Here is a 72,089-nt window from a genome sequence, read left to right as displayed (position 1 = left end):
ATGTAGTTAATAGATCTAGAAGAATGAATGTTTTGGCTGTGCAATAAACAGCAGTGAAATGATGTGCATTATTTAATGGAATGATATAATTGCTTGTGTTATTATTATTCATGGTAAAAAGAATTTAACTTATGATTTACAACATAAAATGCTGACTGAAAATTTATAATTAAATAAATGAATGAAAAATTAGAAAAAATTAATGATCTTTTAACTTCATGTATTCATTTCCTTTAGAAATATTTTCAAAAAACTAGAGGAGATAAAATCTGGAAAACCGTTCCTGTCTTTAAATGTTTTAATTTTTTGCATTTCTTAATTTTTTTCTCTATAAACAAAAATGTTCAAGAATGGTAACATTGAAAATCTATTAACTGAACTTAAGATGTATAGTAATGGTTGTTCAGAAGTTATCTCAAAAGCTGAATTTGTACTAATTAAATTTGGTGATAAAATTTTATTACTTTTAGATGCAAAACATAAAATTGCTCCTCGAATCGTTATACTACAATCTTTAAAAAGGATAATGACCAATTAGATAAAATTGTGGGATAAAAATATATTTATTATGGTTAAAAAATATAAAAATTGACCTATACATTCTACTGAATCTGAATAATTCTTAAAAATTTTGTAATTTTCTTTTAATTAATTAAAAATTACCTTTACTATAGTTTTCTAAGTTCTTAAACAGTTCAAGTTCTTTGTCATTCATGTTTTCATTTTATTTACATAGAATATAGTTTTTTGATATAGGCAAATGAGATTTCTTGGTTGGGGAAAACTGCAAAATTAGATTCTTTGTATGCAACCTGGAAATTTTACTCGAAAATGTTCTTTGCACCAGATCTCTGTTAATTATAGCATTAGGGTGACTGCTGCACTACACTGCCCTACAACAATGTCTCTTCTTCCATATATATACATAGCTTCATCATTTAAAACTCAATTTTGAGTGTGACATTCTGCTTGATCTTTAGTCTTGGTATATATAACACAGCAGCCTTGGCAAGTGTCGTCTAACATATTTATTTCTTTACCAACACTTGCTAGTCTTTTTTCAAGCTTTCTTCCAGCGAAGTTGGAATGTGCAACTATATTGGCAGCTTGTCTGGAAGACTACCACAACCATGTGTGATGCCCTTTCTATGAGGCATGCTAAGATACTGCGAAGATAAAGTATTTACAAGCATTGTTATGTAGCATGTCTTTGATAACCAGCTACCTGTTGTGATGGAATGGAAATCCATGCTAACAAATAGTTGCCTTATTTCCTTGATGTCTCACACCACATACTTCAATAAACACAACTAATAGAGAACTTCTCTCTACCCATTAAGTGCAGAAGCTGTGAACTAACGAAAGTTACCTCTTCTTCTTCTCATGGCATCACAAATGTATGTGAGCTCCATTCTGCCGTCCCCAGAACGGTTCTCTGCCTTCCTTGGAGAGATTTTATATCCACTGCTTTTGGTGCCTTTCTCATTGTTTTCATTCCAAAGCCTTTTTAGCCATTCTTCCAGGATTCACATTAAGCACATGTTCAGCCCACATTATTCTCCCTCTTTTTATTATTCTTATAATGTCCGCTCCATGCATAAGGCAGTCCAAATCTGTATTCGCTTTAGATATCCAGAAACCACTATTATCCTCAAATGCTTCATAAATTTAGTGCAGAACCCTTCTTTGAAATATCCTGACCTTTAACTCATCAGTACTTGTTACTTCTGGTATCCTTTAAGACATGTGTTCTTGGATGCGCCTGCTGCACCTCAGATACTGTGAAAATCTCAACAAACTCTTTTCGTGGATATTTCTAGAATGCTGTCAAGTATTTGAAAATATGGAAGAGAACACCTACATTAAATTTATGTTTGCGAGATTCCAGTATTTTAAAATGACTTCATATCATGTTTAGAAGTCTGTTATCATGAATGTCAATTGGCCTCATTTTATTGTTCAATGTATGGTTCTGTTACACTGATCAGTTGTTTGTGTGAATATATCAGTTCATTTGCATGAACTATGAAGATTCATATGGATCGACATTTTAGATTTTATCATTGTGTTAAGATGTTCCACAATACTTGCTTTCATCTGGAGTGTTGAATAGTGGTGTGTACCATACTTCCCCAGTACCACCATGAAAAATCTATTACAAAAGTCACCACCATGATTGATTTGAAGGTTTATCGGAAAGCGATTCGTTTCTCTCTATAGTATCTGATCTATCATCTGTGCAACTACCATTTCCATTTTTGCAAATTTTGCTTTCATGTCTATAACTCCTAAAATGCATTTAAAGTAAATATCTGCCTGTTAGCTTTATATTTTGACATGTCTACACAGGAATGTTTTGCATGTTGGTTTGTGTAATTCTCAAACCACCACCTCCATAGATCATAATTCGATAACATGCCACTTTATCATACCCAAAATGATTGAAATGATTTCGTTCAAATGACTGGTATTTCTGGCAGTGATCGATATTATGGGAAGATTTCATCATTCTACAATTTCATTGTGGTTATCATAATATATATACTCCTGAGATCAATGTACTTGTCATACTGGATGTCAATAACACAGTCAGGATAATGCTCAAAAGCTGGTTTCTTAATGTTTTTATTTATTACTTTGAGGGTTTTCTATCCATACTTGGGGTACTGTTTATTTTATGTACATTGATAATACATAGCATTTCTCTACATATTTTTAAGGTTTACTTTAAATACATATCATGTTTCGCAGTTGTTAAGGAAATTAGGCTCAATAAACCAGTTTTACTTCCAAATTCTCTGGCCATGATCCATATAGTGTGATTGGGTACACTTATGAATGTAGTGTCCAGCATGTGGGTACTTCCCTGCTAACACCAAACTTTTCTTTTCTGTCATTTATGTTGCCATTCTGAAAGAATCGTTCTAGAGTTAAAATGCAGCTACATCTACGTCTAGTTACACACTCCACAAGCCACCATAAAGTGCATGCTGGAGGGCGCCCTGTACAACTCCTAGCCATTTCCTGTTCTGTTCCACTCACAAACAGAGCGAGAGAGAAATAAATGTCTTTATGCCACCATACACAAAGTTACCATGGTGATTCCACTCCAGAAACACTCAAATTTCGTTTTGGTATGTTGAATGCTAGTTTCGAATTTTGAGTTAACATATCAAATACATGTTTCTCCTTGAGCATTCATATCCCTGAGACACAATCACTCTGAATTATGTGTTGACTTACAGACAGCTGTTCTAGCTGAATATGTGGCATGCAACAGAATTTATGCATAGAGTAATCTTTTCAGGATGGGATTATACAGCCAACTGGTTGGCTGTATAATCCTATGCTGAAACTAATATATTGTTGCTGAGAGACAGCCATATTTTTCAAAATTGCTTACTGTAATGTATATTGGTGGAGTTACCTTATGTGATCAAAAGTATCGGGACACACCCAAAAACATACGTTTTTCATATTAGGTGCATTGTGCTGCCACCTATTGGCAGGTACTCCATATCAGTGACCTCAGTGGTTATTAGACATCATGAGAGAGCATGAAATCCAAGTTTTCTCACCTCCCACCTGACTGTCATTGTACTTGCACTGGATCTTGATGCAGTTTGGAATTTCTGTGTGATGGTCTGGATAGGTGTCTGCCTATTACACATTAGGACCCTCTTCAACTGCCGGCAGTCTCTGTCAGTCAACAGTCGAGGTCGGCCTGTACGCTTTTGTGCTGTACATGTCCCTTCACGTTTCCACTTCACTCACCGGAAACAGTGGACATAGGGACGTTTAGGAGTGTGGAAATCTTGCGTACAGACGTGTGGCAGATGTGACACCCAGTCACCTGACCTCGTTAAAAGTCCGTGAGTTCTGCGGAGTGCCCCATTCTGCTCCTTTATGACAAGGTGCACCGATATACTGATACAATAATCACTGCGGAACTGTTCCACTGCTGGACCTAGAACATAATGCTGTAAAATGTGTCCTTATCCTTAGGCATTTACCGTTTTCGTAAACGCAAAATGGGGACCACACATTAACCATGAAAAACCGTGAAAAACTCCGCAATTCACTGTTGACAGTATACCTAATGGGAGGTAACGTTGTCCAGAACGCTCTGCAGTCAACTGCCAACCCCAAACACTTCCATCGGATTGCCACAAGGAATAGCGTGTGTCGTCGCTCCGAAACACTTCTTTCCAGTCATCCACTGTCCAGTGGTGTCTCTCTCTATGCCATTTCATGCATCGCTTAGCACAGACGACACGACAGTTTGGCTTTAGAGGAGTTGCCCGACCATTGACCCCACTTTTTTTGACTCCCTATGCATAGTCATTCTGACTGCTGCACTTCTGTTTCCTTCCGCTAATTTCGTGCGATTTTTATAAGTACCCTCCGCAATGCTCGACAGTCCCTGTTCATTAGTACATGAGGTGTCCACCCCTGGTAGCTGAGTGGTCAGTGCGACAGACTGTCAATCCAAAGGGCCCGGGTTCGATTCCCGGCTGGGTCGGAGATTTTCTCCGCCCAGGGACTGGGTGTTGTGTTGTCCTAATCATCATCATCATTTCATCCCCATCGACGCGCAAGTCGCCGAAGTGGCGTCAAATCGAAAGACTTGCACCAGGCGAACGGTCTACCCGACGGGAGGCCCTCGTCACACGACATTTCATTTCAGTACATGAGGTCACCTGGTCTTGGTTTTGCTGTGGTTGTTCCTTCGCATTTCGACCTCACAAACACATCACCTACAATGGACTTGGGCAGCTGTAGAAGAGTTGAAATGTCCCTGAAGAATTTCTTATCCATGTGACATCCTACAACTAGTTCACAATCGCAATCACAAAGTTCTCTCGACCAATCCATTCTGATGTTACTGTTTCTCTTCCACAATACGATAATTCTCACCTCCTTTTCTGCTGGCAGGCCTGCTGCTCGAATCACCTAAAATTTGCGCCGCAGAAATTGTGGAAATGAAAAGAGCTATTGATGTGCGGTTCTCATAGAATGGATGGTAGTCAGAGGCTGTTGACATTAACATAGTAAAATTAAGGTGAATTAGAATGTCAGTGGTGTTTGTTGCTGGACTTAAGTGCAAGTTGTTTAGGAGATATCGCCATTTTGAACATTTTCGACATTGACACTTGTTTGTTCATTTCAACCCGTATAGTTGCTAGGTACGATGTTGTCAGGTTTCCTTACAGTGTACTCGTACGTTCCTTGAGTGCACTGCGTCTTGCTAGTCAGTTAGTGCGAAACAGTCCAAGTAGCAGGTCGTGAGTGGACGATGGGATGTACCATTGCAGAAAAAGCTCATGGTATATGGAGAGTGGAGGAGGAATGCATATCTTTCTTGCACAGTGTCTGAAGCAAGATATCCCAAAAGAGTCTATAGATAACAAGTATGGCCAGGTAAACCGCCAAAACATGTGCTACTGGTCTGTTGACAATCCCCATTGGTGGAACATCAGCATCCACACAATGTAAAATGTGGTGAGGGATAATGAACCGTCAACTTCTCGGGCCATGTTTCATAAACGAAACACTGAATGTGAGCAAGTATGCAGTCTCCAAACAGGCCATCTCCCGCGGATGCTAGAAAAAGTTCCTCTGCTGATTAGGAGGAGGAACCTGTGGTAGCAACATAATGGCTGTCCAGCTCATAGTGCATGAAAAACAACAGCATGTCTTCATGAATTGTTTAAAAATCATTGGATTGGACTCAGAAGGCCATTCCCCGGATTTGACACCTGTAGACTTTTCTCTGTGGGAAAGACGCTATCTACAAGGCCATACCATTACATCCGATGATATACAATGGCGTATTAGTGCAACCTGCTTTGGACATCTCTGCTGAAATGCTACCATATGTGCAGCAGTCGTTTCATACCACGCTGGAAGCGTCCTTTGCCACTGTCAGTGCCCATTTTGGATAAGACCTGTAATGTTCAGTTGTCTTGTTACCAGTCAGAATTCACATAACTACTGTATGCATTGTATTGTTCTTTAGTATATGGTACCACAGGTATTATAGAAGTGTCAGTATAGGATCTTTTCAAAACACGATATCTCGAAAACGTCTCGCATTAGAATGCAAAAAATACACTTTGTAAGTATTATTATGAACTGTTGCTTGGCTAACAATTCGAGCTCTCGATTACAAATCCACTCCGTAGAAAACACAGGTCAATAGCACTTTCTATTTCTACAATATTTGTTGTGCAAGCTTTAGGAGATTCAGACTACATATGCATACACACATACAATACACACACACACACACACACACACACACACACACACACACACACACAGGGTCGTCCATTGATAGTGACCGGGCCAAATATCTCACGAAATAAGAATCAAACGAAAAAACTACAAAGAACGAAACTCGTCTAGCTTGAATGGGGAAACCAGATGGCGCTATGGTTGGCCCGCTAGATGGCGATGCCAGAGGTCAACCTAATATCAACTGCGTTTTTTAAAATAGGAACCCTCATTTTTTATTACATATTCGTGTAGTACGTAAAGAAATATGAATGTTTTAGTTGGACCACTTTTTTCGCTTTGTGATAGATGGTGTTTTAATAGTCACAAACATATGGCTCACAATTTTAGACGAACATCTGGTAACAGGTAGCTTTTTAAATTAAAATACAGAGCGTAGGTACGTCTGAACGTTTTATTTCGGTTGTTCCAATGTGATACATGTACCTTCGTGAACTTATCATTTCTGAGAACGCATGCTGTTACAACGTGATTACCTGTAAATATAGGATTCTCGAACATATTCTCAGTTAGAATATAATGAATTTCCTTGAGACAGAGAAGTTGCTGTCCATGCATCAGCACGGCTTTACAAAGCATCGCTCCTGCGAAACGCAACTCGCCCTTTTTTCACATGATATCTTGCGAACCATGGATGACTTGACTTTCGGAAAGCGTTTGACTCAGTGCCCCACTGCAGACCTCTAACTAAGGTACGAGCATATGGGATTGGTTCCCAAGTATGTGAGTGGCTCGAAGACTTCTTAAGTAATAGAACCCAGTACGTTGTCCTCGATGGTGAGTGTTCATCGGAGGTGAGGGTACTATCTGAAGTGCGCCAGGGATGTGTGGTAGGTCCGCTGTCGTTTTCTACCTAAATAAATGATCTTTTGGATAGGGTAGATAGCAATGTGCGGCTGTTTGTTGATGATGCTGTGGTGTGCGGGAAGGTGTCGTCGTTGAGTGACTGTAGGAGGATACAAAATGACTTGGACAGGATTTGTGATTGGTGTAAAGAATGGCAGCTAACTCTAAATATAGATAAATGTAAATTAATGCAGATGAAGAGGAAGAGAATCCCATAATGTTTGAACACTCCACTAGTAGTGTAGCGCTTGACACAGTCACGTCGATTAAATATTTGGGTGTAACATTGCAGAGCGATATGAAGTGGGACAAGCATGTAATGGAAGTTGTGGGGAAGGCGGATGGTCGTCTTCAGTTCATTGGTAGAATTTTGGGAAGATGTGGTTCATCTGTAAATGAGACAGCTTATAGAACGCTGGTACGACCTATTCTTGAGTACTGCTCGAGCGTTTGGGATCCCTATCAGGTCAGATTGAGGGAGGACATAGAAGCAATTCAGAGGCGGGTTGCTAGATTTGTTACTGGTAGGTTTGATCATCATGCGAGTGTTAGGGAAATGCTTCAGGAACTCGGGTGGGAGTCTCTAGAGGAAAGGAGGCGTTCTTTTCGTGAATCGCTACTGATGAAATTTAGAGAACCAGCATTTGAGGCTGACTGCAGTACAATTTTACTGCCGCCAACTTACGTTTCGCGGAAAGACCACAAAGATAAGATAAGAGAGATTAGGGCTCGTACAGAGGCATATAGGCAGTCATTTTTCCCTCGCTCTTTTTGGGAGTGGAACAGGGAGAGAAGATGCTAGTTTCTCCGCCACGAACGGTATGGTGGATTGCGAGTATGTGTGTAGATGTAGAAATACCACATTAATGCAAAAAATGCTCAAAATGATATCCGTTAACCTCAATGCATTTGGCAATACGTGTAACGACATTCCTCTCAATTTTAATGTTAGTGTGGCCTACACTGTGTAAACTGTGTATATATTGCATTATAAAGTTATTATTGTTTATGTTTTGGGATGACTAGAGAGGATGACTGTGTGACCTATCGTGATGACATATAGCTTGAGTACATGGATAATGCTGAGCGATTTTTTACGTGGAAAGTTATATGCGCTATAGATACTGAGGCGTAATCGGCAAGAGGAGAGATTAACTGTACATTATCCGGTGTCAGAATGTAGCAGCAATGGTAGTATTTAATTTTAGTTAAACTGGTAAATATCTTCCTCGCTTCCAACATTCTTGTGAATCTCAACATTTGCGTGTTTAACTGTCAGTGCAATTTGTTGATCTGTGCAAAACAACGACAGAAAGTCCCAGAAAGAAAAGGCGTATGGTGCTTCGATGCCAGCTGCATCACTAATTCGGCATCTAAATTCGATAAGTGCCAATCAGAGTGCTCGATTGATTGTGGTGGGATATAGGAGGGAACGTTTGCATATATTGAGAGCTGCAAGGCTACCAAGTTAGGAGCGTTGGGAAGAGCGCGTTCGATGTTATTTTCGCAAACAGGTTCTGTCATGGGAAGAATTTCCGTGCACAGAAACTGAGACATTTAGAAATCGAGCGTTAACTATTTCTGGGACATTATAAACTTTCTGCGAGGTTGACTTGGGTGTTATTTTTTTACAGTGCCGTGTGACGTAAGAATAAAGTTGAGAACGATTTAGATGGCGAGTCGTCACTTATGGTCCATTAGAATCACTAAGGGGAAAGCAGGTTCTGCTATTGTTGAATGGAGTTCTGCAGTGTCTTCGCCAGACTGCAGTTAGAGTGAGGGTAGCTAGGAACATCCCACGCGCGCGGTTCTGCTTGGATTGCACGCTATGTAAATAAGCCCTCGGTCACTAACGGCGCCTACATACAACTTTGGCCAGCTTTCGGCTGCAGGTCGCGGTTGCGCTCCTGCTCGACCACGTCAGCACATGTGTGTAGGTGAACACGTATTTGGATAGGAATTTCTCAGGTGTCACGTACGAATGGGGGTGCCGCCACCTCATGCTTGCAGAAGCCAAGCAGGGCTGTGATCGGTTAGACATCTGAGGGATACATCACTTATCGCTACCTCCTGTCTACTCTAATGGACAGGGCGTGGTGGACTGTGCTTGCGCACGTTAATTGCATTATTTCGGGAGCGGGTCTGCAGGCCATGATATGCGCTATTTGGACAGTTTACGAGTACTTAGTGTGTGTACACATCACTGTGCTATATTATTTAGGAGCAGTTTGCAGGTATGTACTGAAATTATTTCGGAAAATTGGGTGTTGTTTGCGTGTCTGCAGAGTGTGTATTGTGACGCCAAGCACATTAGGGTGGATGCTTTGTATCAGTGTGATAGATATACTCTACGATTAAATAAGTTGTTTGAAAATAAATAGATTGCATTCCATCCTTGCTCTCCCCAGCAGCCCAGAGTAGGCTGAGTGGTTTTCACACCATTTTCCCTCACCATCTTGGTTTACATCACGAAAAGGATGACAGCGTCCGCTGCTGGTGGTACTGAGAACTAGACCTCGTGGAGAACACATTGTTTGCCGCTATCAGGGATAAATGTACTTGTGTCATCAGCTGGTGTCACGGAGGCGTCCTCTGGTGGTGATGAACTGTACTAAGACAGTTGGGGTCTGGAGCTCGTGGTGAACGCATTAGGTGATGCCATCTTAGATTACGGTACTGGCGTCTTCACCTAATGTCACTACAGGCGTCCTCTAGTGGCACAGATATGAACTAAGTCAGTTGGGCTCTGGACTCAGTGGCGAATATACTGGGTGGTGGTGCAGCCTCTAATTCCTTAAATAAAGGCTGGTGTATGATTTCGATAGTTGACGATTAGAAAGCAGAGTCTTTTAGATGGATTATTATTGTTTAAGAGTTCTTTGGCTGAATGGTATTGCATTATTTACATGTCCGCATGTCTGTAGGCTGTGCAATTGGTTATTTTTTACTGTTTACAATTAGCAAGCGTGTGTGTCCACAATCTTATACATGAGTTATGTAGGAATAGTTTGCAGGTCTGTATGCTGTGGGAACTATCAGAGCATGTGTTCTGTGATAAATATACTCCGTCCCTAAATAAATTGCCCCCAAATAAATAAAGTACATTCCTTCCTCTCTCCATCAGCCTAGTGCAGGCTGAGTCCTTTTACCAGCAACCCATAGGAAGAGGTGGCGGCCTGGTGAATTAGGTTAATGGTGGTGGTGAGCTTCGTTTGCAACAATTTTCTTACTTTGGTAGCGAAAGCAGAAGTGACCTTTTTTTTACTGTCAGAATTCAAACTTGGCGCCAGTTCGTAGGAGGAAGTGGCGGTCCGGTGGCTGAGGTTAGTACAAGTGTCCTTTCTTTTCCACAATTTTCTTACGTTCGTAGCGAAAGCGCAAGTGACCTATCTTCCCGCGATTTTCTTAGGTGTGATGCATTATCATGTTGGAATTTGAACCTCCCGCCATTTTTCTGGGCAAGGGGGACGTGGCACTTTCCCGCCAAAATTCAAACTTCCCGCCAAAATCTACCGTCTTGGATGATGTCACTGGGGGTGTGTCTGTGACATCACGGGCGCCATCTTGGATAATCGTTCTTTGTGCTAGAATGCAGGTTGGGGTTAGGTGACGTCATCGACGCCATCTTGGATAACGGTACTTTGTGCTAGAACACAGGTTGTTCCAATACTGTCATAAACACAGAGATGTTTGAAAATGGTTGCATTATGCATGACGTTTTAATTTCCTTTTCAGGTAGCCGAAGTGATGTTGTATATATTTTTTCTTTGTTAAACATTTCATTTGCATATGACAGCAAGCATTTACATAGAGTAATGTGTACTAGGACACACGTCACAGTCAGTTACTCTATCCTGTCAACAAGGTCTCTTGGTCTCTTTCACTTGTGGGGTGCAGTGTGGCCACATGTCCTGGAAGTCTCCATCAGAATATCTCCTTGTTATCGGGAGTTTACATTCGCATAATGAAGCCATTTAACATTATTTTGTCTCTGATAAACATTTCATCAGCGAAGTAAAAAGCTTCACTTACTTGAGGCACAGTTCAGAGACACTGTCAGTTGGTAATCAGTCAGTGATGCTCTCCACTTGTTTGTGCTGTGATGCAGTTGTTTATAGCGCATAATTATATATGTGTGCACTAAATTCTTAAGACTTTCAGAATTTCGAATGTTTTATTGCCAGCACGCTGAATTATATGTGCTTTTTTAAAACTTTGGTGGCAGATCGTGTGTTTTGTATGGGCATCATAGATTTTATTGCAGCCTCAGAGAAGTTATGTACGTAATCTCAAGGTATCTCGTCGTTTGTGAAACTCAGTGGTGACGATGCTGCTATTTAGAACATGATACGTCAATATTTGTGAACTTTACAACTACTCAGATAGAAGCAGAAGTGAAGTAATTAAACAAAATCATGAATGATAAACTATAGAAGGCTTTAAAGTGCCAGGTACTGAGAATTACTTCTTGCACTTGTGTGCTCTTGTGGGTCCAAGCGGTGGATTCTGTACATTTCTGTTGTTTATGTAATAGTATTTATTCAAATATTTGCAATGCTGTCTTGACGGCTGTTTTGGTCACAATTCATGTGAGAGCAATAGCTTTTATTACTAATCCAGATTTGCAGAGTAAACATATACTGAACTTACGCCCTGTGAGTTTCACTTTGGTAAGGTTGTTTATTATAGTTAAAATGGTTCAAATGGCTCTGAGCACTATGGGACTCAACTTCTGAGGTCATCAGTCTCCTAGAACTTAGAACTACTTAAACCTAACTTACCTAAGGGCATCACACACATCCATGCCCGAGGCAGGATTCGAACCTGCGAGTTTATTATAGTACTGAGGTGAATATTCATGAGTGGATATGCATGCATGATAATGTTTTAATGGTGGTTGGATGTTTCATTAGCTCAGATAACATCTAATATATTTATGAGATTATTACTTCAGTCGGCGATGCTAGATGTGAGGTCAGCTCATTACCCAATAGCCAGTTTATTTTTTTTAGGAACATTTATCAGATCTCAGATACTTACATTTCTCAGACTGCAGCTCGTCGTGGTGTTGGACACTGCGTAGGAATGGCACTAGAACATACGTGGTCAGCTTTCCCGGAGAGAGACGACCTTCGTCCCCCTCCAGAAATAATGAAAAGGCTACACACTGGCCATCAGTATGGCTGTAGTGCTCATTGCGCAGGGAAGGCAGTACAACACATAGAACTAGGAAAGGACTTTGTATTGTGTGACAGGTTTGACAGTGTGAAGGTAATTTATAACTACTCTGACAGTATATATACGAGGGTTATTCCAAAAGTAAGGTCCGATTGATTGCCAAATTGAAACCACAGTGAACATCAGAAATGTTTTACTTGTAACAATTAGCTACACCTTTCAGCTACTTCTCTACGTAGTCGCCGTTCTGACTTAGACTTTTGTCATAGCGTTGTACCAACTTTTCAATAGCCTCATCATAGAAGGCAGCCGCCAGTGCTTTCCGCCAATTCTCCACCCTGGCCTACACCTCGTTGTCTGTGTCAAAATGTTGTCTTCAAAGACAGCGGTTCATGTGACCAGAGATGAAACTCAGGGAGAGACAATTGCGGACTGTATTGTGGGTAATCTCACATTTCCATTTGAAAACGATGCAGGAGCATCTTCATTGCCCCTGCAGAATGCGGCTGAGAATTGTCGTGAAGACGAAACAGCACGACAGTTATGTAATGTTGGCTGCATAGCTTCAGGCGAAATCTCTCACCAGGCCCTCGTACTTGGCGGCAGACACTATTTTCTAGACATCTTTACGCACTCACTGCGAGCTCAGAAATGAGAAGAGCGACGTGATGCTAACTGGGGCTATACTAGAGACACTACCCAACACATCTGTGCAAAGCTTTATCGGATTTTCATAGTCGTTTCCATTTCGCGACCGATCGGACCTTACTTTTGGAATAACCCTCGTATATAGCTTTAAAACAGATGTTTTGTTAACATTTGAATTAGAAATTACAGTACGTTGAAAGGAATATTCAGTGCAAAATCAGCCATAAAACTCTGCTGTTGGCCGAATAATGATGTCGTGAACCTGAAACAGAGTAAACATTTTAGTTAAGAGGAGAAGTAGGGAAGAAAGTAAAAGGTTGGTACATAAGTTTGTAGCGTTTTTCCATAGTTTTAGTAAACGCAACAGATACATATAACAGAGACTTTAGTCATCAATAATATGTTCTTCTTCACTTTGTACAACGTTCTGCGAGTGCAGGAGTAACTTTTTGATTCCACGACTATAGATGTCACGTGATTTTCGTATCAGCGCACACTCCGCTGTAGAGTGAAAATTTCATTCTAGAAACATCCCCCAGGCTGTGACTAAGCCATGTCTCTGCAATATCCTTTCTTCCAGGAGGTTCGGAGGAGAGCTTCTGTAAAGTTTGGAAGGTAGGAGACGAGATACTGGCAGAAATAAAGCTGTGAGGACGGGGCGTGCTTGGGTAGCTCAGTTGGTAGAGCACTTGCCCGTGAAAGGCAAAGGTCCCGAGTTCGAGTCTCGGTCCGGCACTCAGTTTTAATCTGCCAGGAAGTTTCCTTCAAGGTTGTTCCATAGAGAGTGAAAGTGTGAGGACGCAAGGCCAGGTGAATAACGTGGGTACGAAATGACTTCCCAGCCCAATTCCTGAATAGTGTTTTTTTTAAATTTTTTTTAATGTTACTTACCCCCATGAACCATGGACCTTGCCGTTGGTGGGGAGGCTTGCGTGCCTCAGCGATACAGATAGCCGTACCGTAGGTGCAACCACAACGGAAGGGTATCTGTTGAGAGGCCAGGCAAACGCTTGGTTCCTGAAGAGGGGCGGGAGCCTTTTCAGATCTGGCCTTGTAACACTAACCAAAACAGCCTCGCTGTGCTGGTACTGTGAACGGTTGAAAGCAAAGGGAAACTACAGCCGTAATTTTTCCCGAGGGCATGCAGCTTTACTGTATGGTTAATGATGATGGCGTCCTCTTGGGTAAAATATTCCAGAGACAAAATAGTCCCCCATTCGGATCTCCGGGAGGGGACTACTCAGAGGACGTCGTTATCAGGAGAAAGAAAGCTGGCGTTCTACGGATCGGAGCGTGGAATGTCAGATCCCTTAATCGGGCAGGTAGGTTAGAAAATTTAAAAAGGGAAATGGATAGGTTAAAGTTAGATATAGTGGGAATTACTGAAGTTCGGTGGCAGAAGGAACAAGACTTCTGGTCAGGTGAATACAGGGTTATAAATACAAAATCAAATAGGGGTAATGCAGGAGTAGGTTTAATAATGAATAAAAAAAATAGGAATGCGGGTAAGCTACTACAAACAGCATAGTGAACGCATTATTGTGGCCAAGACAGACACGAAACCCACGTCTACTACAGTAGTACACGTTTATATGCCAACTAGCTCTGCAGATGACGAAGAAATTGAAGAAATGTATGACGAAATAAAAGAAATTATTCAGATAGTGAAGGGAGACAAAAATTTAATAGTCATGGGTGACTGGAATTCGGTAGTAGGAAAAGGGAGAGAAGGAAACGTAGTAGGTGAATATGGATTGGGGCTAAGAAATGAAAGAGGAAGCCGCCTGGTAGAATTTTGCACAGAGCACAAATTAATCTTGGTTCAAGAATCATAAAAGAAGGTTGTATACATGGAAGAAGCCTGGAGATACTGACAGATTTCAGATAGATTATATAATGGTAAGACAGAGATTTAGGAACCAGGTTTTAAATTGTAAGACATTTCCAGGGGCAGATATGGACTGTGACCACAATCTATTGGTTATGAACTGTAGATTAAAACTGAAGAAACTGCAAAAAGGTGGGAAGTTAAGGAGATGGGATCTGGATAAACTGACTAAACCAGAGGTTGTATAGAGTCTCAGAGAGAGCGTAAGGGAACAAATGGCAGGAATGGGAGAAAGAAATACAGTAGAAGAAGAATGGGTAGCTTTGAGGGATGAAGTAGTGAAGGCAGCAGAGGATCAAGTAGGTAAAAAGACGAGGGCTAGTAGAAATCCTTGGGTAACAGAAGAAATATTGAATTTAATTGATGAAAGGAGAAAATATAAAAATGCAGTAAATGAAGCAGGCAAAATGGAATACAAACGTCTCAAAAATGAGATCGACAGGAAGTGCAAAATGGCTAAGCAGGGATGGCTACAGGGTAAATGTAAGGATGTAGAGGCTTATCTCACTAGGGGTAAGATAGATACTGCCTACAGGAAAATAAAAGAGACCTTTGGAGAAAAGAGAACCACTTGTATGAATATTAAGAGCTCAGATGGAAACCCAGTTCTAAGCAAAGAAGGGAATGCAGAAAGGTGGAAGGAGTATATAGAGGGTCTATACAAGGGTGATGTACTTGAGGACAATATTATGGAAATGGAAGAGGATGTAGATGAAGATGAAGTGGGAGATATGATACTGCGTGAAGAGTTTGACAGAGCACTGAAAGACCTGAGTCGAAACTAGGCCCCGGGAGTAGACAACATTCCATTAGAAGTACTGACGGCCTTGGGAGAGCCAGTCCTGACAAATCTCTTCCATCTGGTGAGCAAGATGTATGAGACTGGCGAAATACCCTCAGACTTCAAGAAGAATATAATAATTCCAATCCCAAAGAAAGCAGGTGTTGACAGGTGTGAAAATTACCGAACTATCAGTTTAGTAAGTCACGGCTGCAAAATACTAACGCGAATTCTTTACAGACGAATGGAAAAACAAGTAGAAGCCAACCTAGGGGAAGATCAGTTTGGATTCCGTAGAAATTTGGAACACGTGAGGCAATACTAACCCTACGACTTATCTTAGAAGCTAGGTTAAGGAAAGGCAAACCTACGTTTCTAGCATTTGTAGACTTAGAGAAAGCTTTTAACAATGTTGACTGGAATACACACTTTCAAATTTTGAAGGTGGCAGGGGTAAAATACAGGGAGTAAAAGTCTATTTACAATTTATATAGAAACCAAATGGCAGTTATAAGAGTTGAGGGGCACGAAAGGGAAGCAGTGGTTGGGAAGGGAGTGAGACAGGGTTGTAGCCTCTCCCCGATGTTATTCAATCTGTATATTGAGCAAGCAGTGAAGGAAACAAAAGAAAAATTCGGAGTAGGTAATAAAATCCATGGAGAAGAAATAAAAACTTTGAGGTTCGCCGATGACATTGTAATTCTGTCAGAGACAGCAAAGGACTTGGAGGAGCAGTTGAATGGAATGGATAGTGTCTTGAAAGGAGGGTATAAGATGAACATCAAGAAAAGCAAAACGAGGATAATGGAATGTAGTCGAATTAAGTCGGGTGATGCTGAGGGAATTAGATTAGGAAATGAGACGCTTAAAGTAGTAAAGGAGTTTTGCTATTTGGGGAGCAAAATAACTGATTATGGTCAAAGTAGAGAGGATATAAAATGTAGACTGGCAATGTCAAGGAAAGCGTTTCTGAAGAAGAAAAATTTGTTAACATCGAGTATAGATTTAAATGTCAGGAAGTCGTTTCTGAAAGTATTTGTATGGAGTGTAGCCATGTATGGAAGTGAAACGTGGACGATAAATAGTTTAGACAAGAAGAGAATAGAAGCTTTCGAAATGTGGTGCTACAGAAGAATGCTGAAGATTAGATGGGTAGATCACATAACTAATGAGGAGGTGTTGAATAGGATTGGGGAGAAGAGAAGTTTGTGGCACAACTTGACTAGAAGAAGGGATCGGTTGGTAGGACATGTTCTGAGGCAAGGGATCACCAATTTAGTATTGGAGGGCAGCGTAGAGGGTAAAAATCGTAGAGGGAGACCAAGAGATGAATACACCAAGCAGTTTCAGAAGGATGTAGGTTGCAGCAGGTACTGGGAGATGAAGAAGCTTGCACAGGATAGAGTAGCAAGGAGAGCTGCATCAAACCAGTCTCAGGACTGAAGACCACAACAACAACAACAACAATGTTACTTCATGCAGTCTTCCTGGTCATTGTTCTTGGACTGCATCTGAAAGACGCCTCAGTTGTTTTGTTGACAAAAAATGACAGCAATGATCATTGCACCTCGTAGTACACCACACCATTGTTTTCGTAGCTGCTCCGACGTGGCACGCCGTTCCACGCGCACCTGACAGACCCAAAGGCACACGATACACGCGGCTGCAATAAGCCGCGAGATGCTGCTCCGAAGTTAGTCAACTGCGGTGGTGCACATGCTGCAAATCATCGTCACTCCAGCTGTACCAAGAATTGGAGCAAGCAGAACAAGAAGACTGAGGCCGCTAAACCTGAGGAAGTGGGCCAACGAGACAAGGCGCCCGCCCCGCCACCTGTCCAAGAGGGGGAAGTGGGCCGCGCCGCCGCCAAGAAGACGACTACGATAGTTTGCGTGAATCGTTACAGAAAGCCACGATCAAATCCGCCATGGTGGAGGAGAGGGTGGCACTGAGGGAGGAATTGTAAGAGGCGTGCCGTCAGGTGTGGCAAGTGACGGAAGCCTTGATCCTTGCGACTCGCAAAGAAGAGGCGTCGACCCCCACCAGGAAGGCGGTAGGCGCGGAAACGCAGACGACCGCCTCTCTGGCAGATGCGAAACCGCAGGTTGCTGGAGAGGTGGTCGAGGAGACGGAGGAGACGGCACAGCAGCCGGAAGAAGAGGACGAAGAAGCCACACAAGTCGCTGCTACCGTTGCTATGGTTGAAGAAGAGGCTGCCAAACGCGACCACCTGCCTCTGACAGACAACTCGCAAGCCGCTAAGATGGTGATGGACATGTTAGTGGAGTTGCTGCGAGATGGTACGTATCCGTACCTCAACTTCCCATACCCCTTTAGCCCCTCCTGATGCTCCCAAACCCACCAACCGCATATCTTCGCTTGGGCAGCCGCAAACCTGCACAACATCGTTTCTAAGAAAGACCTAGCCCCAATCAATTCTCATCCCATCTTCACACCCCGGGATCGGCAATGCATCATATATGTGGTGCCAAGAGCGAGGACTAAGAAGAAAAACCGGTAGTCCCACTAGCACATACCAGTTATACAATCCTGCTTTGCCCAGGCAAGTTCAGTCTTTCCCCCTGTCCCAGTAATAATCCTCATTCATTTCGACTCTGAATTTGTCTGAGTCTGGACTTGAACTCATTTTCATTTGGCCAGTGTGGGACACATATTACACAAATTACAAATAACCTAAATTGGAACGATCACATAGATAATATTGTGGGTAGGGAAAACCAAAGACTGCGATTCATTGGCAGAACACTTACAAGGTGCAACAGGTCTACTAAAGAGACTGCTTACACTACGCTTGTCCACCCTATTCTGGAGTATTGCTGTGCGGTGTGGGATCCGCGTCAGGTGGGACTGACGGATGACATCGAAAAAGTACAAAGAGGGGCAGCTCGTTTTGTATTATCGCGAAATAGCGGAGATAGTGTCACAGACATGGTACGTGAATTGGAGTGGCAATTATTAAAACAAAGGCGTTTTTCGTTGCGACGGGATCTTCTCATGAAATTTCAATCACCAGTTTTCTCCTCCGATTGTGAAAACATTCTCTTGGCACCCACCTCCATAGGGAGAAATGATCATCAGGATAAAATAAGAGAAATCAGGGCTCGCACGGAAAAATTTAAGTGAACGTTTTCCCCGCGCGCCGTTCGAGAGTGGAACGGTAGAGAGACAGCATGAAGGTGGTTCATTGAACCCTCTGCCAGGCACTTTATTGTGAATAGCACAGTAATCACGTAATGTAGATAGATGTATTCGGAGATTCTCTCCCTCCCTCCCTCTCTCTCTCTCTATCTTTCTTTCCTTTTTTTGTGTTATAAGCCTTCTGATTGGTTTGATGTGGCCCGCCGCGAATTCCTCTCCTGTGCCAACCTCTCCGTTTCAGAGTAGTACGTGCAACCTACATCATCAATTATTTGCTGGATGTATTCCAGTCTCTGTCTTCCTCTACAGTTTTTGCGCTCTACAACTTCCTCTAGTACCATAGAAGTCATTCCCTCATATCTAATCAAATGTCCTATCATCCAGTCCTTTCTCCTCGTCAGTGTTTTTCATATATTCCTTTCCTCTCCAGTTCTGCGCAGAACCTCCTCATTCCTTACCTTATCAGTCCACCTAATTTTCGACTTTCGTCTGCAGCACCACATCCCAAATGCTTAAATTCTCTTCTCTTCCATTTTTCTCGCAATCCACTTTTCACTACCATATAATCTTGTGCTCCAAATGTACATTCTCAGAAATTTCTTCCTCAGATTAAAGCCTAGTATACTTCTCTTGGACAGGAATGCCTTCTTTTCCAGTGCTATTCTGCTTTTCATATGCACCTTGTTCCGTCCGTCATGGGTTATTTAGCTGCCTAGGCAGCAGGATTCCTTAAAATCTTCTACTTCCAGATATTCTCATTTCTGCTATTTCTCGTTACTTTAGTCTTTCTTCGATTTATTCTCAATCCATATGTTGTATTCATTAGACTGTCCATTCCATTCAGTAGTTCCTGTAATTCTTCATCACTTTCACTGAGGATAGCAGTTCCATCAGCGAATCTTATCATTCATATCCTTTCACCTTGTATTTTAATTCTATTCTTTATCCTTTCTTTTATATCCGTTATCGCTTTTTGGATGTATGGATTCAACAGTAGGGGCTAAAGATTACATCCCTGTCTTACACCCTCTCTAATCCGAGCACTTCGTTCTTGGTCTTCCACTCTTATTGTTTCCTCTTGATTTTTGTACATATTGTATACTACCCATCTTTCCCTACAGCTTTCCCCTATTTTCCTCAGAATTTCGAACATCTTGCAACATTTAACATTGTCGAACACTTTTTCCAGGTCGACAATTCCTATAAACGTCTCTTGATTATTCTTTACGCTTGGTTTCTTTATCAACCGTAAATTCAGAACTGGCTCTCTGGTGCCTTTACCTTTCTTAGGGCAAAATTGACCTTTATTTAACACCTCCTTAGTTTTCTTTCGTATTCTCCTGTATATTATTCTTGTCAGCAAATGGGATGCATGAGATGTTAAGCTGATTGTCTGATAATTCTCGCACTTGTCAGCTCCTGCAATCTTTGGAATAGTGTAGATGATGTTTCTTCCGAAAGTCACATGTCATTTCGCCAGACTCATACATTCTACTCACCAATGTGAATCGTCGCTTTTGTTGCCACTTCTCCGGGTGAATTTAGAAATTCAGATGGAATGTTATCAATCCCAATTGCCCTATTCGATCTTAAGTTTTCTAAAGCTCTTTTAAGTTCTCATTCTACCTCATAGAGGCCTTAAATATACTCTTTCAATCTACGTGCTTTCTCTTCTGCATTTAATAGTGGAATTACCATTGCACTCTTAATGTTGGCACCTTTTCTTTTAGTTTCGAAGGCTGATTTGACTTTTCCGTATGCTGCGTCAGTCGTTTTGACAGTCACCTCTTTTTCGATTTCTCCACATTTTTCGTATCGTCATTTCGTCTTATCTTCCCTGCACTTCCTGTTTATTTCATTCCTCAGAGACCTGTATTTCTGAATTTCCCTGAACATTTTTGTACTTCAATCTTTCATCGATTAGCTGAAGTATCTCTTCAGTTACCCACAGTTTCTTTGCAGTTACCTTTTTTGTGCATGTGTTTTTCTTTGCAACTTCTGTGATTATTATTCCTCTTCAACTCTGCTGCTTACTCCTCTCATTTTGATAAAATTATATCGATTAACTGGCTTGCGCTTACCGGTCGAAGCGTTTTTTGCATGATTGGGATTACTTTTCAACCTTTTCTCTCCGTATAAATGTTTGTTATTTTCAAGCACTCACGTTTTACTTCGTATAAAAAACAAGCCAAATGACAAGGCAAGCAGACGAGAGATGGACACGTGCTTTCAGGCTGTTTACCATAATCGGATCATGTTTCGAAGAGAAATATTATCATCTGTGATATTATCCGAAACTAACAGGACCGCATTTCGTCGGTGACTATTATAGTATTACATCAGTTGCATTCGAACACTCGGATGTGCCAGTAAATCACGGGCTTAGCATATTTTAACATTTGTAGCTCACCTTGTATGAGTGAACCTTAAAAATAGACTCCCTAAGGAACATTTTAAGCCACTAAAAATTAGACTACAAAAATTCTACCTTAGTCTACGCCTAAATACATTATTTTCTTTAAAACGCCTACATTAACTAGGCGATTCTATCATCCACAGAATAGGCGACGAGGAGCTGTTATGAAAAAAAGCGATATGCTTAACGGGAAGATGCAAATGGTTTTGTTTTTCAGTATAAAGTATTTCTTTTATATCTTTAAGGAATTTATTGGTATTGACTGGTACATCAGGGTCATGAAACTACTTGCGGAAAAATCTGAAATATAATTACATTGTTCTTTTTCTGTGCACAATACGAACAACGCAACTTTTTTTACGTGGTCTGCAACACTGATAACAACTTCTCCAACTGATGAAGTAAGAAGAAAAGTTTGTACCCTTGCTGTGGAAAAAGTTTTTTATTTTTTAAAGGAAAGCAGCCATACGAAGCTACCCAGCAGACATTCGTAACTTAGATGTATTGATTTTGGGACTTTTGGTGTCATGTTTGTTTTAAAAAGAAATCATTCACATCGATAGTAACAATGTATGGCCAATGACGGCCGGCCGAAGTGGCCGTGCGGTTAAAGGCGCTGCAGTCTGGAACCGCAAGACCGCTACGGTCGCAGGTTCGAATCCTGCCTCGGGCATGGATGTTTGTGATGTCCTTAGGTTAGTTAGGTTTAACTAGTTCTAAGTTCTAGGGGACTAATGCCCTCAGCAGTTGAGTCCCATAGTGCTCAGAGCCAGCCAATGAAGGATCTAACTGTAAGGCCAAAATGTCCGATAGACGGACTATACCATACACTTGAAAATGGTACACAGTCGATTTTGTGCGGTTATGAATGAGATAAATGAAAGGATATTCTGATCCAAATTACGACTGCTTGTACGACAGATTATCATCAATTAAAAATTTATTTCGTCTGTGACCCCCATTGCAACTAAAACGTCGGAATATTTTTCAGCTGCAGACCATGACTAGACGGAATATTAAACTCATTTTATAATAACTGTTTTACAAGACAAAGTGACACGGATCAATATGAGGTATCACGTACGGATGTGACACAAAGTCAAGCCTGGACAGTACTTGGCTACCATGACGTTTCTTTGATCCGTACAGTACCTCACTGTTGAAGTAGAAACATTGCACGAGGCACCTCAAATCCTGTATAGGCCGGTGCTGCACCGGATTTGATGGAGACCTAAGAAATGTAGCCCTCAAGAAATGCCCATCACTATAACCATTACTGTAGTTTTATCTTTAGTTATCATACAGAAGTGTATTTTGTTTATTTCTATGTAATTAATAGGACCTAAAGATTTGGAAGTTCTTTACATCTACATCTACATCCATACTCCGCAAGCCACTTGACGGTGTGTGGCGGAGGGTACCTTGAGTATCTCTATCGGTTCTCCCTTCTATTCCAGTCTCGCATTGTTCGTGGAATAAAGGATTGTCGATATTCTTCTGTGTGGGCTCTAATCTCTCTGATTTTATCCTCATGGTCTCTTCGCGAGATATACGTAGGAGGGAGCAATATACTGCTTGACTCTTCGGTTCCCGAAACTTTGACAAAAGCTCGTACCGAGCTACTGAGCGTCTCTCCTGCAGAGTCTTCCACTGGAGTTTATCTATAATCTCCGTAATGCTTTCGAGATTACTAAATGATCCTGTAACGAAGCGCGCTGCTCTCCGTTGGATCTTCTCTATCTCTTCTATCAACCCTATCTGGTTCGGATCTCACACTTCCGAGCAGTATTCAAGCAGTGGGCGAACAAGCGTACTGTAACCTATTTCCTTTGTTTTCGGATTGCATTTCCTTAGGATTCTTCCAATGAATCTCAGTTTGGCATCTGCTTTACCAACGATCAACTTACATGATCATTCCATTTTAAATCACTCCTAATGCCTACTCCCAGATAATTTATGGAATTAACTGCTTCCAGTTGCTAACCTGCTATTTTGTAGCTAAATGATAAGGGATCTATCCTATGTATTCGCAGCACATTACACTTGTGACACAAGCGTGTAAAGGGAATGTAATTCATCCGTGAAAGTGGATTACAAAATACTTGTAAGGCCGATTCACGGGTGTTGCTCAGCAGTATCGGAGCCTTACCGTGTTGTATCTGTGGAAGAGATAGAGAAGAAAAAACGAAGAACTGTTCGTTTTGTCATGGTATGGAAGATACGTGTTACAGATACCGAACAAACTGCAGAGGCAATAGCTACAAGACAGGAGTTGGGTATTACGGAGAGGTATGCCGTTGAGATTCCGAGAGCGTATATTCCAAGGAGAGTCGGGCAACACATTACTTCCGTTTACTTCTCCTAGTAGCAGAATTACCCTCAACTACGAAACATAAGATGACCTACAGAGTGTGTTATCTACCGTTTTATTGCAAATGACAAGGTACACAGTAAGTACAAAAAATGGTTCAAATGGCTCTGAGCACTATGGGACTTAACATCTGAGGTCATCAGTCCCCTAGAACGTAGAACTACTTAAACCTAACTAACCTAAGAACAGCACACACATCCATGCCCGAGGCAGGATTCGAACCTGCGACCGTAGCGGTCGCGCGGTTCCAGACTGTAGCGCCTAGAACCGCTCGGCCACTCCGGCCGGCCAGTAAGTGCAATTGCAGTAACTGAGAACGAGAGACTACGCTCATACACGGACAGAAAGAGTGGGCCAAAACAGCGCAGGTCAAGTCCGGTAACAAGCGCTTTCGGCATTACAGGTCACTGAAGAATTCTAGACGGCAAGCAGAACCTTCACGGAACGCGAACGCGGCGAGAGAAAGCCGGCAGCGGTGCCTGAGTATGGCCGGAGACGTACCGGCAGCAAGCGAAGCAGGCGCTATCGTTTCGTTCTGTCGCCGGCTGCGCCAAACGTGAACTCTGCAATTGCGCTGATGGCAACGTACGTGGGCACGCCGCCGTATGGAGTAGTTCTAGGTTTATAAAGTAGAGCAAAATAATCGAACTATGTAGAAAAGGAAGGACGTATGAGGCTACATTGAGAAATAGTAATACCTCCAAAGACGTTCGTTTCTTATCTAAACTCATACGAATGAATGCGTTGCACTGAACTAGTTTACAGGTTACGAAATATTATGCGCAAGATGTCGGCACTTTATCCTTCTCAAATAGCAAACTTTCGCTACATAAATCACCAATTGCCTCGTTCGCATACAAATCAGAACATAGTTTTAAAATACACTCTTAGAAGAAAAAAAAAAAAAAGGTCGCACCACGGAAGAATTATCTGAATGGAACAATCAAATGGTTACAGTTCCAGAAAAATTGTGTGATGTATAAGGGGCGAAAGAAACGAGCCGGAGGCATAATTACAGAAACCAGTACCTGTATGTTAGAAGTATTGACCCTGGCTGTTGAGACCATTGTCCCACTGTGACACAAGGCGGTGAATGGATTTCTCATAAAATTCCCAGGACTGCGATGTTAACTAGTTCCACACGTACAGCTGGACGTCGTCGTCCAGGGTGAATCGTTTGCCACTCAGAGCCTTTTTAAGAGAACCAAAAATGGCGTAATCACAGGGAAACAGGTCCGGACTGTATGGAGGGTGATCGACAATCTCCCATTTGAATTTCTGCAGGAGCGCCGCGACCGTGTTGGCCATATGAGGCTTTCCATTGTTGTGGAGCAGAATGACCCCACAGGCGAGATTGCCTGGTCGTTTTGATATGATCGTTTTGATATGATCGTTTGGTGAAAGGTGGTCAAGGTTTGCGAGTAACACTGGGCATTCACTGTTGTCCCGTGCAGTAGAAAGTGAATCAGCCGGAGGCTATCTTGGTCAAAGAAGGACGTCAGCATAACCTTTCCCGCACTCGTGTGGATGGCCTAAGTCTTTTATTGGTGATGGTGACCCTGATGCTTCCAGTGGAGACTTCGTCGTTTTGATTCTGGTTCGAAGTGATGACGCCATGACTAATTACCAGCCAACATTCGTACCAAGAACGTATCCCCTTCCCGAGCATAGCGCTGCAGATGAGCAAGACAGTGGGCCATTCGACATGCTTCCTGGTGTGGTTGAAGACTGTGAGGTACCCATTGAGTACACACTTTGCGCATGTGCAGTCGTTCCTTCACGACGGGATGAACACTTCCGACGCTCAATCCGACCACGGCAAATGGCTCTGAGCACTATGGGACTCAACTGCTGAGGTCATTAGTCCCCTAGAACTTAGAACTAGTTAAACCTAACTAACCTAAGGACATCACAAACATCCATGCCCGAGGCAGGATTCGAACCTGCGACCGTAGCGGTCTTGCGGTTCCAGACTGCAGCGCCTTTAACCGCACGGCCACTTCGGCCGGCTCGACCACGGCAGCTATGGCTTTCACTGTCACTAGGCGGTTATAGGTAATGAGTGCATCCACCAGCTGGACGATGTTATCGGTAATGCAGTGTGTTGCTGCAGACTGTGCATCATCGGCTAACGACACCTTTCCTTCCCTGAAGCGCTTGTGCTACGCCTTGACCCTTGCAAGGGACATGCAATGTTCGCCATACGCTTGCGACATTCGTCGATGAATGTCCGTTCCTCCTTCTCCTTCCGCAGTTAGAAAACGACAACACCTCTTTGCCCTTCGTTTTACCCCTCCATGTCACTATTTGTAATGACTGGCAGCGTTTGGACGATTGATGCATGCTTCTGCTAGCTCTGTATTGTCACGTGACGTGCACGCGTGCCCTCTAGCGACGGTCTGTGAACTTCCACGCTCTGGTCGGAACCACACCTCGTTACACTCGCCACGATATTACGCTCGTTTCACAGGTTTGCGCATTCCAGACTCCAGCTCGTTTCCTTTTGAGCGGCCCTTGTATTCAAAGAGAATGAGCTTCACAGATGAAGCAAGTCAATAACGCGTTAGTCTACCTTTGGCCGTTATGAAAGCAGTTGTTCGGCTTGGCACTGATAGAGTTGTTGGATGTCCTCTTGAGGGATATCGCGACAAATTCTGTCCAGATGACGCATCAGAGCGTCAGAATACCGAGATGGTTGTAGGGCCCTGCCTATAGTGCTCCGAACGTTCTCAATTGTGGAGAGATTCGGCGACCTTGGTGGTCGTGGCAGAGTTTGGGAAGCACCAGGACAAGCAGTGGAAAGTCTCGCCGTGTGCAGGCGGGCGTCATTTAGCTGAAATGTTAGCCCAGTATGGCTTGCCACGAAGGACAAGAAAGCGGGGTACAGAATAGCGTCGACGTACCGTTGTGCTGCAAGGATGTCTCGGATAACAAACAAAGGGATACTCCTATGAAGAGAAATGGCACCTCAGACCATCACTCCTGGTTGTCGGACCATATGGCGAGCAACAATCAAGTTTGTGTCAAACCACTGTCCGGGGCGTCATCAGATAAGGCTTCGACCTGGAATCTCACTGTCTGGAGTAGAATTGTCTTCAGTGATGAATCCCGCTTCGAAGAAAGTCGCGATGACCAGCAAAGACGTGTCCCAGCAAGCTCTGGACAGCGGTGGGATACCTGACTGTCGCCATACGACCCAATAACCAGGAGTGATGGTTTGGAGTGCTATTTCATTTCATAGCAGGACACCTTTGGTTATCATCCGTGTCACCTTTACAGCACAGTGCTACGTCGATGATATTCTACGGCCCTTTTTGTTGCTGTTCCTGCAAGTCATCCTGGGCTTAAATTTCTGCAAAATATTGCCCGCATCCACAGGCGAGAGTTTCTACTGCTTGTCTTCGGCCTTACCAAACATTTCCTATTGAAAACGTTCCGATATGGCAACGCCGTCCAACCATATTTGGAGTTTGACGAACTAACGTTTTGTATTATCGAGAAATAGGGGAGAGAGTGTCACAGACATGATACAGAAGCCGGCCGGGGTGGCCGAGCGGTTCTAGGCGCTACAGTCTGGAACCGCGCGACCGCTACGGTCGCAGGTTCGAATCCTGCCTCGGGCATGGATGTGTGTGATGTCCTTAGGTTAGTTAGGTTTAAGTAGTTCTAAGTTCTAGGGGACTGATGACCTCAGATGTTAAGTCCCATAGTGCTCAGAGCCATTTTTTTGATACAAGATTTGGGGTGCACACCATTAAAACAAAGACGTTTCTCATTGCGACGGGGTCTTCTCACGAAATTGAAATCACCAACTTTCTCCTCCGAATGCGAAAATACTTTGTTGATGTCGACCTACAATGGTAGAAACGATATTCATGATAAAATAAGGGAAATCAGAGCTCGCACGGTAACATAGAGATGTTCGTTTCTTCCGTGCTCTGTTCGAGAGAGCAATAATACGGAATTATTGTGAACCTGGTTGGATGAACCCACTGCCGGGCACTTGAGTATGACTTGCGGAGTATCCATGCAGATGTAGGTGTAAATGTATCTCGTCAAGTGGACAGAATTTGTCACGATATCCCTCAGGAGGACATCCAGTAACTCTGTCAATCAATGCCTAGGCAAATAGCTGCCTGCAATAGGGTTAGACGCGGACCACGTTTCTCATTTGCTCAATTTGTGCATAAATCGTCCAATTTTTCTGAAATTATTATTTATTTGTTTGTATATGTACACGACGTCTATCGCTTTCCTTCCCATTTCCATGATTTCTCCTTCATGGTGCGTTTGTCTTAGAGTATATATTATGTGCATCTACACCATTACTTTGTAATTTACACTTACGTGCATGGTAGATGCTACTTCTAACCATCTTCAGACTATTTCTCTATCGTCCCACTCTAACACAGCGTTGGAAAAAATGAACACTTAGATCTTTCCGTACGAGCTATCATTTCTCTTATTTTATTACGATTATCAGTTTTCCCTATGTAAATTGGCGACAATAAGCTATTTTTATACTCTGAGGAGGAAGCTGGTGATTGAAATTTAATGAGAAATCCTGCCCCATTGAAAAATGCCTTTTCTTTTAATGATTGCCACCCCAATTTGTATATCATGTCCGTGACATTATCTCACCTATTTCGCCATCACAGAAAACGAGATGCCCTTCTTTGAACTTTTTCGACGTCCTCCGTCACTCCGACCTAGTAAGGATCCGTAATTACACAGGAATACTCTAGAAGAGGACTAACAAGCGTAATGTAGGTAGTCTCTTTAGTAGACGTTGAGTTCTAAATGCTCTGCCAGTAAAATGCTGTCTTTGGCTTGCCTTCCCCAAACATTATCTGTGTGATCGTTCCAATTTAAGTTGTTGTGAGTTGTAATTCCTAGGTATTTAGTAGAATTGACAGCCTTTAAATTTGTGTTATTTATCGTATAACGGAAACTTAACGGATTTCTATTTGTACTCTTGTGGATGACCTGATATTTTCCCTTATTCAGAGACAATTGCCACTTTTCAAACCAATGATGACGTGTCTGAGTGGTTTTAGTTTTGATCTTCTGATGACTTTACTAGACAGTAAATGACAGCATCGTCTGTAAACGATATACGTGGGCTACTCAGATTGTCTCGTTTATATAGATTAGGAATATCAGAGGGGGCGCCGGATATCACTTCTGTTTCATTCTTTGATTTCCTGTCATTACTACGTATAGTGATCTTTCTGACTGGAAATCATGAATCCAGTTTCACAATTGAGTCGATACGCAGTAGGTACGCTATTTGATTGGTGGTTTCTTTTGAGGAACGGTGTCAAAAGCCTTCTGGAAATTTAGAAATAATAAATCAATTTAAGATTCCCTGTCGATAGCACTCATTACTTTGTGCCAATAAGGAACCGGTTACGTTTCACAGGAAGTTGACGTGTTTCTTTGGTTCCGGCATGTGGAGTGGTCAGCAGACTTATCAGTACGTTCCAGCTGGTCAGCTAACTCGAAATTTCGACAAGTTGAGATGAGAGCTATTACTACTGGGTTTGAATGCAGAGAAGTCCGCCTGGAGCCTTCCCGTTCAGAAGCAGGCTTCCAGCGCACTTTCTTCCTGTGGAATTTAAACTTCAAGAATAGGTTGTGCTTACGTTGGCAGTGGTTTTGTTTTGCGTGTTGGTGTTCCGGGTGCTATGGTTTTTTTTATCGATTGTCATTTTTTATTTGTAGTTCACTGTTGCTATCTGAGTTTATATACTGTCATTTGGTCATTTGGAGATAGTGAGTGGAGCTGTGGACCCTAGAAAATGGAATGCCAAGTGGAGAAATCGGAACATCTGTGACATATTCTTCTATTTTAGTTCAGTAAAGAGGTGACAGCAGCGGCGACAGCCAGAAACATTTGCGCCGTGTGTGGGGATCATGTCACTGGACAGAGCACGGCAACAAAATAGTTATCTCGTTGAGAGGACGATCGTTTTGTCATCAGTGACTGCCCAAATTCAGGAAGACCTTCGAGATTTGATGAAAGATCATTTAAAGGCATAAATCCACATTGCTCGAAGTTAATGTACTCTAGAACTGGCAAATGAGATGAACTGTGATCATTCCACCATCGTGCGGCATTTGCATCCAGTGGGGAAGGTTCAAAAATCAGGTGTATGGGTACGCATGCTCTAAGCCAAAATCACAAAAATCAGCGAGGTGTCATATGTGCATCTCTGCTTGCTCGTCATCAATTGACTCGTGAACAACACCGCCCATTCCTGTCCTGTATCGTTACTGGTGACGAGATATGTCGTCTTTATGCTGACACAAGGGAAAGAAAGAAATGGTTGACCACGAATGAAGCAGCAACTCCCCGTACAAAGAGCACTGCTCATCCACAAAAAATAACGTTATGCATCTGATGGAACAGCGACGGCGTGGAGTGCTACGAATTGCTTCTCCGTCATGTAACAATCACTGCTGACATTTATTTTCTAGAACTGACAGGTCTTTGAGACGCAATCGAAGAACAACGACCAGGCAGACTGAGTGAAGTGATGCTACTCCATGATAACTCCCACCCACGTTCTGCTAGACTGATACCAAACACTACACAGGAGTTGGTTTGGGAAGTTAATCCGAACCCACCTTATTCACTAGATCTCGCGCCCTCAGATTTTCACCTTTTCCGCTCTCTATCGAACATCTGCGTCTCTCCACATCTACGTGATTACTCTGCTATTCACAAAAAGTGCCTGGCATAGGGTTCAATGAACCACCTTCAACCTGCCTCTCTACAGCTCCACTCTCGAACGGCGCACGGGAAAAACGAGCACTTAAATTTTTCTGTGCGAGCCCTGATTTCTCTTATTTTATCGTGATCATCATTTCTCCCTACATAGGTGGGTGCCAACAATGTTTTCGCAATCGGAGGAGAAAACTGATGATTGAAATTTCATGAGAAGATCCCGTCGCAACGGAAAACGCCTTTGTTTTAATGGTTGCCACTCCAATTCACGTATCATGTCTGTGGCACTAACTCCCCTATTTCACGATTGTACAAAACGAGCCGCGCCTCTTTGAACTTCTTCGATGTCATCCGTCAGTCCATCCTGATGCGGATCCTATACCGCACAGCAATACACCAGAATAGGGTTGACAAACGTGGTGTAAGCAGTCTCTTTAGTAGACCCGTTGCACCTTCTAAGTGTTCTGCCAATGAATCGCAGTCTTTGGTTTGCTCTACCCATAACATTATCTATATAATCGTTCCAATTTAGGATATTTGCAATCGTAATCCCAAAGTATCTAGTTGAATTTACAGCCTTAAGATTTGTGTGACTTATCGCGTAATCGAAATTTAGTGGATTTCTTTTAGTACTCATGTGAATAACTTCACACTTTTCTTTATTTAGGATCAATTGCCACTTTTCACACCATACAGATATCTTATATAAATCATTTTGCAATTCGATTTGGTCATCTGATGACTTTACAAGACGGTAAATGACAGCATCTGCAAACAATCTGATAGGGCTACTCAGACTGCCTCCTATGTTGGTAATATAGATCAGGAACAATAGAGGGCCTACAACACTTCCTTGAAGAACGCCGGATACTACTTCTGTTTTACTCGATAACTTTCCATTATTACTACGAACTGTGACCTTTCTGACAGGAAATCACGAATCCAGTCGCACAGCTGAGGTGATATTCCATAGACACGCAGTTTGGTTAGAAGACACTTGTGAGGAACAGTGTCGAAAGCCTTCTGGAAATCTAAAAATATAGAATCAATTTGACATCCCCTGTCGATAGCACTCATTACTTCATGAGTATTAAGAGCTAGTTATGTTTCACAAGAACTATATTTTCTGGATCCGTGCTGACTACGTGTCAATATATCGTCTTCTTCGAGGTAATTCATAATGTTCGAATACAGCATATGCTCCAAAATCCTACTGTAAATAGTCGTTACTGACATGGGTCTGTAATTCAGCGGATTACTCCGATTTATTTTGTAGATTACTGGTGTGACCTAGGAAACTTTCCAGTCCTTTCGAGCTGTTATGTATGAGTGCTAAGTACGGAACTATTATATCAGCATGCTCTTAAAGGAGCCTAATTGGTATGCTATCTGGGCCATAAGACTTTGCTTTCTTAAATGCTTTAAGGATATGTACTTCTAAACTATTGTTGTTGGCAGTTTTTCTTGGTGGGGAAGCAACGAAAAACACTAGACCGATGGCAAAGTAACTTAACCTGTATGGGGTAGGAGTACAAGAATGACTGCGTTAAAGGAAAACTTTGTTGTTTGTGCTTTCTCAAATTTGGCTCTGTTTTATTCTTATTTCACAGAACCATCGAACAAGGTATTTTATTCTTCTAGCAGGATCACATTTTACTAACAATGTTCTGTCGGAAGAAAACTGTCTTTGCGATTTTATTAAAAATTGCAGTGTTTCGACCTGTGAGATTTTATGTGTCGCCAGCCTCTATAACAGTTATCACCATTATAATTCTTGCAAAGTTGTTTGAAATATTTCTACGCCCACGTATTTTATAGCTCAATAGTTATATCCCTTATAGTCAGCGGAAGGGAGGTGTCATGCCTAAGGCCTCACTAACAACTCCTAAAGCATTTACCGCAATGTACATGAAGAGTTATCACTATTTTTACGTGATCGTTGAGTTATAAAATCCTACTCCCACCTTGAATTTCGAAAATATGTTTATGTCAAGTATATCTGAGCTTCCGTTGCCTTCATTTTCTTGCTAGTGCAAGTGGTTGTGCCGGGATGTGTTAAGGTAAATAAACTACATCTTCAGTATCTCATCACGAACTTCCTGATAAGGACAACTTGGATAAATGGTACCCAGGGCAAAATTCGCCATTATTCCAACTCCCTCAACCTGTCGGCTTTATCCCGTTCTTTTGTTTAAACCTCATCTCTGCTCCACCTATATATATGTTTATCTCTACAATGAAGTAAAAGATACACATTTATCTCTTGTATGAAAGGATTCATACCACTGAACAAAACACAATCCGTCGCAATGCCTGCATCAATCAGTGGATTCCTTTTGCCTTCTTTTCATTGCTGATCAACGCAGGTCTGTATCAAACATAACAACAAACGCAAAACATACTATTTACACTTCGTTGTGTTGCCGCACTTGCTAGAAAAGGAGTTGCCTCATCTAGTAGCCGAAAATAAGAAACAAGCACCTACATAACAGGGAAAGTCAGTTCTTAGGGAACTATTGCTCAACACAGTCCTATTCAAATCTCTTGATGATTCAGTTCGATGCATTCTTGTCCCATCCCCATTTTAGAACCCTCAAATCCATTCCCTTCTTCTTCATCCACTACTTTTCCTTCTCCCTCCTGCCCCCCCCCCCCCCCCTCCAGTATCATCTTCCCTCGTCCCTCCTTCTTTTGCCATTATAACTTTCTTTCGCTGTCTCAAAAGTGGGACCCCACGGGTCTGCGATCAGAGCAAGCATCCATACCCCTGTTACGCTAGCGAAGGACTACCAGCGGAACGTGTCCCCTCTGCTCACACGGTTGTCACTAAATCACTGACGATTTCCCTTGGCGGTCACTGAAATTCGTTTATGCTTGGATAAATATCTTTGCACGTGTGAATGATTACCTTCTCCGTAATTATTTGTTTTAGGAGTAATGTTTAAACTACACACAACTGCACTATTAATAAAATGTACATGGAAATCTCCGCACATTCAAGCTGCAGTGGCAGAAGCAAACTCACCTGAACCCTTGGAGGTTGGGAAAGCATGTAGACCACGGCTTTTGCTATGTCTTCCACTTCCAGGTAAGGCATTGTATCGAAGATCTGTGCCCACTTCTCAGACTGGTTAATCCCATTGGTTTTCACGAACCCTGGAGAAATTTGCTGCAAACAGAGAAAGTAGTTGTAAATGTTTAATATATGGACAGTGGTATAAGACGATGTCTGAATTCTAACATAGCTACGAAGGAATTTTGTTGTATACTGTCACAAATATTGCGGTTTCGCAATAAGTGGTATTCTTGATTTTTTTTTTAAATTCAGATAAACCAAATTCAGTCACATGGCAACAGTATGGTTTGTTGTTATACCTATCGTTGGAGAGGTACCTTTTTACCAAACACAGCTATACTTGAGTTGAAATCTTTTGTCCTTAGCCTGTGCTTAGTGATTTTGACAAAATTATGTCTGATACAGAGACTCGAAGTCGCTTTCCCCAATGGAAGGCCAAATATGGGGCTTGTAGTTTCAATACAGCACTCAGCTTTATTACTTACGTATTAGTTTACTGTTGTATATTATTTATTTTAAGAACACATCTGTCCCTAGTCATATGCAACACCTTTTATAAAACGTACAATCACAAAAATTATATTACTGAGTTTATTACGAAGGTGGAACGTATTTTACACTCAATATAGTACTTAATTATAGCTTACAGACTATGTAACGGTAACACAAATATTTCGAAACTAGATGCGTACGTGGATTATGACCTTATTTATTGCTTGCGAACTCGAGATTAACACTTAATGAGTTACCTTTTGTACGAAGGTGGGACTTGTATAATGAAAAGAATCAGAACTTGTTGAGAATTTCAAAAGCAGCATTAGGCAACGATCGATTGAAACGGGGAAGACGAATGAGTAGCACTGAGAAATGAAAAAGCGACGGCAGCTGATGATAAGAGCCAAAGGGCAAGTTCCAGTTACAAATTGCAAGTTGCATAAACACGAGATAGTGAATTTAGTTGTTGAAAGGAGGAAATATAAAGATGCAGCAAATGAACCAGAGAAAGGTAATGCACAAGTCTAAAAAGAAGATTGACAGAAAATGCAATATGACAAAGAAAAGAATGGCAAGAACGGCTGGAAGAGAAATGCAAAGTTGTAGTTAATGCATAACTACGGGATTTATAAATGCCTTAAAGAGACCGCTGGAGAAACGAGAAGCAGCTGTATGAATATCAAGAATTAAGATTGAAAGACAGTACTAAGCAACCAAGGGAAGGCTGAAAGATGGAAGTAGTATTAACTGGGCTGTATAAGGAAAACGAAGCCAATATTTGAGAAAGAAGCAAAGAAGTAGATGAAGATGAGATGGGGAATGCCACATTGCCAGAATAATTTTACAAAGCACTGAAAGACCGAAGTGAAAAAGAGGCAACTTGAGAAGACGACACTAATTCAGAATTACTGAGATCTTTAGGAGAACATAACAAAACTGTTCTACCTAGTATGCTAAATCTATGAGGAAGGTGGAATATCCCGAACCTTCCAGAATAATGTAATAATTCCGTTTCCAAAGCAGGCATTAACTGACTGTTGCGAATATTGCAGAAGCAACAGTTTAATAAGTTTTAGTTGCAGAATACAGACGGAAATTAATTACAGAAGAATGGAAAACCTGGTAACCGCCAACCTCGTGGAAGGTCAGCTAGAGTTTTGGAGAAATGGTGGAACACGCGTGGCAGTACCGACCTTACGACATATCTAACAGTCTTATGAGGTAGCCTGAAGAAAGACTAGCATACTTATACAGCGTTCATAGAATTAGAGTAATATTTTGACAATGTTTACTGGAGCAGTGAAGTTAAAATCTTCTGGATTGTCAGGCCACGTCATATTTGTTCGAACGATCCACGTTTCGATCCCTCTGCTGGGATCTTTCACAGGATCTTGTGGTGTTCACTGTAGATTAAGCACTTTCAGAGACCAGTGTCGTCTTCTCTTATAAAGGAGAGTTTTCCCGCGCTTATGCTGAAGAAATGGGACTCTTGGGTAAAAGTCAGGTGGTTACCATTGGTGGGCCATCCTCAGTGGATGATAAGAAAAGTATTCCCGCGCTAATGCTGAAAAAGGGGTTATAGGCTAAAATCTCTTGTGGCTACCGTTGGTGGGCCAATGTAATTGGTTAGAAAGAGATTTTTGCCTCACTTATGATGGGGAAGAGTTATTGCTTAAAATTCCTCTTGCTGCTATTGGTGTGCCAACATCACCGCCTAGAAGCGAAACGGGCAGAGCAAGAGAAAGGGAACGTTTATCCAAAATATTATTGTCCGCAGAGGAGGCTTCCAGTGCGTTGTTTGTGTTTCTCGCACGCCACGGTCGCGTATTCATTTGCCTGATGGCGGGAAGCCACGATGCCGGAAGCCTATAGCCGTCCTCTCTTTTGAAGTTACACGCGTTCTCAGAAACTTCAATCGCTTCTCGGACTTCTATAAATGTTAGTTTTGCAGGTGCGTTATTGAAATCGATATCAGTTACCTTGATGTTCTGATACCGCTGATTTCATACTTTGTTTTAGCCTCATGTAGCGTTCGTGGTACTTAATATGTTGTTTAACTAGAATGTACTACTTGAAACTGAGAGTAGTGAGAAAAATATACAGAGAGCAAAAGAATATTTACAATTTGCAAAGAAGCCAGACTGCAATTATAAGAATTGAAGGACATGAATGGAAAGCAGTAGTTAAAAAGGGACTGTGATAGGGCTGAAGCCAAAATGCAGGATGCAGGAAAAAAAACTTTTGATGTTTGTTGGTGACATCGTAATTCTGTCAGAAACGACAGAAGTCTTGCAAGAGCAGATAACGGAATGGATAGTACCTTAAAATCACAAAAAGAAAACAGAATTACATCAGGCAGTGCTGAGAAAATAGAATTAGGAGATGAGACGCTGAAGGTAGTAGATGACTGACAATAGACGAAGCAAAGAGGGTACAAAACGCGGGACTGCCAATAGCAAGGAAAGCATTTCCGAAAAACAGAAATCTGTTAACATACACTGGAGTCCAAAATTTAAGCAACAGACTTCTATTTCCACGTCCTTTGCCTAATTCACGATATAATCATACGAACTGTCAACAGATGTCCGTACGATCGTGTTCTGCACAGAAGATGGCATGTGGTCGATGAGGTCAGGGCACCTATCGATCGGGTAGTTCGACATCCACAGTCCCTGTGTGCACAGTCACAGGCGGTGTGGTATGGCACAGAGAAGACGCCTACCAGACTCTCTGTGGCGTAGGGCCATGGGAAGAATGGAAGCAGGACAGCCGAAAGCTCATGTAGCCCGACGGCTTAATGTGAATCGTCCTGTTGTTTCTCGGATGTGGTGACAATTTAGAGAGAGCGAAACCGCATCCCGAAGATCAGGGCAGGGCCTATCACGTGTGTCATCAGAAAGGCAGCACCGTTATTTGGCTGTAAGGGCACGAAAGTACCGCCTTAATACCGCATTGCAGCTGGCATCTGACCAAGCAGCATCCACTGGACGTGTTGTACCGAGGCAAACGGTGTACAGAAGGCTTCGACAGAGTGGTCTTTATTGTCGGAGACCTGCTGAATGTGTGCCTCTGGCACGACTTCACAGAAAGGAACGTCTGGAGTAGAGTCGTCAATATGCCACCTGGACAGTCGAACGGTGGCCAGTGTTCTTTTTACAGATGAGTCCCGATTTTGTCTGGAGAGTGAGAGAGACCCCAACATTGTGCAGAGAGACCGATATCGAGGACGATCGCTAATGGTGTGGGCAGCGATTATGTTGGCCACTTGAATACCTCTTCACGAAGTTGCGTAGGTGAATCGGAGTGGTTTAACTGTTGTCACGTATCGTGAAGAGGTCTTGGGATATCATGGGCGGTTGTTGCTAGGTGCTGCTCGAGGATGGTGTACAAGTGGTTGACGTTGTCTTGGAAACGGAAAGTACTGTACGCATGGCAGGGGCAGTTCGCTCTCCCGATTTAAATGCCATACCCGGTTTGCTTTAGAGAGACGGGTTGCATCATGTCAGTATCCACCAACCACTCTCCAAGGCTTGAGAGCAGCTCTGCAGGAAGAATGGGCGTTATTGATGAGATCAGTCACAGCATGCTCTGTCGTTGTGTTCCTGCCAGAGGTGGTTACACTCCATAGTGAGCACATTAACCAGTTGTCGGAATGTGTGTGCAGATCAATTAAGTTGGAAAAGCCGAAGAACATTTTCGTCTACTGTTATACATGTTACAGATGATTATGTTGTTACATTGTATTCTTTATCATTGTTTCTACTTTGCTATCACCTGTTTGTGCTATTTTGTATCAAAATAAGCGCATCCTTATAAAATTTCCGTTTGTTGTTTAACTTTGCTCACCAGTACAGAACATAAAATGTTAGGAAATGTTTTTTGAAGATACTGGTCTGGAATGTAGCCTTTTATGGAAGCGAAACGCATACATTAAACAGTAATTACAAGAAGAGAATAGACGCTTTTGAAATGTTGAACGTTAGATGGGTGGATCGCATAACTAATATGGATGTACTGAGTCGAATGTGGGAAAAATGAAGAGTATCATACCGGTTGTTATTCAGAGACGTGCTCAGGATAGCTTAGTGTGGATAGCTGCGTTGAACCAGTCTTCGGACTTAAGATCACTGTGACAACCGATTAAACAAAAAAAATTCAACGTTTGTACATCTCACTGACATGAGGAGAAATGTTTTCTTACCCCAACACGAATCTTGCTCTTTTTGGCGACGAGGTCCTTCCTGAGTCCTTCAGCCATGACCCTCACAGCTGTTTTGTTGACTGAGTGCATCCCGAAGCCATCAATGAACACCGGGATGTGCGCCGCTATACTGGAAAAGAAAGTCGCCCATACAGCGTCGTCAGAACGCAGGTTGCTCCGAAACAAGTTCCCATTCTGCAAAATACTGTGAAGTTAGTGCCAGACCAAAGGAGGGCGGCAAGACAGACTACTAAACTGCCTCTAAGTGAGCTGTAATTAGTCGACCCTTGTCTTCCCATTCCCTTATAGAACGATACGTCGGTGGCGCTAGAATTTTCCTAGATTCCTCAACACTGATCCTGAAATTTTGTTGATAGGATTTACTGGGATAGTTTGTGTCTGTCTTCATGTGCCTGACAGTTCAGTTTTCATCTTCCTGCCAAGAAACCGAAGTCTGTCATCTGCTTTGCCTATGACTGAGCCTATGTGATCATTCCTTTCCATGTCACCACAAATTGTTACGCGAGAGTATTTGTATGAATTGGATAAGTCAGTTGGGAGACTGCGAATGTTTGTTTCACGTACAACTTGAAACGCCATATCTATGTGCAGTAATTGCTCCTGGATATGTGATGATGAAGAAACTCCGAAACGCGCCATATGACAAATAAAGGCATCCTTGTCCTATGTTTCAAATGGTTCAAATGGCCCTGAGGACTATGGGACTTAACATCTGAGGTCATCAGTACCCTAGAACTTAGAACTACTTAAACCTAACGAACGTAAGGACATCACACACATCCATGCCCGAGGCAGGATTCGAATCTGTGACCGTAGCGGTCGCGCGGTTCCGGACTGAAGCGCCTAGAACCGCTCGGCCACATCGGCCAGCTGCCCTATGTTTGACTTTCGCGACCCAGTCAGGCTGAATGGAGAACTCCTGATTGTTACAATAATGTTCGCCTGCCTCCTACAAGACTTTATGTCACATTTATATTGTTGATATTCGTTCTCGGAAATCTTAAAATCCCTGAGATCGATGTCTCACTGGTACCAATGTTGATAACAGACAAAAATAGTAGAGACTCTCGATTCCCGGAATAAATCAAATGCCTATATACGTAATTAAGTTTGCACGGAACCCTTATTACGTAAGTCCTTCTCTTACTTGGCCAGCTGTGTAATCGCAAGATGACACTTCGGGACGCACCCATTACTGTGTCCACAGCAGTGAAACTTTCACCCTCTCCGAGCCGTCGAATTGCACCTCAAGTTCTCAAATGATGTCTTGCTGTACCACACAGGATGTCTCACTAATCCGTGCCACAAAAACCTCGTCAAACACCGTACTGCACGAACTATCGAATGCGTACAGAGCGTTCGTGCACATGCTTCGCTGAAGTTAACACGTCCACATTTCATTTTACTGGCACTGGTCGGTTTTTCCGCAGTAACTGGCGGTTGTTTCTTAGCAAGTTAGAGTGTTTTTATTTCCTGAAAACGTGGAATAAATGCATGAAGCCACGTGGGGTAGCGGCGCGGTCTAGGGGGCCTTGTCACGGTACGCGCAGCTCCCCGTGTCGGAGGTTCGAGTCCTCTGTCGGGGATGGGCGTGTGTGTGTGTTGTCCTTAGCGTAAGTTCGTTTAAGTTAGATTAAGTAGAGTGTAAGCCTAGGGATCGATAACTTCGGCAGTTTGGTCCAATAGGAACTTACCACAAAAAATCCATGAAACAGATTTGAATTGAGGAGCCGTCATTACGACTAAATTTATCATTTCGACAAACTGCACGATTTCATGAAATAGTTACGTACACTTTCCTATGACTTGCTCTGCAGCACGCGTATATACCCTACGTCTACTAGATCGTTCTCATACGAACTTATTGTCGAGAAGCGTCGTAAAACGCTGTTCCCCAGGTCAATTTTTAGCGATCATGTGTTAATAATAATAATAATAATTAATTGCATCAGTTAACAATTTTAGACGACTGTAACATTATCTGACCGTGGATCAAACGCTTGTGTTCAGAATCATACATCTATCGATAGATATTTTGATGCTTTTTGTTTGTGTTGGCATCATTCAGCAGATGTTGAAGATAATTATGGAATAAAATTGTCGATGTCAGTGGTCTTCCCTGGTTCCAAAGTAATTGAGTACACATGTTGTCACTAGCGTTTCCACAATAGGATGGAAAATTCCCACTCCCACTGAGAATAGCTCAGACATTAATCAACAGCGATATAAAAAAATTTTAAAAACTAGTCTGAGTCAGATCGACTAACGACATTTAAAAAAGATTCAAGGACATATAAATGTGTTTTGCCGCGTAATGTTTTTATAGCTACGTTTTCCGTCGTATTGTGCACCTTGATGTGTGACGGATAGCATTAGAACGATATATCTACTACTGTTACTCTCGGAAACAGTGTCCAAAAATAAATCAATATTCTTCAAAGAAGGATATTCCTATGACTGCCTTGAAGATGGCAAGCTGTCTAGCCATAAAACTCATAAAAGCAGGGTGACCTGTGCAATCCTTATTGTACACTTAAAACAGTTCAAATGAGCTATCACAAGAAAATGAAAATGCACATGCTATAGTTTTTAGATCTGAAGTACAAAACTAACCAAAAGCGCTAATAATATTTTACAGAAAAAAGCGAGGTAACACATAGGTGTCAAAACATCTTTGTTTAAAGAACAAAAAAGAAAAAAAAATGTGTTTTGCAAAAGGCTAAGTTTTAAAAAACCAGAAGCATTTTTCAATTTTCCGCTGTTTTTCTTTCTCTTTTTTCCACTCAACTGTATTTATATTTGTTAGACTTACTTGTTTCAGATTTCACTGCCGAGTAGCTACAACTTCAAGCATTTGACAGGGATGTCATTTTCAATGAAATTCCACAACAGTGTGGGTGAGTCGATGAGTGTGGGCAAGGAGTCTTCGGACTTGTGTTGACACATTAATAAATTTTTTCATGCTCTGTATCAAGAGACGACATATTTTGTAGATTTAGATCTGTTCTTGCATCCCTGTAAGAAGCCTGAAGTTCGAACCACGTGGGACTAAAATAGAGGTCATTTTGTGTGAAATATCAAACCGTATAATTGACTACCATACTGTATGTCCGAATGTGCAATGCCACGTACTGAGTGAGACGTCATATGAGAACTAAGAGTGTAGCAATGTTTCCAATCATTATCGAGGTTGCGAACTCTTTATGTCAGTGAACATTTGATTTGTGCCTACCAAGAATTTTGGGAACGTAAGTGTCCACGTTGGCTGTCATTAAAAGAAGAGAAACAATACATAGCTAAATGTCAACAGCGAGGTAAACGACTGATCGAGTGACAGATGAATCACTATTAGAGTCAGTCCCACAACAGTCACTACTGCCGTACCTACTTACCGCATTATACACAGAAGTTTGTACGTGTGTGTGTGTGTGTGTGTGTGTGTGTGTGTGTGTGTGTGTGTGTTACGAGCGTCGTCACGTAAGCGCTGGCTCCTACCTGCTGATGTGGATGATGAAGCCGTCGTCGACGCCCCTCCTCATCATGTCCTGGACCGCCTCCCTGCTGCAGATGGCCAGGCCAAGCTCGTTCACCTCAAACATCTGTCTCCAGTGTTCTGTTTCACCGGCTGAACAAGTCAAGACAATTGAGCATCAGGCAGGTAGTTTTCTAAATATGGTTACGTAACTTAAACAACAGTTTTCACGCAACAATTTCAGAGAAAGAAGTGGGCTGAAAAAATATATCCCAAACTTCACAGATATCTTGCCACAGTTATGACTTTCAGTTTCCAGAGTGACATTCAACCACGTGTTTCTGAGTATCAAATACACATTTTTCGGTAAAACCTGTTGTTACCGTCATTTGCATGCTTCTTAAATAATCCTCCGGCTTTCCTCTAGGAAACACACACCACGTCCGCTTGTTGCACTACCAAAAACACTAAAAACAGTATTCTTTACGGCGGACGCCGTGCCAATTAAACAAAGACTATCAAGAACAAAACATTATCCAAAGCACGCTATTTGATAAAATGCAGCGAAATCTGTAGCCTTATAAATAGTATCGAAAATACACCCAACCAAATGATTAAACATAATTCGTGACCAGGTGAGACCAAACCACTGTCTAGATGAGGCTGTCCGCTACAAAACAACGAAATCCACAGCATTGCACTCGCATTCGGAAGGACGACGGTTCAATCCCGCGTCCGGCCATCCTGATTTAGGTTTTCCGTGATTTCCCTAAATCGCTGCAGGCAAATGCCGGGATGGTTCCTCTGAAAGGGCACGGCCGACTTCCTTCCCCATCCTTCCCTATCCAATGAGACCGATGACCTAGCTGTTTGGTCTCTTCCCCCCAAACAACCAACCAACCACAGCATTGCACATAGTTTAGCAAATACGTCAGGCGAAATGAGTCAGCGTAATGCGTGGCATAGTGACAGTGTAGATCACAAACAAAAAGACGATAAAGCCAAAAATATAATGTTTACTCCCAAAAAATAGTACATACAAATACTAAGGTGGTCTCAAAGACAGAATACCTGCAGAGATGCTGAAAGACGGAAGAGATATCCTATGAGAGAGAGTGCATCACTTAATCTGTTTAATTTGGAAGAGAGAAGAGATCCCGGCAGAATGGAAGCAGTATTTCATCTACCCAACACTTAGAAAAGGAGATATAGTGAGATGCAGTAACTGTGGAGGAATTACCTTATTGCGCAAAGCTTTTAAAATCCTGAGAATGTTTTTGCTGAAGTGGCTAACACCGTAAACTAAGTAGGTACTTATATTCCAACAAACAGGATTTAGAAAGAGAAACTCAACCGTTCACCAACCTCATTCAATAATGCATCCAAACAGCGTATGACTGTGTGCACAGGCAAGCTATATTGCAAGAACTGGGAAGGACGACGATTCTCAAGAAACTAATAAAACTAGCTCAAGCGTATGTACAGGAGTCAACAAGCACAGTGAAAGCGAATGGAAAGATGTCAGAGCAGTTCAAGTTGAGGACTCGAATGCGACAAGCAGCCTGGCTCTCCCCATATCCTGTTTAGCATTGGGAAAGGTAACAAGCATGGAGACAGGAATGCAACTGGGGAGAAGGATCAACACCCTGATCTATGCGGATAATGTAGTTTTAATAGGACAGAATGAGCACGATCTGGTTCAGATTGAAAGAGTGTTAATGGAAGAGGCGATGAGAGGTGGCTTGAAGATGAATATGGATAAGACCACGGAGTAGAGAGAATGATGACAGACTTTTGGATGTGGATGGTAACATCTTCGAAAGAGCAAAAAATATCTTGGGGCAGTGTTCAGTGAAAGAAATGAGACCAGGAAGTAAGGGTAAGAATTCAAGCATGAAACAGGTCAAGCTTTGCACTCTGAAAGCTGCTGAAGTCCCGGCTTCTAGCAACATCCACGAAAATTGGGATCTGCAGGACAGCAACAAAACCTGCCCTGGACTATAACACAAAAGAGAGAAAGAAAACTCCTGACGTTTGAAAATGCTACTCTGAGACAGATTTACGGGACATTGAAGGCTGGAGACGACTGCAAAGAGAAGAAAAACAGCGAATTACAGTAGCTGTACAAATCGCTCGGCATTGTGGCTGTGATTAGAGAGGGGAGACTGAAGTGGTATGGGCACGCAGTGTGTCGAGACGGCCAGATCACCGGGCAGGGGATGGAAAAAGACATCAGAGGCGACAGACCGATGACGGGAACAGTTGGGGAAGAACACTTGGACCGAGGAAGATGGAGGAGGCTGACTGGTGAGGCCACAGACTGACTGTGCTTTGTGTGGCCAACCTAGTAAACAAGTAAGTAACGTTATTTTTTTAGATTTTCATGAAACAGAAGAATTTATTTTATGTTTATTGTCTACTTCGTGTCTCCCCTTAAAAGAATCCACTAGGATGCTTGGCAGCACTAATAACATAGAAAACAAAATTCCAGAATAGAGAAAGAATCGAGCAAAGCAACACTGCAAGACACGAGTTGGTCAAACGTTAAGTGCTTGTTAATGGCATGATTAAAATGTACGAGTGGCTGAAGAAAAAATGTATTTATGTGGGGAATCGAAATGACCGAATAAAATTAATGAAGGAGAATTTGCGGCGGATAGATGTCGTATAAAACAGAAATAAATTGTTACAGACCGAATTAATACAGAGTTAATTGTGGGGATATGTAAATAAAGGAAAAATACTTAAACGTACAACGTGTAGGTTTCAAAAGAGTTAATAATGGCAGCACACAGTATTTTATCATTTTGTTGAAAAAGATTTTCCGTATTCAAACCATGACCAGCTTTAGACACCTGTATATAGATTTATGCTCACTGTTTTTAGTCCTCTTTACATATTCCATAGAGATCCGATAGAAATGAGTGTTTTGGTAAATCCATTCGGGTCCTGAAATCAGATTTAATAGGTGTCCTCTATGCTCTCTTTACTTCTATACTTTTTTCCTCGAAATCCACTACAAAGTCTTTCTACATAAAATATACATCAGCGTAATATAAATGTGACCACCTGTCGGAAGCCTGAATAACCATCTTTTGCAACGCGGATAGGCAGGAACAGAGTCAATGATCTGGAAGCTACCGACAGGGATATGCAGCTGTGCCGGCTGCAGTGACATGGACACCAGCGCTAGGTTTTCGGTTGAGGATTCGGAGTGCGGACAGGTCGATGTGGCCCACAGATTCTCGATTTAAATCAGGAGAATCTGGGGGCCAGGGGCGTATGGTAAACTCATCCTGGCTCTCTTCGAACGACGCAGACACACTGCGAGCTGTGTGACACGTTGTACTGTCCTGCTGGTAGCTGCCATAGTGCCTAGGAAAAATATACTGCATTTGGGGGGGAGGGGGGGTATGGTTCCGAAGAGTAGATGCATACTTGTGTTGATCTGTTGAGCCTTCCACAATGACGATGCACCCAGAGAATGGCACCAAAGTATTCCCCAGACCATAATGCTCCCTCCTCCGGCCTGGACTCTTCCAACGATTGTTGCAGACTGTCTGCCTTCAGACGTTTCACTCCAACAGCCACTTTTTCGATAGAGCAAGAAAAGGATCTGAAAAGACCATCTGAAGCTACTCAATGGACGTCCGATTGTGGTGCTGACGAGTAGATTCCAGCCTCTGCCGCAGATGAACGGCAGTCAGCCTGGGTGCATGAACCAAGCACCTGCTGCGGACGCCCACACGCAGCAACACTCGCTAAACGGTCGTTGGGGAGACACTGTTGGTAGCGCCTTGACTCATCTGGGTGGTCAGTGGGTCAACTGTTGCAGGTCTAATCACCCGTACACACCTCTACAGCAGTCGTCCACCCCTGTCATCGATGACCCGTGGTGCACCGTAGTCGCCCCGTCGCCGGTTTTTGGTAGCACTAGTTTGCCATGCATGACATACATTAACCAAGACGGCTCTCGAACAGTTTACAGACTTAGCCGTTTCAGAAATACTCCCGCCCTTGGCCCGGAAGCCAATGGTCAAATACTTTCGGATGTCAGATAAATCGCTCCATTTCCACACTACGACAGCGGCTGAGCTATTGTCTGCACCCCCCGAAAAGACACTATATACCCTCCGCTGCTAATTCTGCCACATGCCGTCCGTGAGTGGTTATTGCATGTTGACATCGAATACAGGCGGTGGTCACATGAATGTGACTGTACTGTGTATAAAATTGTTTATCTTGGTTACAGCATCATTGATTTCATGAAGAAGTCAAAATGAAAAGCCGTGCCGGATACCCGTGCGGTCTGGGGCGCCTTGCCACGATTCACGCGGCTCCCACTGTCGGAGGTTCGAGTCTTCCCTCGGGCATGGGTGTGTGTGTTGTCCTCAGCGTAATTTAGTTTAAGTTGGATTAAGTAGTGTGTAAGCCTAGGTACCGATGACCTTAGCAGTTTGGTCCCATAGAACTTACCACAAATTTCCAATTTTCAGTATGAAAATATTATAAGGAGTTGAATACCCTTTCCTAAAATGCATTTGCTCTTCAGTAACCAGGCCCCACTTATAGAGTCTATTGTGCATAACCGTGGCGTACAATATCTGAGGTGTATAAATTAGTTTGCTCCCATGAAGTATTCTTATAGAGTAATAATACCTGTGCAATCTTCCTGTTTTGACGATATTCTGTGCGGCAAACACAGATTAAAAATATGAAGTTACATGAACTACTAAGGATGCTCAACCCTTCTATTCATAATTTTCATCTCGCCAGCCCTATTTACGTTAAATACATGTCTGAATATCATTGTCACCACAGTTTTAACACACCATAGTAGAGGAAATAATTCTGTGAATCATGTAAATTGTATTAAACATTTGTCGTGTTTCTGTGGAACAACATTTCAAGAACCTAGCCCGCTATTCGCCACACGAGTGTGGGCGAGAGGCCTTGAGGCTGTACCCGACCCGACCAGTAAGCGTTAATTCTGGTCGCAGTACCAACACACGTGTGATTCGCGTCCATGTTTTGTGGTGTTTCATAGTATTTCTTTGTCCACATTAAAATGCACACATATGCTGTAATATCTGTAACTTTTTGCTGTAGTTGACAATGAATTCCTTCACATTTCCGGCCATTCATAAACAGAAAAAAAAAGAAGCGAAATGCGCGTATGCTTTGCTGGCTGGGAGGTCCAGTCCGGAAGTTCGGCCGCCAAGTGCAAGTCGACGCCACACTGGACAACCTGCGTGCTAGTAGTGGGGATGAAGTGATGATGAGGACAGCACAACACCCAGTCCACGAGCCGAGAAAATCTCCAATCCGTCCAAGAATCTAGCCCGGGCCCCGCTGCATGGGAGGCAAGCACTTTACCACTCCGCTAAGCAGGCTGACATTTATAAATTAATTCAACGTAAATACATTCAAATTTGAAATATTAGGTTTTACATTTGCATACGTACATACAAAATCAGTTTCGTGATCGACTCCAGCGCTGTTGACCAGGATGTCGACTCCATTGAGGTTCTCCCTAATCCACTTGAAAGCTGAGAGGATGCTTTCTTCTTTTCCTACGTCTCCTTGAATAGCGTACAGTTTGCCCGGCGACCCCTTCACTTCAAGAGCCTAAGCAAAAACAGAAAGAATGCTTTTATGTTCTTCATAAGGTAATAATGTCAAAGCTATGCGAAACACGACACTGGTATGTTGCTCTAACACAGGATGGTTAGACAAGTTGTTTCATGTACGGCGCAGCCGCTGGTCCGTTTTGTGGGAATCAGTACCACTGTAGGCAGTCTGCAGCTTTGCGACTCTTCGGCCCTTTATGCGGGCAGTGTGCCATGTACCGTATCGGTTTTAACGAGAGAGGAGCGGCCTTTGTAAGAAGAACGGGAAAATCTTTGTCCCGTTTAACTCTTCATACTTGTGTGACAATGGCCTCTGCTACACACACAGCTGTGCACGAATTCAAACAGAGACCTGAAAAAGTAACCATAGTGTCCGTTGATCAATTCACACACTGCTAAGGCGAATGTCGAGTGGAAGAATGATTTTCGGTACACCTCTGTATTGGTTCTAATTTCTCGAATTTGCTCGTCGTGGTCATAATGCGAGATGTATATGGCAGGAGGTAATAAGTTCTCCGACTCATCCCGGTACGCGCTTTCTCGAAATTTCATCAGTAAACCTCTCAGTGACCCACAACGCCTCTCTTGTTTGCCAAAGGGCTTGGTTAAGCATCCTGGGAACTCTCTCGCGCCGAATATACGATCCCCTGACGAAACGCACCGTTCTTCGTCGGATCTCCTCCTTCAGTCCTACCTTGTGAGGATCCTATATTGATGAACATTACTTAAGAATCGCTCGAAGAAGCGCCTTAAAAGGCACTTCCTTCGCGGATAAGTTATATTTTCTTGAGATTCTTCAAATGATTCAAAAGGCTCTAAGCACTATGGGACTTAACATCTGAGTTCATCAGTCACCTAGACTTAGAATTACTTAAACCTAAATAACCTAAGGACACCATACACATCCATGCCCGAGGCAGGATTCGAACCTGCGACCATTGCAGCAGCGCGGTTCCGTAAGACTCTTCAAATGAATCTCTGACATCTGCTTTTCCTGCTATTTATTTTATGCGATCATTCCACCAAACGGCGCTCCGGATAATTAGTCCTAGATATCTCACGGCACATACTGCTTTCAGCAGTTTCTCATCAATAGTAGTGACTTTCTTTTCCTATGCATGCGCAATATGTTACATTTATTTACGTTCAGGGTCAACTGCCAGAGACTGCACCATTGATCAACCCTCTGCAGAAAATTCTGCAAATTATACTGTCTTCTGACCTTGCTTCTTTCTTATAGACAAGTGCATCATCTGCAAACAGTCTTAAAAGAGCATCCCACGATTTCTGCAAGATCATGAACACATTGTAAACAGTAACGGTAGAATGAACGCTACAATTTTGAAGATCCTATTGAGTTACATCTAGAGCATTTACATTACGTTCAAACCTGTGCGTGGTGAGCAATTAGTGCAACGCGAATTATTGAACCATTTCTTTTCCGCCAAACCATGACTTCTGATAGGGGAACACGAGCAGTATACTGCAACCTTTTTTCGTAGATCTAATGACTGATGAAAAGACAGTTATTACAAGCAGGTCAAAAGCACACGCCACCAGTGCTTTTTTTTTTTTTTTTGACAGAATAGTTTGACGATAGGAAATTTCTTCCCGACAGCGGCCTGCCTACTTGTTCGTTGATTCCCGCTTAGCGTCGTAGTGATACACGTCAGATAACGCATTTGTACTTATCGTGTAATTGAAAGGGTCGGCTGAAAAAAGTGTTAACCAACAAGAGTGCAATTTCAGGTATGCTGTTTTAACAGTTTGTTTACACTTATAGACAAGACGTATGTACCATAAGACAAAGCAAGAAATGAAGCGGACAATGCTTCCTACCACTACATAGTGAAGTACTTGTTACCAGAAAGTAGTGCATTTCAAGAACACAACAGCTTATACTATCAAGCTAATTTTAACTTTTACTATACTTAACTGAGAGTAATTTCTTTCGCCGACACCTTCAACACGTACGATTTGACCATCAGTATGAAAACAATAGTTTATAAGAGTAAAAAATGAAAAAAAATGCATTGAAGTCACTTTCAAGAACAGAAAGACAATTCGTCAGAAACAATTATAAACTGATGGCCACAGTGTAATGAAATCACAAAAATAAGGATAATGTACAAGAATATGCACTCGAACAAAGTACGTGACACGGCGTAGTAGTAGAGGATAAACTATTTTTTTAAAATAGAACACGTGTGGAATATACAAAATGGATTTTTCGCTTAAAGCAATTGTGTCGCGATTTACGGCATGTTAAATTCGCTCCCATTCCGATGTGTTTGCCTGTCACCCAGTCACCCAGAGTTCGCCACGCTCGGGCTGCGAGAAGCCTTGGGCAGAGAGGGAGGCAGTCCGTGAAGAGCTACGGCCAGTAAGGGAGCAACTGATATGGTTTGAGTAGTATGCGAAGGGTTGCGATTCACCTGGCCAACACTGCAGCAGTGTGGTCGAATCAAGACCTGCGAGGCGGTCGGTGTGGCCGAGCGGTTCTAGGCGCTTCAGTCTGGAACCGCGCGACCGCTACGGTCGCAGGTTCGAATCCTGCCTCGGGCATGGGTGTGTGTGATGTCCTTAGGTTAGTTAGGTTTAAGTAGTTCTAAGTTCTAGGGGACTGATGACCTCAGATGTTAAGTCCCATAGTGCTCAGAGCCATTTGAACCAAGGCCTGCGATAGCAGCCAACGAATCTTATTACAAATTCTCGGACATCGGTTCCTGTTCCGAGTGGGTGGAGGTTATGCGTCTGGTGTCCAGGGCAGGTCGAGCTGACTATTCCCAAATGGAAGCTACACAAGTGGATGCTACCTGTGGTATGCGCTCTTGAGTGGCGGTGCGCCAGAGGAGTGTCATGCTGGTAGTGCTTGACGAAAGCATAGGTTGTGCCGACGCTTGCATGCTGGTTATGACTGAAGTTGAAGCAGTGCTGACGGTTGGAGGGTTCCGTGATTTCCTTCTCGTTATTGTCAGTGGATGCGTTGCAAGGCCTAACTGTGTTTGGCTGAAATGTGTTTCAGTTATTGAAGATTTATGTGAATTAGTTCTTGGACTGTGTTCTTGTATTATTGTCGAGATGTGCCTAAATGGATGGTCTTATAGGAGTACCTAGTCGGTTGGCCTAGTGTTTGGGTTTGCTGAACCTATGTATATGCATCCTTCTGTATTGTTTAGTTAATTGACGGAATTAATATTAGCTTTAGCTCTTTTTGGCAGTTCTCATTTGTATTTTATTTGTAAATTGTCATCTGAACTGGTGCCTAGCTAGTCTATTACATTATTATCCCTTATAGCTTGTATAGCTACTTAGGCAAAGTCTTCTTGATGTATCTTGTGTTCTCCTGTTCTTGCAAAGCTGACTCTATTTTAAGGGCCAGAAATTTTGCTGGGCTGGCGTTTTATGTTGTAGGTCAAGTTCATGGGTATTTGTTGCATTTAAGTGCAAGTAATATGCCCTTTTGTTTTTATTATGCTCATTTGCTTTGATTTCCTGGCTTCTGTTATTAATAAGCTAGGTAAGTGTGCTGTCTGAGAGTTTCTCGACATAATAACTGCTTCATTGATTCACGCACGTCGTGTCAGATAATGTCATGGAAACTGCACAATATTTCAACGAAATAGCTGCTCGTCATCTTCAGGTGCTTACTGAGGCTGTTTTTTGTTTCTTCATTGTGATTTCATTCCGCTGTCCCATAGGGGCAGGGGGGGGGGGGCGGGAGGGACGGCAGCGACACAATCTGCTGCTCTTCAGCCGAGGGACATTACAGATATGAAAGAAGATGAAACGATGTATATAGAAAAGGCGATAAAAAGGGGAACACACATAATATTGGGGGGAGGCCATGGGGGTTAAAATACACCCTTACGCAGAGACTCATGGAGAGAGACAGTTAATGAAAAGGGCACAAAGATAAAAACACTGTGAAGTGCATAGGATTTAGAATGCACCGAAGTCACAAGCAGAAGGTAAAAGTTGGCCACAGTATTAAAAATCTGCCTCAGAATGACGGCACTATTAAAACCACTGCACGAGGCAGAACCACAGTGGGGATCGTCAGGAATGGAGAAGACCTCAGAGCGGTGGGAAGCAAAATAATTAGCCTTATTGAGGTTGTCAGGGGAGGGGCAGTCGTCGAGGAGAAGGGGGTAATGCGGGACGGGATGGCTACCAGTAATGTGGTGGAAGGCAGACGAATACTTAGAGTTGACAGGATGGATGGTGTTGAGTCATGTACATATCTGATGCCAGTCCTGGCTTTTCTTTGCTGTTAAGAGGTTACGTACATGTTGTCATAATTACTGGTGGCAGAGGAGTGTAACCCGGCCGTGGGTGTGGAGGAAGGATGGCAAGGCCTGTGGGATTCATGGAGAAGGACAGCCTGTGGAAAAAGAGTAGGGCAGTGAGGGTAGATAAGTTTGATAGGAACATAGGCCTCTGCAGCATCAGTGACGGTCTTCTGGAGGAAGGACAAGGCATGGGTGATGTCAGTGGGACGTTGAAACGTGAGTGGCTTTCGACCTGGGAGGCAATGGATGCCTGGTAGGCATCCCAGTCGGCTCGGCAGTAGTCATGGATGGACTTCAGAGGAGCAGCAGGGTAGGGGGCAGGAGGTGGGTGATGGACTGAGGAGATGGTGAGAAGGGCTGGGAGATGGTCACTACCAGTGGGGTCTAGGACATCTGTGACCAAGGAGGTTGGGGGAAGCAAGGATGACATGGGGGTGGAGTTACTTTTGGGTGCACTGTGGGAGAAGAATAAGGTTACCTTGAAGGGTAGCGAGGATCTGATGGCATCGCCAAAGGGTGGCAGGGTCGCAGCTGTGGATGTCGAGGTCTGTGGCAACCACAGAGGCGGAGAAGGTGCATAGGAGATGATTCACTGGGGAGAGGAGCTGCTAGATGGACATAGACAGTGGCACAGATGATGGTGAAAGAGGGAAAAAAGGCACTGAGGATGAGGTTTTCAGTTGGAGCATTGGCAGGACTTGTGGCCGGACAGGAATATGCTTGAGATGGCCAACAGTGATACCACCTTGTGCTAGGGGAAGGGGATTGTCAGTGCAGTGAAGGAGATAGGGAGAGGCGAGGACAACATGGTGAGGTTGGAGGAGGGTTTCATTAAGGATGAAGGAGTCCACCTGGTTCTGGGATATGGTATGCATGAAGGGGTATTTGCTTGCTGGGAAGAAGTGAATGCTTAGTTACAGGAGACAATACTGTTGATGTGCCAGGGTGGGTAGGGGGGAAGAGAGTGGAGGGAGGAGGAGGGAGGTTTAAATGAGGGTGTTGGGATGGGTGAAGGTGAAGTGGGCCTGGTTGTGCAAGTATGTGGTGTAGGTGTTCAAATGTAAGACAGAGCATGCAGCAAAGGAGGTCTGCTGAGGTCTGCTGTTGGGTGTGAGGGAGTTGGAGGGGTGGATGTCCTGGTGGGCAGACAGAATTTTTGGGTGGATAGGCTTATCGATGGAGCAGACAGGAATGGCATGCTCAGGGTTGGCTGGAGGGGGTTTGACCTTGCATTTGGAGGAGTAGATGCGGAGGGATTCGTCGCAGATGTTGCAGGAAGGAGGAGAAGTGAAGTTAGATTATTAAGGAAGTGGAAGGCTTTACAGTGGGTGTAGGTGGGGTTTCTTTTACAGTTTTTGGTGAGGTGATCATTGTAGAGGGGACAGCATTGGCAGCAGTAGGATTGAGGAGGGGAATGGGAGAGTTCAAGGGAGTGGCGACATTTAAAAATTAGGGCTCCCTGACTGAGGAAATGATCTATGGAGGAGGCAGACTCTGTGAACATGCACATCAGGAAGGTGAGGCCTGAGCTGTTATAGATGCATGCTGATTTCCAGAGTGGGTGGGAGTTCAATTCCGCCAACACCTCTGCCACTGTAACCATGGGGCTGAGCTTTGTATCATGACAGTGAGGACTGGTGGATCATGTGGTTGGGGCCGGCCAATGGGGAGAGGAGTGGGTAAGGAAAGCTGTGAGAGACACTGTGAGCTAAAGGTGATATGGGGAAGTTTCTTCAATAGGTCAGTGTGGAAAGAGGGAGAAGGGGATTTGATAAGAATGGAGTCTCTGTGAGGGATAAACCCAGCAATGAGGGCACTGGGGATACAGTTGCAGATTTCTAGTGTGAGTTTGCAGGCATTGAGGAATTGGGATCAGGGTTGGAAAGGGTGAATGTATGCAGAGTGTGGGCTGGGGATGTGGGAGGAGTGTTGGTGTCCATGGGGAGATCAGAAGGAAGAGGTCTGGGCAGTGGTTTCTTGGAGGAGAGGGTGGAGGTGAGGTCAGCTGTCAGGCATTTGGTTTTTTTTTAAGGGGGTGGCCTGGGAGGTGGGGTGAAGGACTGTTTGAAGTGGGAGTTGAAGGGAGGCAGGGCCCTCATGTGAGGTGGAGGCACTTTGGAGGGAGGGTGGATGCTCTGTGGTGGCGACTGTGCTGAGCAGAAAGTGACATGGAACTTGTGGCATCATAGCAGGGCGAGTGGAGAGTGGGGCAAAGTCGTCCTGATGGGTGAAAGTGGCGGGAGTGGGGGCAGGAGCATGAGCAGATGCAGGATGAAGAGCAGGAGTAGGGGCAGGGTCAGATAGGAGATGGAGGAGGAAGAGACTGGGACGAGGGAAGGTGGAGCAGAGCAGGGAAGCCCAAAGGAGGTACTGCAGGAGGGGAGTTGTAAATGATTGTGGTGGTGGGGTTATCCATGGTGGAGTGTGGGGTCTAATGGCGACAGAGAGAGAACGAAGATGGGGTCAGTGAGGAGATAGGCACAAGAACGCAGGGCGGCGGCAGCGGCGGCGGCCACAGACGCACTGCACCTGTAACACCCTACCCCTATATACTGGGCACCTGTAGCGACATCATCTGGGAATGAAGCATACTTATATCTTTTTACAAGTTGCACTGTAGCCAACAGAAGTATGGGAAATACATCGTACGATATTTTTTACGAATTTTAAATTGATCATGTGAGTCCCTCTGCATGATGATTAACGTTTGATGAAGCCGGATTACACTCGGCAGGTAAACATCACAAATGCTTGCGTGACGTCTCTGTAAGCTTCCCCCAGGTTAGGTAGTCACTTCCCCTGATTCCAAACTGGGTGGTAACCGTCGTCAAACATCTGAAAACGGTTGTCTTTTCTTGCTGGTGGAAGTAAGTCACTTAGAATTCCGGTATACTGCTCGGTATATGCGAGGAGTAGGATGTTTCACTCTCGTCTCCAGCACCACGACGTCTCCGCCATCGGATTGCATGTGAACAGCTGCTACCGCGTCGTGAACCTCCGCCCGCGCATCAGGATTGTACTGTACCAGGCGAACAACCCACCACTCTCTGTGCCAGACAGCTGTTAAACATTCAGACTGGCAAAAGTTGTCCTATCCTTCTCAAAAGGACTGGGTGCTTAAATATCGCTGAGATAAATACCAGCATGTTGAACAATATGCTTGATGTCATCCTTCTTGCAAACTGAATGGTTGTGAGATGGGTTTTCGAAACATCCTGGAAAGGCTGACACAATGAGCAATAACAAAATATCTGCCTACTGACCGCCACATCCCAAACGTGTATAAGACTGTAGACCTAGGTTTCCCACAGAATATAGCCCTATAGAAGCGTTCCTATTACGTCCCGCCCAATTAGCGGGCTGATGCTTTGAGAACTCAAATGGAAATCCCTGGAGGGAAGACGATGTTCTTTCCGAGGAACACTATTGAAAACCAGCATTTGAAGCTGACCGCAGAAGGATTCCACCGTCACCAGCGTACCTTTCGCACAAGGACCACGAAGATAAGATACGAGAAAGCGCTCATAGGTAGGAAAATAGGTAGTCTTTTTCCCTCGCTCCATTTGGAAATTGAGTAGGAAAGGGAACTACTAGTAGTGGTACACTGTACGATGGCTTGTGATGTAAATGTAAATTTAGTGTACCTATTAAGATGTCAGTCCATCCACTTAGAGGCACACAAAATTCACCCAAAAACGTTCTCTCTTATCTATCGAGAAAACAAAAGGCAGAACTTCTGCAACTGATTGTCTCTCTGTGGAAACTTTCGTATTAGCCCCAAATTTTTCTCATCACGAGATGTATGTGAGATGTTGTAATATGTTTGCGAACAGTACTTACAATGAACAGTACCGAGTCATCCCTCAACACACCTTTCGCCAAATTATCGCTTACCTGCCGTATTCTCACGAATCTTCCAGTATTTGATATATAGCATTTGAATCTACCTGATTTCGACAAGAAAGAGATATCCCTCGCCAAGTTATAGACCTCTGCTAATTCTTTAAATCCTATCACGGCCCGACAGCACTGTTCCGTTAGTCAGCAGGCTGACAGAGAGCTATCACGATGGTAATAATAGTACACTAAGGTACACGAGGAAATTCGCAACCATGCAGAATATTCACGGACCGTACAAGGAAATTCAGAAGCATAATATCCACAATTCATCGATATCGAATGACGTCTATAAATTATCCCTCTGTACACGTCCTAATCTCCTTCATCATGTTCTTGTCATTATTACACCAGAAATACGACAGTGTCGTGGTGTTCAAGTATTAGTTGGCTGCACAGTCTTTTACTCTGTCTCACTCTCTCTCTCCTCGTCACTTGTAAAGCTACAAACTATAAAAACTTCGCTAGCATTACATGGTAGAGAACTCAATAAGACTTTACCTCGTTTCTCGCTTCCAGTATATCGATAAACAAATACCGTCCGTATGCTGAAATCGACCATATGTGATAATCCCATTAAATAAACATGTATTGGTCTGCTGGAGCAGGCGACCAGTGATCGAAATCGCTTCCACAGACCCGTGTAAAGTTTTGTTGCCTGTACTGGAGGAAGACCATATCGATTATCAGCCACAGGGATAGGGTCCTTGCATTGTTGTTGTTTCATAAGCTGTTTGATACATATTGCTGTATCACATCGATGCAGTGTTTGGCTGCAACTGTATATATAACCATACATTTTTGTTTTTCTACCATAATTTTGAGGTCTGTGTAAGGTGCTAAACCGGCATTAACATGTTTCGATCTATTGGCTCTCACAGAAGGCTGGACATAGCACGATGTAAACTATTGTGCTCCCACAACACACGGGATGGTTGATATAATAAACATAGGCGATGTTTCTTATTGAGAAAAATGTGGAAGACGTGGTTGGTTGGTTGGCTGGATTAAAAGAGGGGGAAAGGGACCAAACTACGAGGTCATCAGTCCCATGTTCCGTATAAAACAATGCCAAAAGTCTGAGAATCTACATCTACATCTACATCCATACTCCGCAAGCCACCCGACGGTGTGTGGCGGAGGGTACCTTGAGTGCCTCTATCGGTTCTCCCTTCTATTCCAGTCTCGTATTGTTCGTGGAAAGAAGGATTGTCGGTATGCCTCTGTGTGGGCTCTAATCTCTCTGATCTTATCTTCATGGTCTCTTCGCGAGATATACGTAGGAGGGAGCAATATACTGCTTGACTCTTCGGTGAAGGTATGTTCTCGAAACTTTAACAAAAGCCTGTACCGAGCTACTGAGCGTCTCTCCTGCAGAGTCCCCCACTGGAGTTTATCTATCATCTCCGTAACGCTTTCGCGATTACTAAATGATCCTGTAACGAAGAGCGCTGCTCTCCGTTGGATCTTCTCTATCTCTTCTATCAACCCTATCTGGTACGGATCCCACACTGCCGAGCAGTATTCAGGCAGTGGGCGAACAAGCGTACTGTAAACTACTTCCTTTGTTTTCGGATTGCATTTCCTTAGGATTCTTCCAATGAATCTCAGTCTGGCATCTGCTTTACCGACGATCAACTTTATATGATCATTCCATTTTAAATCACTCCTAATGCGTACTCCCAGATAATTTATGGAATTAACTGCTTCCAGTTGCTGACCTGCCATTTTGTAGCTAAATGATAAGGGATCTATTTTTCTATGTATTCGCAGCACATTACACGTGTCTACATTGAGATTCAATTGCCATTCCCTGCACCATGCGTCAATTCGCTGCAGATCCTCCTGCATTTCAGTACAATTTTCCGTTGTTACAACCTCTCGATACACCACAGCATCATCTGCAAAAAGCCTCAGTGAACTTCCGATGTCATCCACCAGGTCATTTATATATATTGTGAATAGCAACGGTCATATGACACTCCCCTGCGGCACACCTGAAATCACTCTTACTTCGGAAGACTTCTCTCCATTGAGAATGACATGCTGCGTTCTGTTATCTAGGAACTCCTCAATCCAATCGCACAATTGGTCTGATAGTCCATATGCTCTTACTTTGTTCATTAAACGACTGTGGGGAACTGTATCGAACGCCTTGCGGAAGTCAAGAAACACAGCATCTACCTGTGAACCGGTGTCTATGGCCCTCTGAGTCTCGTGGACGAATAGCCCGAGCTGGGTTTCACACGATCGTCTTTTTCGAAACCCATGCTGATTCCTACAGAGTAGATTTCTAGTCTCCAGAAAAGTCATTATACTCGAACATAATACGTGTTCCAAGATTCTACAACTGATCGACGTTAGAGATATAGGTCTGTAGTTCTGCACATCCGTTCGACGTCCCTTCTTGAAAACGGGGATGACCTGTGCCCTTTTCCAATCCTTTGGACCGTTACGCTCTTCTAAAGACCTACGGTACACCGCTGCAAGAAGGGGGGCAAGTTCCTTCGCGTACTCTGTGTAAAATCGAACTGGTATCCCATCAGGTCCAGAGCCCTTTCCTCTTTTGAGCGATTTTAATTGTTTCTCTATCCCTCTGTCGTCTATTTCGATATCTACCATTTTGTCACCTGTGCGACAATCTAGAGAAGGAACTACAGAGCAGTCTTCCTCTATGAAACAACTTTGGAAAAAGACATTTAGTATTTCGGCCTTTAGTCTGTCATCCTCTGTTTCAGTACCATTTTGGTCACAGAGTGTCTGGACATTTTGTTTTGATCCACCTACCGCTTTGACATAAGACCAAAATTTCTTAGGATTTTCTGCCAAGTCAGTACATAGAACTTTACTTTCGAATTCATTGAACGCCTCTCGCATATCCCTCCTCACACTACATTTCGCTTCGCGTAATTTTCGTTTGTCTGCAAGGCTTTGGCTATGTTTATGTTTGATGTGAAGTTCCCTTTGCTTCCGCAGCAGTTTCCTAACTCGGCTGTTGTACCACGATGGTTCTTTTCCATAATAATACAAACATAATAAAACAAACGAGACTGACAACTCAAAACGGAATGAAAGGAAAAACCACAAGAAAGACGAAGGGCAAAAAACGTGTAAATGGACAAAAGGGGACAAGAAAACCACAGAAACGCAAGAAACAGGATGGAGAGAGTAAAATGACAAAGCGGCTTACCATGGCTGGCTGACCATGAGAATAAAAAAGGAGAAGCCAGCCACTCTGCAATACATTAAATCCTCCACCCTAGTAGCACTAGGGTGGACGACACAGAGGGAGAAAGCACATGCGCTAAAACTTCAATCAAATGATAAAACCCACCCTCACGAATAAAACGTAAAACTAAATCAGCCGATGAGCGTTGTCAGATAAAATTAGCGGCAACGAGTCCGGTAACCCAAGATTTCGTCACTGTGCAGTCAAAGTGGGACAGTGCACCAGAATATGGGCCACTGTCAACCGGGCACCGTACCGCCACTCAGGCGGATCTTCACGGTGCAGTAGGCAACCGTGGGTCGCCAAAGCGTGGCCAATGCGGAGCCGGCAGAGGACAACTGGTTCCCTGCGAGAGCCCCGCATGGAAGACTTCCACCCATTCGTAGTCTCCTTAACGACACGCAGTTTTCTGTGTGTACTGTTATGCCATTCCTTCTCCCAAAGCCGAAAAACCCTACTGCGTAAGTCAGAACGCATGTCAGGTTCAGAGAAGCCCATCTCCAGAAGCAGTTTCCGCGTTGCCTGTTTGGCCAGCCTGTCGGCAAGTTTATTGCCTGGGATGCCGATGTGTCCTAGGATCCACACAAACACCACTGGACGACGGGACTGGTCCAGGGCATAGATGGACTCCTGGATGGACGCTACCAGAGGATGGCGAGGTTAGCAGTGGTCGATAGCTTGTAGGCTGCTCAAGGAGTCAGTATACAGAAGAAACGATATGGTTCAAATGGCTCTGAGCACTATGGGACTCAACTGCTGAGGTCATTAGTCCCCTAGAACTTAGAACTAGTTAAACCTAACTAACCTAAGGACATCACACACATCCATGCCCGAGGCAGGATTCGAACCTGCGACCGTAGCGGTCTCGCGGTTCCAGACTGCAGCGCCAGAACCGCGCGGCCACTTCGGCCGGCAAGAAACGATATCTACAGTCGTCTGGTTAGGGAACGTTTCTTCGTTGTAACCTGTCGATACTGTCTTGCTTCCCCGAAGCAACTGTAGGCGACTTGTCAAGGATAGCTGAGGCGTTGCCCATAACTGTTACTGAGGGCTTGCTCAAGTTCTTCAAGAGCGAATCCTTAAACCAACGCTGAAATGTTTCTGCCTTCATTTCTCGTGGTGATTAATTTTTTTTAAATCTAAATAACAATATGCAGTTTTCCATAAACCGTGCAGACCTACCTGCATAGAGAAGAACCAGTCTGCTATTCCAGTGGGTTGTGGCATGGTGCCAGACATTGAATGATTTGTCCAGCCAGTGCTCATTGAATGGCTTGAATTTACCCATGTTTTATCTAGCCAAACAATGTTATCAAAATTTTCGTTTGATATTGCTCTGAAAAATCGACGTCACTAGAATGTCATCTCTCTGCATTATGAACTTTGTTCTATTAACTTTTTTTATATTTAAAGGAGAAGCCGTGCACCACATACCACAGTGACGATTTGCAGCGTCTGAAAATTCTTTAAAAGAGGCCTTCAGTTTATCGAAGGCCAATGTTAATTTCTCGTATAGTAACTATAAATATGACGACGAATTGCATTTCCCTGAAAACCATCCATATTATTGAAACGCTTCTCGCATTGCTTCTTTTTTTCCTCGAATGTTGAGTTAGTACAGCTTCACTTTCTTCTGTTCTGTACTCTCCCTTCCCAATTCTCACAACAGTGCTTTTTTTTAATTTTTAATGGCCCCACTGTTCAGTCAACGACTTTAGGTAGAGGTAGCAAGAGTCCATCATTGTTTTTTTCTCATTCGAATTACTCCCTGGCATTACTGCAATATTCACGAGCCTACCCTTTCAGTGCAATGCCCTGACTGCAGACCGACTTCTCCTGCACAGCACGCGTCTGCGGACGCCCTCTCCCGGTTCTTGATTCTCACATTGAAACGATGTGAACGGAAAGAAATAAGCATATAAATCTGATAAACCTCAGGTCACAGCACCGCGCAGTAAGTCTGCTATACGATCACTGTAGGTTTCTTGTGTAGAGCCCAGTTTGCGGTCACAAGATGCTTTTTTCTTTCTTTTTCCTTTTCTCCCAATATTTCAGGATTTCGAAATCGTACGCTTTACGGAAAGTGCAGATTCCAAGAGGATTTCCGTGTCCTTTCTTTGCAAATCCGTAGAATATCCATGGCCGTGCTGGCGAAACTGCGGAAGCATTGGGGTGTGAGATCAGGAGGACGAGGCGTTGGAGTAACCCTCTTGCTTTCCTTGAGGCACCCTACCATGATAAAAGATGCCCTCATCCCAGCGGGCTCTTACTGCGAAAAGCATTCGTGTAACCGCAGCCGTGTTCTTTATGTGACTGTTATCATGGTTTTATAAGAAATCATTCATTCCCCTTCTAGTTTCGCAGGTTATTCTAGTCAACATGCGTGGATTCACACCATGAACGTGCCACATGTATTGTGAAATCGTTAGACGTGAACCACTCTGCAGTTCCAGACGTGTACACTAGGCACGCTGCTCCAGATTTGTATTTCATAGGTGAACCGCGCAATAGGGGCTTTAAATACGAATGACGTTCGCAATATTACGCAGCGTGCTCTACTTTTGATGTCAGCCTAACTGGCGGGTACGTTGTTCCGGGGATAGCTAACCGGAAAATAAAATGCCGTCATACAATGTGCGCCCCGCGTTAGCCTATTCCACCGACTGCTATCTGTGGATTTACCATAAGTTTGTATAACTGGCCTTAAATAGGCTACAGTGAAACTGCATATATGATATCAATATAAAAACATATATTATACACACATCAAAAAAAGTTTTGCTGCAGCCCGGTTCCCAGAACTCCTGAAGATAGACGTTGACTGTGGATATTATATCACAGACACAGTCCCTTTGACTGTTCAGACATGTCACTCAACCCGCCCAAAGATGTAAACAACCACGCATGAGGAACGCCTATTAAACAGAGGGGGTCCGACAGCTGATCAGTTCCAGTCATTCCACCAGGAAGGAGGGAAACGGCTTGTGTTCCCTGTAGTTCAACCATGCCTAGACAGTCAATACCGCGGTTCGATCGCGTCCGCATTGTTACTTTGTGCCAGGAAGGGTTTCCAACAAGGGAAGTGTCCAGGCGTCTCGGAGTGAACCAAAGCGATGTTATTCGGACATGGAAGAGATACAGACAGACAGGAACTGTCAATGACATGTCTCGCTCAGACCGCCCAAGGGCTACTAATGAAGTCGATGACCGCTCCTATGGATTATGGCTAGGAGGAACCCTGACAGGAAGGCCACCATGTTAAATAATGTTTTTCGTGAAGCCACAGGACGTCGTGTTACGACTCAAACTGTGCGCAATAGCTTCCATGATGCACAACTTCACGCTCGACCTCCACGGCGAGGTCCATCTTTGCAACCACGACACCATGCAGCGCGGTACAGATGGGCCAAAAAACATGACGAATCGACCGCTCAGGATAGGCATCTCGTTCTCTTCACCGATGAGTGTCGAAATGCATTCAGCCATACGTGTTTGGAGGCAACCCGGTCAGGCTGAACGCCGTAGACACACTGTCCAGCGCGTGCAGCAAGGTGGAGGTGCTTGCTGTTTTGGGGTGGCATTTTGTGGCGTCGACGTACGTCGCTGGTGGTCATGGAAGGCGCCGTAACTACTTTGCGATACGTGAATGCCATCCTCCGGCTGATAGTGCAACCATATCGGCAGCGTATTGGCGAGGCATTCGTTTTCATGGACGACAATTCGCGCCCCATCGTGCACATCTTGTGAATGACTTCCTTCAGGATAACGACATCGCTCGACTAGAGTGGCGAGCAAGTTCTCCAGACATGAACCCTATCGAACATGCCTGCGGTAGATTCAATAGAGCTGTTTATGGACGACGTGACCCACCAACTACTCTGAGGGATCTACGCCGAATCGCCGTTGAGGAGCGGGACAATCTGGACCAACAGTGCCTTGATGAACTTGTGGATAGTATGCCACGACGAATATAGGCACGCATCAATGCAAGAGGACGTGCTACTGGGTATTAGAGGTACCAGTGAGTACAGCAGTGTGGACCACCACCTCTGAAGGAGCCGGCCGATGTGGCCGAGCGGTTCTAGGTGCTTCAGTCTGGAACCGCGCGACCGCTACGGTCGCAGGTTCGAATCCTGCCTCGGGCATGGATGTGTGTGATGTCCTTAGGTTAGTTAGGTTTAAGTAGTTCTACGTTATAGGGTACTGATGACTTCAGAAGTTAAGTCCCATAGTGCTCAGAGCCATATGAACCATTTTTTGAACCTCTGAAGGTCTTGCTGTTTGGTGGTACAACAGGTAATGTGTGGTTTTCATGAGCAATAAAAAGGGCGGAAATGATGTTTATGTTGATCTCTATTCCAATTTTCCGTACAGGTTCAAGAACTCTCGGAACCGAGGGTATGCAAAACTTTTTCGATGTATGTATATACACACATACACAAAAATGATCATGATTGTGTATGTAAGAACGAGAAGTTAGTGACAAAATATATTTATTTACATTTTCATTCAGTAGAGAACAAATGATGAGCGCATCAAGAAAGAAGCTTTCTGTGGCTCAAAACAGAAAAAGAACTAAGGATACAATTGAAGAAATAAATAAATCGACTTCTAAAATGAGAAGATGACTTCACGGAGCAGGGTCATCATTAAGCTCCTCTGATACTTCTGATACTACGATTTCAGGTTTCTCGAACAATTCTTGTAATTTTGACATACACGATAATTCGACTGAACAGTCAAAGGTTCAGGTCTCAGATGATGATAAAGAGGCTTTATCGTCCGTATTATCTCAGCAGGAAGATGACGTAGAGCCAGTAACTATTGCAGACAGTTAGTAAAGACAAAATTATAGATCTAATGGACGCAGGTACATGGACAGAACACAAAAAATTACAGACCAACAGAAGTCATTCATCAGCAAACAAGCTGCATTGCTAAATGATAAACTTTCAGATAACATAGAGGTTAGGTCCATTGAACGCATGTGTAGGCGTCTGATATGTCACATGTGGTTCAGGACAATGGAAAATCAGGAAAATATTAAAAGATCCTGGCTTGTGTATTCCAAAGCGAAAAATGCAATTTACTGTACTACCTGCAAGCTATACGGCAGCTTTTCTGCATCAGCATTGTGTAGGGAGGGTCTCATTAATTCGGAAAAATCTTTAGAAAAATTATCTGAGCGTGAAGCTTCACAAACATATGAAGAATCTTTTATTGAAAGGAGAACCCGTCTGTAGCAAATGAAATCGTGCCAGGGCATCGATAGTGAAACTGGAAGATTAATTCATTCTGAGAAAGAAAAATGGAGGCGTATTCTGCTTGTAATACTGGGCGCAATCATGGATCTTGCCACAAACTGTCTTTATTTTAGATGTTCTAAAGAAATATTGAGTGATCTCACTTTCCTCAACCTAGTAAATTAAATTTTCTTACCAAATACAATCTTACCCTGAAGAACATATGAGATGACGTAAATAAGGAAAAGGTATCATATTTGTCGAACACAGTACACAATGAAATCATCGATATAATGACAAACATAGTCCGAAGTACCGTTGTCAGTGAGAGCGAGGAGAGCAACTGTTTCACCATCGTGTTTTTAGCTGCACTCCAGGTGTATCTCACACGGAAAAAATGAGTCAAGTGATTCGTCACATGAAAATAACAGAAACTGGATGTGAAACAAAGGATAGCTTTATTGATTTTATAGAAGTTGATGGAAAGACTGGAGTATACATCACATGGCGAATACTAGAAAAATTAGAAGCTGATGGTTCGGATATGCAGTAATGTTATGGACAGTATAAAAGTAGTATTTGACACAATTATAACACAAGTTGAAACAAGAAAGAGAGCGCAAAGAGTCAACACGAAAATTTTGCCTTCCCCTGTGGCTACATATTTTTAAATATGTCGACTGAGAATGTGCAGAAAAATGGAGCCAATCTAGCACGAATATATTTGAAAGACTTGAATGTATTTGATTTTTGCCTGGAACTCCCCGCATTAAAAAAGTTAATGACCGAAGATAATAAAAAATCATGTGTGTTTGACCTGTTACAACAACTGTGCAAGCATGATTTGCAAAAAGCTTTTACTAACATTAGCATACAGCTTTAAGCGTATACTGCACATTGCCGACGACTTCTGCAAGCTGCGAGCGGAGCTTCAGGAAACCGAAAATAATTAAAATCTATCTCATTTCAAGAACATCTATCTAGCCCTGCGATCCTAGCCATTGAAAATAAACTGCCTATGAAATGAACTTTGAGGAGGTAATAGATTCTTTCGCAGTAAGGAAAGCACGCCGAACACCCCAGGGTCTATATTTCCGACCCGGGCCAAAAACTTGATAGTGCCCGCCCCCCACAATCTAACGTTTCAGGTATGACGTCAAAAATTTAAAAAAAATGATTTTTCAAAAACACGTTCATTTCGTAGCGCACATGTTTCTGAAAAGCTTGATGTATAAAACGCACATCTTCGAGGAAATGTAAGACATGTTATTTGGACGTAAGTATGCCAAAGTAAAGTGCAGTGCAATGCGCCTTCACACAACATTCTTCTATCGCACATCACTATATTTCGCTCTGTGGAATTCGGACGTGTATATTTTGTAATGGAAGCCATCAAACCTATATTCAGGACAGTGGAAATTAAAAACGTCCTGTGGTGCCTCTCCTGCTCACAGTCTCCCGGTTAAACATCCAACCTCCTTTAAAAAATCGCACAATAAAATACTGCGAGGCATTACTTGTAGCCGGGAAAATAGGAACTCCTCAGAAAATTTACACACTTTATTGGCTATTAACTAATAACTTTCTCTTTTGTGTCACATAAAATGAAATATATGGAACATAAAACCAGTAAAGACAAGAGACAAGCAAGACAGTACACATTTCTTTAGTCCATAGGTCCCAGCATTTTTTCTCTCTAATCTTGCAACTGCTTTACACGGCTTGCTTTCCTTTCTGCGAAAGTTCGTCAAACGGCAGTTATCCTGCGTTTGTTTTCTAGTTAGGCGCTATTACGTGTTCATACCATGCGTTTTCCGCGCTATTTTGAGAATGGAACTTAAACGGGTTCCAACCGGGGCCTGTACAACTGGCCCTTAGTTGTATAGCGATCTTACAAAACTTTTCTGTCAAAATTTGAATTTATTGGACACAACGAGACGATTAAATTGTAATATTTCTTATCTGTTATTCCTGTTAGCCGTTTGTTTCTACTCTGGTAGTTTGAATCTATGATTTCGCTAGTAATTAGAACAACACTGATCTTTCAAACACCCAGTCAACCACATAAACAAACAGCTATTGGTATTCACCCGTTTCGTTTTATGTGGCTCAACTACTATAGTCACGTCCCCTTTTATCTGCGGGAAAGTTTCTTATTTCTAGATGCGACAGGGATTCCCCTGGCAGAGACATCACGCATTCGGAAATTATCTCATTGTGCATTCAGAAATCAACTTAGAACGTGTTAAAAATGTTGAACACTAAAAGGGATACGTTTCAAAATCATGTGAATAATGATATATCAACGTGCGCTGGTTGCTAGGCGCTTTGTGAAACAAGGTTCTTTTTTTCTTGAAGGTTCCTTTTCTCTTGGCGCCCCCTGAAATTGCTGGGCGAGGCAGATACCCCTGTTTGCCGTCCGATAGAAGAATGCTGTGTGAAGAGGCGTGGCACTGCACTTTGGCAAAGTTAAGACCAAATAATATGTCTTAAATTTCCTCAAACATATATGTTTTATACAGGGTGAGTCACTAACTGTTGCCACCAAGAATAACTCCGAAAGTATGACAGGAGCTGAAAAGTTTGTGGGAGAAAAGTTGCATGGGACAACGGGGGCCATAATGTGACGTTGGTTTTTTGTTGCTAGGATATGGTCAACTTTTTTTTTCTTTTTTTTAATGGGATGCTACAGTTTGGTGCTTATTTTCTGTTGGCGGCTATCGAGACGAATCCAATGATGTGTAACAGTAAGATCTTTGAAAGTCAACGAAGGTAAAAAAGGTGGCATGAACGTTCATTTACAGAAGGTCTTCTAAGTGATGACCATTGGTATAAGTGCATTGCTGCAATCTTCTTATCATACACGTACTTCACAGTCTTACACAGGCCGAATCTTCGGCAGTAGATACACAGGCAATGATGATGGTTATCTGTCCACAGTTATCACTTGGACGAGCATACGCATAACCGACACGACGCGGGTGATTGTTGATGATGCGGAAGCCGAACGGTCGAACGAGAGTTCTTACGCTCGTCACGTACACTCAGATATCTGGTACCAGTCCTTCTTGAGACCTATAATAACATAACGCTGTTCATAAAAGTTAATTTACGGTTCACAGTTCTCACTCGTATGAGCGTGCGCGTAACTGTCGCGACGCAGCTGATTTTGATGATGTGGAAACGCGATGATTGAACGCATGTTCTCAAGCTCTCTACAACACACTGGCACTTGATTGCTCTCCTTATTGGCTAAACCTTTTTGCTGATTCACATTAGTTTCATTCTGGGAGGCCAGAAACGACGCGGATGATTTATGTTGTACGGTACGACACGCAAACGGGTGGATACTCAAATACATTACCGGCGGCACTGCACATATTTTAATTACTTCTTTATGCACTTTTCACTGAATCCACTTCCATATCTCATCACTTCACAATAATAGTACTTGCAGGCACACTTTAACTTCCATAATAATGCCTTTCTCACGCAGAGCTAGCCACAACACAACGTAGCAGCTTCCTGTACCGTGCTCGACTCTCAAAAGAAACAGCCGCTCGCAAAGATACTCCGCAACCCATCCAGCGGTATGACAATACGCTTACAACAGCATGTGACGTTTACAATTTTTTAACTTAAAAAGTACTTTTTTGAGCATTATTGGTTGCACGAGAAGTTTCCTACTAACTACGGAGGTGTGTCCATGTCTATGTCTAGGGCTAGTACAGTCGACGTGTGCGACGAGGATGGCGGGATTACCGAATAAAAAAATTAAAACAGACGCACTGCTGCTTGTATCTTCGACACGGACACAGATACAAGAAGGGCAAACGTGCTATTTAATTTCTCCCTGGTAGCTAAGCAACATTTGCTTCATACGTGATGGACAAAATGTTATTTGGGAAGGTCAAAATAAATGCATCTCTCTGTACGCTGCCTCACCACCATGACAGAATTAGAGGGTTATATGACCGCTTGGTTCTGCGTCATTGAGAGCAGTCCAGAGCTACCAGAGTCCTATTTTAAGAGAATCACAGAAATTGCGTCTAGCGAGTTTATGTTCTCGGTTGGTGTGCAAAATTCGGAAAACGATACGCGCTATCTATTGATAGCATTATAACGGTTGGTTTGCAGTGTGCACTGATAAGATTACAAACGAGCAAGTCACTCGCAGAATCGGAGAAGAAAGGTATATGTGAAAAACACTGATTACAAGATGGGACAAAATGATGGGATCTAGGACCGACTTCGAAGGTACTAGAAGCAGCCGTAGAGGGCAAAAACTGTAAGTGAAGACAGACTGGAATATAACGACTTATCAAGAGATGAAGAATTTGTCACGGGAGAGAAAGATTCATCTAACCTGTCTGATGAGACAAATGAAATTATGAATAAAGGGGCAGAATATTTAACAAACGAAAGTAATTTTTATAGTCTGTACCTGCCGATTTATTACACTGTCTACTTTTTTCTAATTACATAATTTTTTCCGTGGGGTTGAAATGAGCCTTAGAAAATAATTTCGACTTTTATGGAAATTTATGGACATTGTCGAAACAGTTAGAGCCTAATGGTGCATTGAATTTAGGAATCAGTAAACTAATTGTGCCCCGAAGAAATTTCCGAAAAATTGAGTAGCAGACCAGGAAGAAACTATATACTCCGATGAGCGAACAACACACTGAAAATATCCAGGGTAATAAGTCCATTGGACCTGATTACGGAAGGTGATCACGGGAGGTGACAAGAGACACAATCTCAAAATTGTCATACAGCGAAAGAAGAGTACTATTTAAACGAGGTGAAACGTATACAAATTTACATCAGTGGATGCGAGTGCGAGCTGTATTTTTTATACGAGTCTAAGTGTGTGTGTGTGTGTGTGTGTGTGTGTGTAGGTGTGTGTGTGTGTGTGTGTGTGTGTGTGTGTGTGTGTGTGTGTGATTTTGTGTGTGTTCTGTCGAGGGCACGTCACGTATACGTCCTAAAGGAAAGAATACTGTTATTAAGATAGTGCATCTAGGGGTGGGTTGGGAAGGAATGCGACGACACATAAAAACAATCGAAATGTAACACACGAGTCGAATACATGGTTCTTAAGGTCAGTAGCCTGATTTTTAAGGTTTTGGCGTACATTTTGGCTGCTCAAGGAGAATGGCCTAGAAGCCTCCACGTTTCTCTCCCAGGCAATATTAGGTTGTAGAACAAAAACCAAGATCGCTTAAATACTGTTTACTGGACAACCGGTTTCAACACACTAAAGGTGCCATCATCGGATCTGAGTGTAGATTAACATTAATAAACCATTTGGATACAACGATACAAATGGTTTATAATCTATATTCAGATCCGATTATGGCACCTTTAGTTGTTGAAATCGGTTATCCAGTAATCAGTATTTAAGCAATCTTGGCTTTTGATTTATTTCTACAACAGTGTGATCGCCCCACTATGCACTATGTGTTCACTGCCAAACTTTAGGTTACTTGCTGTAGGATGGATGTATTTTCCTTTACATGCAAATAAAAAAAAGGTATTTAAAATGAAAGCTTTGCTTTAAATTAATGTTATAATGACTTTATTAAACATTCAGTGTATTTTCTTTGACTCCACAGAATACAACAATTTTAATTCATTTTAACTATTTAACCAAAGACTGCTATAAATAAGCAAGTGGGCAACGTCTGGTAACGCTGATTCAAAAATTTAGGCAAATGCCAATCTTTCGAGAAACTAGAACAATAGACAAATGCAACATGCAACACTGGCAAGATTCAGTGATCGTTCAGTGCCGAGGTCGTATGTATAAGTGCTACATACGTTTCAGGAACGATGCATTGTCGTATCTATTGCCGAATAGCTGAAGGAACAAATATTGATTTATCTTGATAACATATGTCATTATGCCTGAGCTCAACAATAACAATCCCTTCTACAGTGAAATGGTTGGAGTGGGCGTTTTGTTGGCTAATTAGTGGCATCTTGCTCTTACTACCTTAAGTTAGTGATCGTACAAACATTAATAGGGTCTCACTGGGAGAGCTAGAGAATTGACATATGCAGCATGTCAACACATTTCGTCGCGATTATTACTGTCGGTACTGTATGTACAGTTTACTATACACTTCTCGAGAATGATGAACTGTTGCGTCTCTTGCTGAAGATAAACGGGAATATGTCAGTTTAGTAATGGTCCCTCCTACATAGGAAATGCGTGCGAGCTTTCCGATATGAATTGCTGAAACCTCTCTTATTCTGCTTCAGTGGGAACCTAAATCTAATTAGGAGCTATTCCACAGACTGACCTTGATCAGTTCCACCCTCCTGGCGAGGCCGACCACGTGGATGCCGTGCTTGAGCAGCTCCTGAGCGATAGCGGCGCCCATGCCGGAACTGGCGCCAGTAACTAGGGCCACGCGGCCAGCGTACTTCTCGATGCCCATGTCTGATGTTGCTGTCTACTGCTGCTGCTGCTGCTGCTACGACAACTGTCTACCGCTGGGCCTCTGAGCCTCTCCTTTAGCTTTTTTTTTTTTTTCTTTATTGTAATTTGGACACCCCATACAAGGTGGGCTGGCAGCGGAACAGTGTACTCCGCTCTTCAGCCATAAGCAGTACAAGAAAAAATAAAGGGAGACAGACAAGTAACAGAATGGCGGTTAAAAAACAGGAGATACAATAGTTAAAAAACATGAAGCCGTTCACACTTGACGAAACAAACAAGAAAAACCGTCGGCACTGGGCACAAACACTGACGAGGTAGATGACACACGTGAACGAAGGAGCGTGGACGGCGAAAAACACTGAGGCACAGACACGACGGCACAGACACGAATCCGAGGGCGATGATCTCCGGCGCGCGAAAGTTCACGATGCGTGTGCGAGTCCGGGGACCTGCCAAGAGAGGAGGAGGAGGAGGAGGACGAGGGGGAGAGGGAAAGCGAGAGGGGAGAGCAGGGACGCCACGGGCTGGGGAAAGAGGGGGGAGAGAGGAAGGGGGAGGGGAAGCCCGGAAGAAGAGGGGTGGAGGGAGGGGATGGGGGAAAAGGAGAGAGAAGGGAAGGGAAGAGAAAGGAGGGAGGGTGCCGCAGGGAAAGGACACCAGGAGGGAGGGGGGGCAGGGTCAAAGTTGATAGGAGGGGTAGATGGAGGGGACGAGGACATCATCAGGGAGAGGGAGCTGGCGGAAACCACCTTGGGAGAGGGTAAGGAGGGTGGAGAGATGGAGACCGGGTGGGACATGGGAGTACAGGCGCGGCAGCGGGCGGGGGTGGGAGAGGATCGGGGAGACGAGCGGGTGAGGAGGATCGAGTTTACGGGAGGTGTAGAGGATTCGTAGCCTTTCGAGGAAGAGGAGGAGGTGGGGGAAGGGGATAAGGTCATACAGGATCCGTGTGGGGGAAGGGAGACGGATGCGATAGGCAAGGCGGAGAGCATGGCGTTCAAGGATTTGGAGGGATTTATAAAAGGAAGGGGGGGCGGAGATCCAGGCTGGATGGGCGTAACAGAGGATAGGGCGGATGAGGGACTTATAGGTGTGGAGGATGGTGGAGGGGTCCAAACCCCACGTTCGGCCGGAAAGGAGCTTGAGGAGACGGAGTCGGGAACGTGCCTTGGCTTGGATTGTCTGGAGATGGGGAGTCCAGGAGAGGCGACGGTCGAGGGTGACGCCAAGGTACTTAAGGGTGGGGGTGAGAGCGATGGGACGGCCATAAACGGTGAGATAGAAATCAAGGAGGCGGAAGGAGGGAGTGGTGTTGCCTACAATGATCGCCTGGGTTTTGGAAGGATTGACCTTGAGCAACCACTGGTTGCACCAAGCGGTGAACCGGTCAAGATGGGATTGGAGAAGGCGTTGGGAGCGTCGCAGGGTGGGGGCAAGGGCAAGGAAGGCGGTGTCATCGGCAAACTGGAGAAGGTGGACAGGGGGTGACGGCGGCGGCATGTCCGCCGTGTACAACAAGTACAGAAGGGGGGATAGGACGGAGCCTTGGGGCACACCGGCGGAGGGGAAAAAGGTGTAGGAATCGGTGTTATGGATGGTGACATAGGAAGGACGGCGGGAGAGAAAGGAACCGATCAGACGAACGTAGTTAATGGGAAGGGCGAAGGTTTGGAGCTTGAAGAGGAGACCGGAATGCCATACGCGGTCATATGCGCGTTCGAGGTCAAGAGAGAGGAAGATTGCGGAGCGACGGGAATTGAGCTGTTCGGAA

The 72,089-nt window shown here is 43.4% G+C and overlaps 1 protein-coding gene and 1 non-coding gene across 2 annotated transcripts; one reads left to right on the top strand and one right to left on the bottom strand.

The window, feature by feature from the left end:
* Window positions 1–13,128: 13,128 nt before the first annotated feature.
* On the bottom strand, window positions 13,129–70,385 carry LOC124595818 (dehydrogenase/reductase SDR family member 11-like). The gene is made up of 6 exons (XM_047134712.1): window positions 70,179–70,385; window positions 47,045–47,207; window positions 41,603–41,732; window positions 38,087–38,216; window positions 33,340–33,483; window positions 13,129–13,231 (listed from the first exon to the last, which is right to left on the bottom strand). Exons 1-6 carry the CDS (start codon window positions 70,314–70,316, stop codon window positions 13,187–13,189), a joined length of 750 nt encoding a protein of 249 aa, XP_046990668.1. The 5' UTR covers window positions 70,317–70,385; the 3' UTR covers window positions 13,129–13,186.
* Window positions 13,631–13,705, top strand: Trnas-uga. Its single transcript has one exon. It is a non-coding gene; the product is annotated as a tRNA-Ser (tRNA).
* Window positions 70,386–72,089: the final 1,704 nt, after the last annotated feature.

Source organism: Schistocerca americana, chromosome 2 (genome assembly GCF_021461395.2).
Source record: "Schistocerca americana isolate TAMUIC-IGC-003095 chromosome 2, iqSchAmer2.1, whole genome shotgun sequence".
Lineage (NCBI taxonomy): Eukaryota > Metazoa > Arthropoda > Insecta > Orthoptera > Acrididae > Schistocerca > Schistocerca americana.
The sequence above is the reverse complement of the archived record's forward strand: the minus strand, read 5'-3'. Positions and strand labels throughout refer to the sequence as shown.

Bases quoted from the DNA above. Each gene is read 5' to 3' on its own strand.
- LOC124595818 (XM_047134712.1), bottom strand. From the start codon at position 70,316: ATGGGCATCGAGAAGTACGCTGGCCGCGTGGCCCTAGTTACTGGCGCC. The intron at 41,733-47,044 runs GTACGTATGCAA...TGACTTGTTCAG, and splicing joins TCACGAAACTGATTTTGTAT to CCGGTGAAACAGAACACTGG. The intron at 33,484-38,086 runs GTAAGAAAACAT...CTCTGTTTGCAG, and splicing joins AGAGCAAGATTCGTGTTGGG to CAAATTTCTCCAGGGTTCGT.